Source organism: Mus musculus, chromosome 8 (assembly GCF_000001635.26).
Source record: "Mus musculus strain C57BL/6J chromosome 8, GRCm38.p6 C57BL/6J".
NCBI lineage: Eukaryota > Metazoa > Chordata > Mammalia > Rodentia > Muridae > Mus > Mus musculus.
Window position 1 is genome coordinate 92319674 of NC_000074.6, and position 71541 is coordinate 92391214.

The following is a 71541-nucleotide window of genomic DNA, read 5'->3' on the forward strand; positions in this document are numbered from 1 at the left end:
TACAGATGCTAACATGGAATACCAAGAAGCATTGGTTGTATTCTAACATTGCATCCTTGTCACAATGACAACACACACACACACACACACACACACTAGTTGACCAATTAATAAACATTGGCTACCTACCACATGTGGCCATGGTTTTAAGGGTTTATGCAAGCTACCCCACAGTCTCCTCTGAACAGTCCTAGGAGGCTGGTGCTGTTGTCTGAATATGCCTCTTCCAACTTTACTGGTGACACACATTGTGAATATGAAGCTCTGAGCATGGGTAAGTGTACTAGCTTTGTCATAAGGAGAGTACCACACCCATCACTCCCTTTTTTTCCTGAAACGCTGATAAACTCATTAGAAAACTCATTAGGCATCACGTTATTGGGAGCTGAAACATGTCTTTCTCTCAGGTGTTGAAGTCACACACTACTTTAAGAGGTGACACTCTGAGGACTGGGTCTTTCAGATTGTTAGGCTCAAGTGAGACCCTTACAGTAGGTCCTAATATAAACTACTGATGTTCCGAAGGGGAAAATTGGACATACTGCAGAACACTAGGAACAGAGCCATCTGCAAGCCTAGTGGTTAGCTTGTGACCTTTTTTAATGACAGCCCTTACAAATGAATACATACAAGACACACCAAAAGTAATGAACATAGCAACCAGCAAACAGTATGTGTTCAGTTGATAGCTTCACTGTGGGCTGTTGTGAATAAAAACATACTCCAGAGCCTTGGTTTTGGCTGATAACCAACATGTCCTAACCGTGTCATGCTTCCTTCCATAGTGTTCTGCCTGCCTGAATTGGGCCTCAGAACCACAAGTAACTGCATGGTCGTTCCTCCATTCCGTGGCGACCAGGAACATTTGGAAACTGGTTTGAAGGGCGTTTCTTTTCCAGTCAGTAGACTGTGGAACTTCAATTGAAGACCGAATGCACTCAATGCTTTGAACTAATAAGGTCTATGTGCGTCGCTGAAGGCCAGTCTCCATAACAGTTCATCATGTCAGGAAGGTGAATTTGCGTGTGACTTTAGACCCTTTCTTGACTTGTGATTCCTATAGCATATGTTTTAAATCCAGTTGGTGGATAGCAGCATCAGTCATGTTGACAGTAATGCCCAAAGCTAAGACACACACACACACACACACACACACACACACACACACACACACACACACACACACGCACACACACAGTGGAGACACAGGTGTGAGTCTGTGTGGCTGAGGAAAGAAAGGGCATTGACAATTTCTTGGATGAAACTATTTGAGATGGAGCCCCCATGTAAGTTTCTCTTAGAAGGCTAGTAGTCACATGGGTTGCCTTTTGTGTTGAGAAAGGTTACACGGCAACATCTAGGCTTGGAAAAGTCCAGTGCCATGGATCATGGACAGTTTGAGGATAGGAGGCTACTCGTGAGTGAGCTGCACAGTCACCAATCTGGACGTGGAGCACTGGCTAATGAGCTTCTGACCCTCGCTTCTGATTAAAAGCCCAGCAAAGCTCAGACAACTCAAATATTGGCTGTAATTCAACACCCTGTGAGATGTGCCGAATCCACTAGTTTTCTCTATATGTATACTTCTTGTGACATTTAAGCTTGTTATTTGAGAACAGAAGAAAAAACACTGTGCCATCAAAGCCCATTTGCTGATCACTCTCCAAGTTCCTATAGAATCTTAACTCACTAACACACAGGACCGCAGATAATCAGAAGGCGGCAAGTCACCATGGTGGTCAGGCTTCGGGATGCCATACGGTAGTAAGTCTGAGGACCACACACTGGTGCTCAATAGCTCTGCCACCTAGAGATGCTGCTGAAGGTTTGAGGGATGTGACTTTGGAATACATAAGCACAAGCCCTTGGGGACGGACCCTAGAATTTGAGGGGAATCTAGGGGTCTGCTCTACCTAAACTCAGTTTGCTTCTATGCTAGGAACTGTGAGAAACAAAATGTAGTTCTGGGTGAAGAGCCACCAGCTTCGCTTTCAAGGCGGCAAGTCAAAGTGTCTTCAGACAAATGGTGAAGAGTCTGAGAAGTGGGGGTGAGCCCTCAAGAAGCCAAAGTGCTTTCCATGATGAAACCACTAGCTCAAATATAACCATAGGTAACCCCAGGGACAAAAGATGGAAATAGAGGAACAGTGCCAGAGAACTGGACTCAAGCCAAGCAAAGGGTACTGGGAGAGCCCATGCCTTTTCTCAGTGAACAGCCCCACCCACATCTCGACTCATCCCCCTGCAGCAGGAAGACAGAAATGGGATCTTAGGGTTCCGGCCTGCTGTGCTGATCAATCTGGATTGTCAACTTGAGGGAATTTAGCATCACAGAAACAAACCTCTGGATACAGCTATGGCAATGTCTGCAGTAGGTTAATTGAGGTAAGACACCCTACTCTATACGTAGGGGGCCTGGATGGGATAAGAAGAGAAAGCTGAGCATCACCATTCACCATTCTCTGCTTCTTGGTTTGGGATGCCATATGAGCGTCCTCTGTTCCTGCTGCCATGCCTTCTCTCTCACCACAGGCTGTGTCCCCTCTCACTATGACTCAAAACAAATCCACCCTGTGGTTGCTTTTGTCAGATATGTCATAGCATCTAGAAAAGCAACCAAGGCATACCCAGTACCTAGGGTAGGGAAGCAGTCAATGCATACAGGGCACCTATGCAGAGAGCAAAGCTCCCACAGAAGGATCCATAAACAGAAGACAGTAAGAAGTCCGTCTTTCACCTCTTATAGACCAAGTGGTGACAGTTCTACTAGGCTGGCTGGAGAAGCTGGTATATAGAGCAGCCTTTCATTTGACACACTGGGGACTGAGCCCAGGGCCTCCTAGATGCCGAGCAATCACTGTGCCACTCCAGCACTCTTCACAGTTGTATTTTGAAGCACTATTTTACTAAATGACCTAAGTTGGCCTGGAGCTCACTCTGTAGTTTGGTCAGGCCTTGCGATCCTCCTGTCTTAGTCTCCTGAGTTGCTGGGATACAACTTGTACTCCCAGGCCTAGCATGCAGGTAACTTTTTTTAATAGTATTTAAAAAGCTGGAAATGTTGTGAAAAGTCAGTAGTATGCCTTTAAATTGTCATCTAAAATGTAAAAGTAGAACGAAATTATGTTGGCTTGTTTTCAACATAGAAAACTATCTAGAAGACTTTAAAAGCTGTTTCCATTTCTGGAAACTAACAACAGACAAACAAACAAACAAACAAAAAACAAATAAATGAGACAAGCTAGCCACAAATAGGTCTTCAGGAACTGGGGTGTTCACATAGTGCATATTTATATCAGTCTCCTGGGTGCTTCCCAGTGGAGCGCTCTGAAGGCTTACAGATGTTGTGTTCCCAGTAGGCAGCACCTTTGCAGGCCAGCCTTGCTCACCACCAGGGAGCGAACTGTCCTGCTATGGAAAAAGCTCAGAGCAGCTGCTTTCTTCTGAACAGCAAAGGGGTGCACTCCTCTGAAGAACAGGAGCTCTGGCACTCACTCAGCATCTCCATGTGTCTCTTGTCTAGACATCCCACCTTGAAGCAATAGTTAGTGACATCTCAAGACACCGTTTCCAGGCCAGTGTAATCTGTCATTTGAATGGTGGGGTTTCCAGTGTCTTATCTGGGGAAGCCCCTCAAGTTTCTCTGTCCATCAACTCCTTTATGCTTCCAGGAACCAGAAAGGGCAAGGATCGAAGATGAACACGAACAACATAAGGGGTGACCCTGTCCATTACCGTTTCCTCCCCTCTGCAGCCCAGGAAGAGCTGGAAGTCATACACTCCATTAAAGTGAAGGATGACTTAGCTGCAGCGAAGAGTGCATGTCAAGCACAGCATAAGAACACCCGGATGTGGAATCAGCTTCCTTCAATTTTCTTTTCCCTCTACCCTCAAACCCTTTCAGGTGCCAGGAACAGACTGAAGGGAGGGAGGGCAATGAAGAAATGTCTCATGGCCTTAGCTGAAACTGTGTATGACACCGAGGACTCTAGAGTCACATGCTGCCTTTTTTATCTGTGTTGCTCTATGAACATAACGGATGGTGTGAAGAAAAGATGACTTGCAAAGCTGACCACTGGACTATGAAACATCTTCCGTCCATTTTCCATCAGAAGGAAACACAGGGCCCGTTGTTCACATCATTCCTTTGTCCTGGAGACAAGGGGATGAGTGCGTATGTGGTGGTGACGTGAGCCAGCCTCAGGCTCCCGTGCACCTTGATAAGCCCTACAGTAGACCTAGTCCTACGGCTGTGTGTGACAAGCCCACTCCAAAGTGACAGCACTCAGTGCTTGGTGGCTGCAGGCACTGGGCTCCCACCCCTGCCCAGTGATGACAGGAGGTGAGTCAGATGGATGAGCTTGTGCAGTGTTCCTTCCTCCGAGGTACCAGTCCCTTGATGGTGGCCTTGTGCAGCTGGGTGGTAGAGATGTAGAACTCTTAAGCTACCTCTCCAGCTCCATGCCTGCCTGTGTGCCACCATGCTTCCAGCCATGACGACAATGGACTAAACCTTTGAACCTGTGAGCCAGCCCCACTTAAATGTCTTTTTAAAGAATGACTTGGTCATGGTATCTCTTCACAGCAACAGATACTGTTGATAGTGTAAGATAAATCCCTATGGGAATTTAATACAATAGTGCATGCTACCCAGGTAGTGGATGTTGGCTACACAGTAAATAAGCAAAATGAGATTTTTTTTTTTTGGTTAACACATTGAGTCAGCCTTCTCTGTCCATAAGCAGTTCTTATGCTTGCAATTCAAGCTTGTTTTGTTTCCTTTATTTGGCAGCATTAAAGACTGAACCCAGGACCTCTTACGTGCTAGGTGAGTCCTTACCCACAGATTTACAGTCTAGCCTTGGAATTCAAATTATTACTAGGCTCAGGGTTTTGAAGTTTGTACAATGATTGCAGCAAGGCGATTAAGAATTAGCTCCATTGCGTTAAGACAGACAACCGAACGAAAAGCCCAGGGCCCCATTTATAGGCAGCTGTTTGTTCTCTTTCCTGAGGTATGCCTGTCTGACTCTCTATTCCTGACTCAGTCATTTAGGCCTGCCCTGTCCTTCCCACAGGAACTACTCATGAGCATCTACCCTGCTGAGAACAGCACTTTCCCAAGGGCTAGACCTAGACCCATACAAGACAGATAAGGAACGTGAGCCACACAGACCTTAGAAGGAGTGCCAGAAGTGCCATGACTATGCCAGGGGTTGCAGGCAGTCTGGCTACATCGCCCACTTGCACCACTGTCCAGTCCATGCATGTCTCCCATACATTGTCTCTCTTCTTCCTCAGTGTCTGTTTCAGGTAGACATGACCTGGCAGAGGCTGGTCAGAGGCAATGACAGTTGGGATTTGATGTCTCATCACCAGGAAGAGAATGCTTAGAGACACGGCGATAGAGACAACCCCCTCTCTGTTTTCAATACTAGATAGGCATTTTCTCTGAGCTCCGCCCCTGTTCTTGCTTGCTAAGTGCTCACAGGGTCTCACCATGGTTTCACCATCACTGGCTCACCCCACACAAGCACTAGTAGCATAACTCAGCTAGAGTTTCAGGGGCCTGAAAGCTGATCTTTGTCTGCTATAGCTCATTTTCCTAACAATATATTATATCTTCCCATTAGAGTGTGACATGATCTTCCATGTTCTAAACAGAGGTCTCCCCCCATGTGTCGGCAGACTGAGGTCTCTTCACTCAAACTCCTTCCTGAGATCTCTGGCTTTCCGACTTCCCAGGTCTGCTTATCCCCATTTCCTAGCTTTAATTATGTAGCTCTTGTATCCGTCAGATGTTGTCTTAAGCACTGCCTGTTACCTACGTGACAGAAGCTATTACAATATACTTCCCATACCTAAAGCCAATGGTGCAAATTAGGAAATGACCCCACACCCTTTGCCTCAAGATGTTCTGTTTGCATTTGCTGGAAAAAATGGTCAAGAAAAACGTACACATTTTCACCATGTTGACGATATAAGGGCTCAGGGAAGACCATTCCCTAGGCGCTGAGCTGTTCCGTTAGCGGTGGTACCAGTGAGATAGGAAAGCTGCCGTCATCCTTTGCTGCTCTCCAGTAGGACTGACTTATGATGTGCGTTATAACCAATGAAACTGCCACACACATTAAAATACCTTTGCTTTTCTTCAGAGTAAGATGCACTAAATTATTTTTGTGGGGGGGTTGACCAGAATGCTTAACATCCTGGGCTTGGTTCCCTTAATTACAAAACCACACACATACATGTATATACGTATATAATAATTACACACACACACACACACACACACACACACACACACACACACACACACAAACACACACAGAGCAATAACCATTACACAAACAAACATGTACGTGATTGAGCAATTGATTTTATTGTATGTGTGTGGATGTATACACTTGTAAAGGTCAGAGGGCAACTTTCCGGAGTTGGTTCTCACCTTCCACTCTTTTGCTGCAGGGCCTCTCTTTTGTCTGCAGCTCTGAGGATCTGGGTGGCTGGCCTCAAGCTTCCAGATGAACTCCTGTCTACGCCTCCCATCTTCCCGTAGGAGAGCTGGGGTTCACGGCACGGCATCAAGATTTCTACATGGATGTGGAAGAACAAACTCCTTTTCTCACGCTTGTGCAGAGGTGCTTTTCCCTTCTCAGCCATCCCCCAGCCTCAGGTCTCATATTCTTTACAAAGAGCTCCTGTCTTCTTACAAAGAGGTGACTTTACAGTGGCGAAGCTTGCTGCCATCACTTATCCAAATGGTTTGAAGCCAAGAAACATCCTGTGCTGCGAAGATAAACAGAGGAGAATTTGCATTAGCGGTGTTGACCGGAAGGAAACATCAACTGGAAGGTGGTTCTACAACACGTCTAGAGCCATCACCAACTGTGCTTTGGGAACAAAACACGAAGACTGTTCCACATTTATGAGATCAAAGAGACAGGAACATAACCCAGGAAAGGGGATGAGCTCTGACTGAACCTTTACAGAAGACCCTGAGGTCCCCACTGAGATGTGAATATAAATACGGCCTGTCAGACAAGTGTATCACTGTAAGGCTCCCCTGATTGGGTGATGGGGGACAGAAAGTCCCAAGATGCCCAAGAGTGAAGGAAAGCAAGTGCAATAGAATGTGGGCAATCTGAGTCAGGAAGGACAGATAAGACTTCATCCATGACTGTCGTCTGCAGACATTTAAAATTCTCAAGACAAACCTTGTGAGATATGCTTTAGTGGCTTGGATAGATATATTAGCTGCATTGGAATAAGAAGGCCCGCTACACACTTTACATCAAGACAGGGATATCCAGTTTAAATGATGGGTGAGATGGATGACCAAGTACTTCCAAGACAGTGGTGTGAGCCAGAGCAGAGGCATCAGCACAGCAGACGTTAATCTCTGGGGGTGGGGGTGGGGGTGGGGCAGAAATAGAAGGGACCACAGAGTTGAAAATGGACTGCGCATGGCATATACTTAATCTTCTCTCCTAATCTCTGCAAACTTATTACAGAAAAAAATCAAAAAGAAAAAGACAATGAGGATACTACTGGATAATAAATATCAAGATATCAAGGTATCAAAAGCATTTTCAAGATTTATTTTTATGGATATGGGTGTTTGACCTGCATGTAATTTTGTGTAGAATGGGCATGCAGTGCCTTTGGAGGCCAGAAGAGGGTGCTAGATTCCCTGGAACTGGAGTAAGAGACATTTAGGCACCACATGGGTGCTGGGAATTGAACCTGGGTCCTCGAGAAGAGCAACCAGTGCTCCTAACTGCTCAGTCATCTTTCCAGTCCCCAAAAATAATGTTAAAGGAAATAATTTCATTGGACAAAAAGGTATAGAACTGATGAACTGCCTCTAGTGTGAAGCTTAACTCGAATCCTGCAGACAGAATGATAAAAACTGAGCTCAATGAAAATAACAGTACTGGAATCAGGAGCCAGGTACGGGGCTGGATGAGGGGCCAGGGCTAGCACTAGGGCACACGGAGCATCTATCTGCATACAGCAGTCATGCTCCCAAGCCTTCCTATGTCCAGAGAGCTATCCAAACTGGGGAAATTAAAGGAGAGGTTCCACACACAGGTACTTAAGGAGCACGGGCTGACAGGGCAGGTGGGCTAATGCTTGTTAGAAGTTTGGCTTCTTTGAGACAGAGTCTCAGGCAGTAGCCCAGGTTGGCCTCCAATTTGTGATCCTCTTGCTTCAGCTTCCCCACTGCTGACTTTACAGGCTTGTGACACCATGTCTGGCCCAGTATAATTTGTGTTAAGGATTTGGTATTACAATTATTATGGATCAAATAACATGTACTGTTGGGGCAAGTTTCAATACTTCCTCGATCATGCTTCTAGACAATTAAAGTTAATAGTGCCCTTGTTTCTGTATTTGATTACTTCCTTATACTTCATTTCCCCAAGAGCGCCATCTATTTTATTCCTGTTTCATGACAATCTGTTCTTGTTTTATAGATACAGATTCCTGTTTGTTTCAGTCCTTCATTCATATTGGAAGATTTCCTTACAACATCTTGTATTCCTTAACTATAATTCTTAAAAGACATATCTACTGAAAGAAATTGTAAGGGGCTACCTCTGAAGGATAGACAATGATATATTTCCTTTATAAATCTCTCAGTGGTACTTGTTAGCAACCATATTCATCATTATTTCTTTGATGAAAATAAAAACAGAGACCAAGGAAGGGCCAGCAAAATGGCTCTGCAGGTAGAAGTGCTTGCCCGACTTTCCATCCCAGAATCTACAGTGGAAGGCAAGAACTAACTCCTAGAAACTATCCTCTTACCTCCCCACATGCCAGGAAATGCAAGCACCCTCTCTCTCTCTCTCTCTCTCTCTCTCTCTCTCTCTCTCTCTCTCTCTCTCTCTCACACACACACACACACACACACACACACACACACACACACACACACACACACCGCTACTACCACCACCACCAATGAATTTTAAATATTTTTTAACGTAACTGAAACACCAAAGTAAACTACAACCCAAGCAGGTATATAAATTGCTGTTACGAGAATGAAGGTCTTCCTTCTTGATGGAATGAAGTTAACTTGGAGATGATGAGAAAGACTCAGATCTGACAAGTCACCTGGACAGTGACTGTCAGCAGGGTGGGGCCAGACAACGTGCCTAGATAGAACACAAAAGTCAGGAAGACATTCACTGTCAAAGATGGGCCAGCCATGGTTCAGCCCTGATGGTGAATGCACCCTGTGGGTCCGATAGGTCTCAAGCCCATACTCCAGGCACAGAAGACCATAGCTAGAGTGTATGCAGTTGAGTGTACTTCCCTATTGGAGAAAGGCATCGGCTCCAACAGTTAACTGCTTGGAGCCTGGGGCACTGGGAGAAATAACCACACTCTTCTAACACGGGAGAGAAAGAAAAATCACAGGGTGGTTCCCAGCCTGGAGTGCCACAGGCAAATCTTTCCTCCCACAATCAAAGGGGACAAAGACTCAAGATGTGCCAATCAGAGGAGCATCTGCCAAGACAACACGGTGGGAGAAAAACTTCCCTCCTGGGAAACTGAGTGCCAGGGTCATTCATCACGCAGACTAAGATAATTTTCCTAATAATACATTAAATACACTCTCTCTCTCTCTCTCCTCTCTCTCTCTCTCTCTCTCTCTCTCTCTCTCTCTCTCTCTCTCTCTCTCTCTCTCTCTCTCTCTCCCTCTTCGCCCCCCCCACCCCCGTGACATGTGTGAGTGCAGGCATGCTTGTGGGTGGAAGTCAAGAGGAAGTGGTTCTTGCTGCATCCTACACAGTGTGCTCCAGGAAACCCTGCTGCAGTGACAGAGGAATGAAGACAGACACATGTACAAAACACCTGGGAAGGGGTGGGCTGTGCTAGTTCCAACGCACCTACTAAGCACCCTGGAAACTCAGTGAGGAGTTTATGATGTATGTCACTGTCGGGAGCTGTCTCTGGGTTCTAGGCTGTGGACATCCCTGGGAAAGCTGTGGTCAATGCCTTCTGCACACAGCCATTTCCCTGAGCCTGATGACACACATTCACTTGGGACTTGATCTGCCCCTAGAGGTTTGTACCCTTCACTATGGATCAAACTCAGGTTGTCAACCTCACTCAGCAAGGCCTTGCACCTACTGAGCCATCTGTAAGGTCATTGTGCATTTCTTATGAACGTGTGTGTCTTCTCCATTGAGAATACTGTGTGGTGGGCATGCTTTTGGTTCTAAATGATTGAGTTTACTAAATAGAAAGTAACAGCAAATGAAGGCAGCAGGCAGCAGATAGAGGGCTGGACAGCATCCGGCAGGAGTGATGCCTCTAAGCCCTGCATGCAGAGGTTGCGACAGGAAGGCTGGCCTATGAAAGCAAGGCTGAGTTTAGAGGATAACCCACAGCCTAAGCTAGCTACTAACAGTCAAGAGAGGTGAAGAAAGAACTGGGCATTCAGTCAATGCACCCAGGACAGGTTAATCTTACAAACTACAACAGAGCAGAAGGTAAAGTGGAGCTCAAACAGCACCAGGAACACTGAGACACGTTTACAAACCATTTCCTGTTTATTTGTGCGTATGAGCATTTGAGCTGCATGCTATGTCCACCACACTCACCCCCAGGCCTGGGAAGGTCAGCAGAGGGCATCGGATCCTCTGAAATGCAAGTCAGAGGTAAGTTGTAAGCAGCCACGTGGGGCCTCTGCAAGAGCAACACGTACTCTTAACCACTGAGCCATCATTCCAGCCCCTTAAAATATTTTTAAACTAAAACTAAAAAGCCAATAAAGCTCTGGTAAGTGTGACAAAGAGATACAGAAACTAAAGTAAACTGTATTTGGATTAAGAAAGTGGACAGGGAAGCTGGGCAGTGGTGGCGCACACCTTTAATCCCAGCACTTGGGAGGCAGAGGCAAGTGAATTTCTGAGTTCGAGGCCAGATTGGTCTACAGAGTGAGTTTCCAGGTCAGTCAGGGCTACACAGAGAAACCCTGTATTGAGAAACGAAAGAAAGGAAGAAAGAAAGGAAGAAAGAAAGAAAGAAGAGAAGAGAAGAGAAGAGAAGAGAAGAGAAGAGAAGAGAAGAGAAGAGAAGAGAAGAGAAGAGAAGAGAAGAGAAAAAGAAAAAAGAAAGTGGACACGGGGCTGGAGAGATGGCTTAGTGGTTAAGGTCGTTGGTTGCTCTTCCAGAGGACCTGATTCCATTTCTCACACCCACATGGTGGCTCACAACTGTCTGTGACTCCAGGTCCAGAGGGTCTGCTACCCTTTTCTGACTTCCAAGCATCCTGCTCACATATGATGTACAGACATGCATGCTGGCAAAGGACTCATACAGATAAAATAAATAAATTGGGCACGGGCACAGGCATTGAGGATATCTCTTTCTTTTTTTCTCTTTCTTTCCTTCCTTCCTTCCTTCCTTCCTTCCTTTCTTTCTTTCTTGTTTTGTTTTGTTTTGTTTTGTTTTGTTTTGTTTTTCCAAGACAGGGTTTCTCTGTGTAGCCCTGGCTTTCCTGGAACTCACTCTGTAGACCAGGCTAGCCTCAAACTCAGATATCCGCCTACCTCTGCCTCCCAAATACTGGGATTAAAGGCGTGTGCTACCACTGCTTGCCATTGACAATATTTATATTTCCAAACTAGAGTTTTACAAAGATAAGTTGAAAATCTTAAGTGGATTTTTAAAAATAAAAAAGTATTTACTACTAACCAAGTATTTATCCTCTTCTGTGCTCCAAAAGTGAAATTCATGTTCATTCATTCATTCATTCATTCATTCATTCATTCATTCATTCAAGGGTTATGCCTAACCCAGGACATCGATCCTCACACTCAGGAATGAGAAAGAGATTATCCCTGCCCCCACAGAAACTATATACTAACTACATCCCCAAAATAAACCCTCAGGCAACTTTAAAACATTGTTTGCAAGCTGGCTTTAAGGCTTGTCTAAGAAAAGTAAATGTTAGGAATTAAAATTTCTTTTGAGATAGGAAAGGGGATTTGCCTAAGCAACAAACAGACCCACACGCATTGGTGGTGCTGGAGACCTGTGCTCATGGGAGTTGGCCCAAAGCAGCCAGAGGGAGGACAGGCAAGAGCAAAGTCCTTGGCTTTACCTCTGTAGCCTTCTTCTAAGCTTTGTGTTTATGTTTTGTTTTTGAGATAGGTTTCACTCAAGCTCCTGGCAATCCTCCTGTCTCAGTGTGAACCACCTTCCTAGCTTGTATTAGTTTTCTATTGCTGTGGTAACAAATCACCACCCAGCAAACTTCATTCTTACAGCTCTGGGAGAAGTGGGGAGTGAGCCAAGTTTCGCTTTCTCCAGGACTGTCCCAGGCCTGAGGTCCTGCCTTCTTCAGTGCCAGTGGCTGCCTGCAGTCCTTGGCTTGCGGCCTTGTCTTTCAGGTGCAAAGCCAGAGGGCTCTGCAGCCTTTCTCAGCCTGCAACCTTCTCAAACTTCATCTCTCACCTCCCTTTTCCACATTTAACAGCCCTCGTGATTACTCTAGGATCACCTGGGTAACCCAGAGTAATGGCCCTGGGTTTAAGTCAGTCTCGGCTGAGCTCCAGTGCAACCCTAACCTTAGTTTCCCTTGCCGCTGGCAGTTCTCATACTCACACACAGGGTGTTTTATTCTGTAGCTCAGGCTGATCTGGAACTCTCCTCTCCCAGCTTGGGATCCGCTCCCCATGCCTGAATGAGGATAAAATTAGGTGTGCATGGCAGACATCATTTTAATTAAGAGACTTAACTTACTCTTGTAACAAAACCTTAGAATGTTGTTACAAGGCAAGGCAGTCTACAAATGGACTATCCAAGAACTGGCTACCAAGTGGAGTTACAGTGTTAGACAAAGGGCACATTCAAGCTGTGGAGGGAGAAGAAAAGAGCTCACAAGAGGAAGCTGCAGAAGACACTGCAAATCAAAGATTTGGCTTTTATCCATTCCTTGTATCTCACATTCCGCATATCTCACATGGGTCTAAGATAAAAACTTGAAGGAAATTAATAGCATGGAAAGCTGTATAGGAAAATGTATTTATATCCCTGGAGTGGTAAACGGCTTCCTTATATACTAGTCCACAAAACAAATCTTGGTAATAGTAACATAAAATGAAAACACAGGGGAGAGACTGAGGGAAGAAATGGCTATCTGTGTCAGGGACGCCCACACCATAGGCCTGTCATCCCAGCTGTGTGGAGGCTGAGACAGGAAGGGCTGCAGGTCACTGTCTTCCTGGGCTGCTGAGTGACTTCAAGCTTGCACACTGTGTGAGGTCCTGTCTCAAAAGAGAACAAAGGTGCCTGGGCTGTAGCTCAGCAGGAGAGCCCTTGCTTAGCTTGGGAGGTTCAAACCCTAGCTCCAAAGACATGACAGAGCCACACTCAGATCTCCAGTTTGCCTGAGAGGGCCCTGATAGTACAATAAACCCAAAAGAGACACCAACAGCTTAGTTCCCAGAGGAAAGGTGACAGCAAGTGTGGGAAATCACAACCCAAGCCACATGCCAGGAAGGTACTTGGGGAGTGGGAGTGGGGATGTCCATCTGTGTGGGCACAAGAGACAGGCTAACAGCACACTCTGGTGGCCCTGAGCAGTTTAATCCCTTTGTGCCTCAGTTTCCCTACATAAAACAGAGCTAATAATATATCTTAACTCCTAATGAGTTACTAAGGGCATTGTGAATGTCACCTGGCAGAGGTCCACTCTTCTGTGAGACACCCAGAGCTCGGTGCTCACCCACGCTCACTCACAAACGGTGATCAGCACAGCATTATTTGCTGTGGCAAAACAGAATTACTTTGAATGACACTGAGAGCCAACAGAGAAATACATTTTGTACCTGCACAAATATGAACTCAGTGTTCAAAACCACCAATCAGTAGGCAGTGAGATGGCCTGTTGCCAAGCCTGACCACCTGACTTTGATCTCTGGGATCTCCATAGCAGAAAGAGAAACTAACGCCTGCATGTTTTCTTCTGATCAGCCCGTGAGGTGTGGGCACACACATGCATCTACAGGCTCGTACATGCACGTACCCTTGCGTGCAAGTGAGCTCTCACACACACTTTGGCACATGACTCCCCATAAACAAATGTAACAATTAAAAAAAGAAGACAAACAAACCTAGGTGTGTGATCTGGGGCACCAATGCAGGAGAAAAAGCAGGACTACTTAAAATTGTCTTCGGTAAATGTACTCTATAGTGTGACCTATAAGCACAGACCCACATGTGCACATGTGCCCAGAGCAAGCTGGCTAGGTAGACTAGCTGATCATCGAACTTTGGATTCAACTGGGAGACCTGCCTCAATAAATGTAGTGGGAAGTGATACATTCGATGTCAATTGTCAACCTGTGGCCATCACACTCATATATACATACACATGCATGTCCCTATGTACATGCAACAAACAGACAGCCAAAAAACAAAACAAAGCAAAACAAACAAACAAACAAACAAACAAATGAGGCTGCTGTCAGAGGAGACCACCAACCAGGGAAGCAGGATTGTCGTCTAAGGAAGACTTTATCAAATAAAATACTTTTTACTTTTAAAAGTAAACATGTATTGTTTTGAAAAATGCTTAAACATTGATATAAAATCATGATCACTTAGAATAGTAAAAAAGCAGACACAAGAATTGGAAGGGAAGTTGTGACATTATTTCCCCGTGTCTTTTCTTTTCCCAGAACTGATAAAGGCAAAGGAGCCATCCCTCCCAGTGTCAGGTCACGTGTGGGCTCTCAAGTTCTCTGAAATGTGGCCCAGGAATGTCAAAACCAGACATCTCTCTATGTCTGACATTCTGCAATAAGTGTCTCAATTCCTTGTTTCCACTGTAGATCATATTTTGGAAGTTCTGACTCCCCGGGAAGGTAATGTTTGCAAATTTAAAACATGGCCCTTCAATATTACTTAGCTGACATAAACAAATTAAAATAAGGCCAGCCTAAGCCAGTTGTGTTTATCAACCTGATCCCCTTGGAAAACGAGAGGTGAAGTCCAATCCCTTTTAATACTATTTATTAGTGGAGTAATATAATACATTTTGACAAGTTGAGCAGCGTTAACAGGCAGCTGTTAAAGTCTCTACAGGGCCTGTTTAGAATGAAACAGAGTGCGAGACAGTACTCTAACTGGTTTTACGAACAGCTCAGCCATCAACTATATCCTAACCAAGTACTTTTTATCCAGCTAATTTATGGAGTGAATCCCTCAGGGTCTCCAGTGTCTAGCACTGCAGCTCATTAGAGCCCAATATCCAACTTTTCTCATTGTAGCACTGAAAGCATGTGTGCTTAAAATATAATTACAGGAAAAACAAACAAGGCCCTAGTCCCTGACAGTCCCAGTATTTTTAAATTGACAAAGGCACGAACTTATATGCGATTATTTAGAAAGGAGGATGAATTTGAGCCATTTGCAGCAAGACATTTGCCCAACCATTCATCCTGCATGCAATTAGGACGCTAAAGACTTGGGCTATGAGTTCCTCATGGGAATTAAACTTGCAGGTCTCTTACAAACGCGTAATGTGGTGAGACTTGCTGTCCAATGAGGTGTCTTATTGAAATGTCCCAGGCCGTCTCGCTTGTCACAGCTGTCCTTTCAGCAGCTTGCACTCACAGTGTATAGCTTTCATTACGAAAATAGAAATTTGTGTCCTAAGTGCTGGTACATTACTAATGCTAAATATTTAATTCCCTGGGGTTCCAATTATGGTTGAGTGCTGGCAACACTGATTCCACTCTCTAATAACAACTGTAAAGGCAATTGGAGCATTTTTCAATTAATTAAATACATAGTGAACGAGTAACCTCTTGTCATTTTGCCCTCCAGGACCTGAGCTAATTGCTGTAGAATAAAATGTTTTGAAAATTAACTGATATTCTGGGCTGCACACAGTTATACCATTAAATTACAGTTTGCACAATGAAGTTTGTCTTCTGATAGTTACACTCCACGCTCTGCAGCTGTGAGAAAGTACCTGGTATTATGAGCTTAGCAGGTCCTCCAATTAGGGCCAAGCTGAAAGCCGTGCACGGCCTTTCGGAGCCCATCAGTATCAATGATGGTTGCGCTGCTCACAGATAAGCGGAACGGATTTCCACAAGGAAAGTTCCCCAGACTTCACTATGAACACGAACTCTCGGGCTTCAACATTCTGGAAGTGCGCTCAAAAGAATCCCTATCACTAATTATATTCACACACAGAACTTCAGCACTAAAGTTTTACATTTCTTTTCTGTATTTTTTCCCACATGAGCAAGCTGCAAACCGACCGTCTGGGAGAGGCTGCCTTTTGAAGCACGGCCTGGCAGCTTCTTGTTTCACTCTAGAACAGCACCATAAATAAGCCCCAAATTGATGTCTCAGCTGAGAGGGATGAATCATAAAAGCAAACGCCACATTGAAAATAAACCTTTTTTCTGAAGTACAATGAAATTCGATTAAAGAGCTCATCTCCTCATCCGTCCTTAGCCAGTGTCGCTGCCAACAGGTGTTCCACAGCCCCAGCTCTTGATTGGCCATAATCTGAAATCCATGCTGGGAAGCCACTGGCCTCTCGCAGCTGTCTGTCTAGCAGGGATGATCCCCTGGACAGGTTTCACTGAATTAGGAGTCTCTACAGAAGCACTCCACTCGGGAAGGAAGGCACTGAAAGTGAAATTAATCACTCTGGGATAGAGAGAAGAAATAATAGAGAAAATTTAATCATTTCCATACCAATCTTTAGGGTTTAAATCTTTAATATTTCTAAGATTATAATAACATCTTTGAGAAATGAATCTTAATTACAGGATTAGCATGGAAGTACCAGTCAGTTAATATAAATAGATCAGCCTAAACTGCTGATCTCTCTTAGACTAAACTGGATAATGAGGACTCTTACAATTCTGAGGTGGAGTTGACTTCTCAAGAACTAATGTCAAGATCACTTGAAAATACACATGGCCATAGAGAAAAGAAAAAAATACAAGTTCTCTGGAGGTTTATTGAAATATTAATCCATACAATATATGACATCTTAAAAGACCACTGGCTTCATATATTTTGTCATTAACAATTCTTTATTTGCTGTTGGGTATCATTAATTGTTCCTAACATGATAAACCACTGACTCTGTAAACAAGGACCTGCTAGGTGGTACAGTGGATAATGGTCTTGCTGCGAAGCTGGGTGACATGGGCTCAATTCCTCGGACCCACATGGTGGAAGGAGATCAATGACTCCTGAAAGCTGTTCCACATTCTGCCCATGGCATGCATACACACACATACATGCACTCTAGAACATACACACACGTGCACACATGCACACACACACATACACACAATAAAATCCAGATGTATAAGTAATTACTTGGCAAAGGCACTTCTGTTTTCCAAACTCTCAAAACTATATTTTTTAAACTGAAAAGAGACTTTTCACTTTTACTCTAAGCGGTTCAGCAGTGTTTTTGCACTGAGAAGTGTCCCAGGAGCTGGGAGTAGCTTAGTGAGTGCCTGCCTACATGTATGAAACCCTACGTTCAATCTCCAGCATCGAAGCAAAGAAAGAAATGGATTGAACCTCATTCCCAAATGCTCATGTCCCTCGTTTTGAAAACCAATAATTTTATTAACTGACTAATAACATGGTAAGGCTGGTGTGGTGGTATATGCCTATGACCCCAGCATTTGGGAAATAGAGGCCAGCCTGGACTACACCAGGAGATACTCTGGCAAAATAACAACAAATAAGCAAATATATGGCCAAAACCAAACCAAACAAATACCCAGTTTTCTAAAAACATTGTAACTACAGTAATCACTAAAGCCAGCGTGTTTGTTACTAACTTCCCCCAATTACTGTGCCTGAGCAGTCAGCTGGAGTCAGTTACTAGATCCCACATGAATGTTCTCTCCACTGTCCCCACATCCCCCTCGGGATCACATGTCCCTTGGATCACGTTCCCTCTCCCTCCTCCCTCAGTGTGAGCCCACATACCATGTGCAGAGGGTTTGGCAGCCCTATCTACACAGTCATAACTAGATCTTACCTGTTATTCAACCCACACTCTTATTTTGGAATAAGAAGCAAACCCTATGGGCCCTGAAAACAGAGGATCTAGGTCCACCCGAAGGTACTAACTGTGGTATGACCTGGAGCCAGTCTCTTGAGGCATAGGCTTTGCAGGCCACTCAGTTCAGAGAATGGAACAGCTTAATTCCTGAATGCTCTGAAGACTTGAGGAGGCAAGTCACTGAAGACTCCAGAGCATGTGAAAAGGAGCTTATGAGTCCTGAGGCTTTGAGCCTAAGGGTCACCTGGTGGCACACCCAACAGTGACGGTGTCAAGGAGGATGGAGTGTCTGATGAACCTTAACAGCATGCACAGCAGAGAGAAGAATTAGAGTCATCATGGGTCTTTTCGGAGCTTTTTAAGAATTAAAGCTTTAGCTTTAGTCCCCAAGAGTACAAGCCAAAAAAAGGTCTGTTTGGGAGTTGGAAGTGAAGGAAGAGATTTGAGGATGCTCTCACAGGTAAGGCGCTTGCCTAGCGTGCACAGGCGCTTTGTCTGTGAGCAGCTCCACAAAGACAGATAGAGAAGGAGAACTGAGAAGACAAACACTATCACCATAAAGGCAGTGCTTAATAAACCGAACTTTAGATATGGCCTGTTATAAGCTTGACTTTCTTATTCTTGAGTGTTTAACTAGCTTAAATCCCAGTGTTCCCCTCCTCGGATTAGAATGGGTCTTAGAGGGAAATATGGGACACCAAAGTGGGAAAGGAGGAGTCAGGGCAAGTCCCATCCTGTCACTTTAGTGGTAAAAACGAAACAACAAAACTCACAGAACTGCATGCTGGTCCTTAAGGTGGTGCCTGCAAGTGACCATTCCACATTAGAGGCCAGCACTATGACCTAGTCTCCAAATCTACAAAGCCAAGCTAGGGCATAGGGAATCTACAGCAGGACCAGGAGAAGTACTGCTGGCAGCAATGGAGGGCACACAACCAGTTCAAGGAATGTCAGAAGGAACTAAAACAAACAGGTAGCAAGTCCTCCAAGCAGTCCATCTTGTACTTCAGACCCTGGGTTAGCATCAACATTTTGTGAGACTCTGCTCATAATCCCAGAGGTCCTTTAGCAAGATTTCCAACACCATCAGCCACTGCTAACTCTTAAGGCTTGGCTATCCTGAAAACCCCTTTCCCTGAGGGCTGCAGATCATAGTGGTTTGGGCATACTTAGATAGTTTTATGGTTAATATACTATGGTATAAATAAATAAAGCTCAGTGTAAATATCTCCACTGAAAATACATATGCAATAAAATGACAAATCAAACAGGTTAATAACGAAGTCCATAATAAATAGCTCAGGCATAAGCATGCAGAGCATTAGCAGAGACTCATATAGACTAGCTCTCTTTGAAAAGGAATAAATGGGGCCTAGCAAACACAGAAGTGGATGCTCAGAGTCAGCTATTGAATGGACCACAGGGCCCCCAATGGAGGAACTAGAGAAAGAACCCAAGGAACTAAAGGGAACTGCAACCCTATAGGTGGAACAACAATATGAACTAAGCAGTACCCCGGAGCTCTTGTCTCTAGCTGCATATGTATCAAAAGATGGCCTAGTCGGCCATCACTGCAAAGAGAGACCCATTGGACTTGCAAACTTTATATGCCCCAGTACAGGGGAACGCCAGGGCCAAAAAGGGGGAGTGGGTGGGTAGGGGAGTGGGGGTGGGTGGGTATGGGGGACTTTTGGTATAGCATTGGAAATGTAAATGAGCTAAATACCTAATAAAAAAATGGAAGAAAAAAAAAAGAAAAGGAATAAATGTATTCACAATGGAATTTCAAAATAAAAAGCTAACTTATGTAAACTTAGACACACTATACTTCAGGTGCCCATGCATCTGTGTGTTTACCTAACATTCTGCACTATGCTGGTTCAGTGTCATGTCACAGTAGGTGCTTAATAAGCTGTCCTTGAGCGGAGGAGAGGTATCAGGGTATGGTCAGCTTCCTCGGGAGACATTTAGAGATTAAAACATAAAGCCCCTGAAAACAAGGGTCTGAAGTATACTACACACCGACTCTGATGGGTGTGGGGTCAAGGCTACTGGGTAGTAGCTTTGTTGTTTTGGTTGGGTTTAATGGGACAAGGGAGTAGCTGGCCTGAGGATCCTTGCATAGGTGACAGGAATATAGGGTACCTGTGCTCTCAACACCAGGCCATTCTGAAGACCCCAACTCTCCTTCCCTGGGTGCCCAGAGAGCTATGCTTCCCTTGTACCTTTAAGGTAACTGTAAGGATAAGTTGTCTGACCTCCAATCTTTATCCACTTGTCTTTCTCCCTGCTGGTGCCATGTTCCTGTCTTCAGAATAGAAACACTGCTAGAGTCCACTGCTTTGTTTTGAAGTTTGAACATGCTGTTAAGACTCCTGTCACTGTAACAAGATCCCAGAGAAAGAAACTTGCAGGAGGAAATACTTATTTGCGCTCATACTTTTGGAGGTTAAGTCCTGATCGTCTGGCTCACTGCCTTGGGTCTATAACGAGGCCACATGTTCACAGCATCATGTTCACAATGGAGACACACTTCTTACACTGCAAGCCAGTAAGAAGTGATGATAATCCCACAGTATCCTTTGAGGTCACACCACTGATGACCTACAAGCCTTCTCAAGGCCCCAATCCTCACAGGTTCTTTGATCTCTCAATAGTACCATCTTGAGGGCCAAGCTTTTATCAGAGGCCTTTGGGAAACATTTCAAATCCAAACTTCAGAAACTTCAGAGAGATTTTCGCACCTCATAGAATCATAAACTGGGGTAGGGAGCAATGTCCAATTATGTGTCTCTAAATGCATTATTTCTGCTCTTTTTCTTTTGTGACAAATTCATATATATTTTAAGTAGCTTCGTAGTTTTGAGCTTGGCCTATAAAGAACTTGGAGACCCTCCTGAGGAGTTAACAGTGACCTGTCTGAAAAATCAATGACTTCTCTTGAGTCTGAGGTCCCAGAGAAAGATGCTACCTCCAAAGTTGGAGAAAACCAGATAGATACAGAGAATGACTATTCACATGAGAGTCCTCTGGGAAACAGGCTGGGAGGAGACAAGCCCAGACTGGGATTTGCCAGCTGCTGGAAGCTTGCACTCAAATGTATCTGGGAAGAACTGTGAGTACCAGCAGCTAGAGCCTCATGCTTTTGGCCAATAGATCTTCCTTGGGTTTCGGGCAGAGGGAGAGAAAATAAGCACTGTGAAATAAGCCAGAATATTCTATTCCATTCTGTTCCTACTAACAAGATCTACCAGCAGAAGAATGCCTTAACCCAGTCTAACCTGCAAGGCTCCACCTGTCAGGACCGAGCTGAGCCATTGTCAGGCTCCTCTGGGCTCCTCCAACATGCAGCTCTGGCCACTCTGGCCCAAGAAGCTGAGCAGGAGCAGAGCTGAACCAAGGCTCACTAAAAGGTGTGGCATGCTTCCCCCTCTTCTCCATAGCACATCCCTGAAGACTACAGGTCCTCTCACCCAGCTCCCCACCCCAGTCACCAGAAGGAAATGACAAGGTGCAGTAAGGAGCAAACACACACTTTGAGTAGCTAGAGCTGGGATCAAAGCAGGTAATAAGGCAGACCTTTAAAGCAAGGGGAATGGCGATGGCTTGAGTGATCCTGTCACCTCCAAGGCTCTTGTGTTGGAAACTCAGTCCTCAACATAACAGCATTTGGAGGTGGATCTGAATGGGAAGATGTCATGAGTGGATTAATGGTGCTATAAAAAGAGCTTGAAGGAGTGGGTTCCTCTTCTTGCTCTCTGCCATGTGAGGACACACAGAAAGGCCTTCACCAGCCTTCAGAACTATGGAAATAAATCCCCTTACTTCTAATTACTCATCCTGTCACCCTGTTATAGCAACACAGGTCAACTAAGACACTGGGCAGGCAGGCAAACAACTCTGGTGGATAAAGAGGGTATATGAGGACAGATGGGAAATGTAAGCAGAAAGAAAATGTCAAAAAGGAACAAGCTACAGATTCTAGAGAGCCAACAGAAACGCATTTTCATTGGATGTATCAGACCTAGGAAGGCTCCTAGAGAAAGGAGATACAAACTGCCAAAACTGAGTTGCGTGGAAAAATGACTGAAAAAACAGAAACCATAACAGCTTGGACAAGAATCACAACACTCAGGAGACAGAGGTAGATGGGTTTCTATGAGTTCCAGGACAGCCAGCATAACACACTGAGATCATGCCTACAAAATAAACAAACAAATAAGTAAATAAAATTATAGAGACTAAAAAGGCCATGGAGGCATGCTTAGGTTAAACAAGCAACAAAAGAATAACAAACAACAACAAAGACAACTTGGATCTATGGATTTTACAGAAGGAAGAGCTCCAGAGAAGGGGAAGTAAGGATGGATAACCCACCTGGTCTAAGATGACAGATAACACTGTCAGAAAAGTGACATCATGTGTGGGAAACTGGGGCCGGAGAGATGCTGTGAGTCACACTGAGGACTGAGGGAGAGGTGGCTCAGGGAGGAGGAGACAGAGGAGGGCAGTCAAAGTCAGAGACTATGCCCAGGCAATGGCAAGTACCAAGGTGCAGGGCAGTGTGCCAGGGGCTATTATCTTTGAAGAGAGGTGACCAGCAGATGACACACCAGGACCAAGATGGAGCCCAGCAGCCAGAGCCGGGGGGCACACTGTGTCAGGAGCACTGAGGTGAAGTGGGTGAGAGCTCTAGGCTAGTAGCTGTCAAAAGCCTCGTAGCTGCTAATAATCAGATGGCAGAACAGGGGATCAACATTCTCTGTGCTCCAGCTGGGGACATGGTGCTGGAGGAGCTAAGTTAGATTGGGAGGACTTTAGAAAATGAAATATTTTTAAATGTAGAAGAAAGTAAGAACAGAAGATAAAATGGTGATTGGCTGGCCAGAAGGGAAGCCCATTCCTATGAAAATATGCTACAACTAGGACTATGGGATCAATACCACTACTAAATATAAAATCATGGGCATCTTAATTTCATTGCATTTCATAGACACTTTGAGTAAATCTGTGATTCCTGTAAGTTTAAAAACAGTTCAGCCATTCTGAAGACACAGACTTATAATACCAGATAATCAAAAGGCTGAGGCTGGAGGAACACAAGTTCCAGGCCCCCCTGAGAACTCCGTGTCAGACTTTAAACACTAAAGAGGTATATCCTAGCAGCCAAGTGCTTGCCTACCTCAGACTAGGGAGACCCTTCTTAAAGGGACCTATACTGGATCAAAGCTCCAAAAACCGACAGATGGTTAGCAAAGGCTCGTAAGCACTCTCTTCTGGCCTTGTACTTAAAAAAATCATAACGTATGCAATTTTTCCTCTTTTTTTTCATTTGATTTTAGAGACAGTGTCTCACCATTTAGCTCTGGCTATCCTGGAACTCACTCTGCAGACTAGGCTGGCCTCAAACTCAGAAATCCACCTGCCACCACCTCCCAAGTGCTGGGATTAAAGATGTGGGCCACCATGCCCAGCCCAAAGCAATTTCTTAATAATGACATTGGCTCTATACAGTTTTACAAAGTAGTTACTCTCTAACTTTTACGGATGATTTTGGTTTTAATTTTGAAGCTCTTCCCAAAGAGCTTTCAATGTCTACAATAAACTACAATTTGAAATGTACTATAGGTTTACAGATTAGGTATTTAAGATACCAAATAAATACAAGTCCTTAACAAATACAAAGGGAGAAAATGGATTGAGCCTCCTAATCTGAAAGAATCTTGCAAGCCCCACTGTTATGGGAAAAGCAGCTATCTGATTTCCACTCAGCCCCACAGCTCTTCTTACTCACTGTGGTTTGCAGAGGGAGCCCAGGGCCTCACACAGTCTGGGAATGCCTACTGCATTGCTCTACCTCACCAGCACAAACTCAAACTTATGAATCCTTTCAAAGAAGGATGGCTCAGAAAAACACATGGCTAAGCCGACTGCTAGCCAGGCAGACACATGAATGCTTCAAGAAATCCTGGCTAGACCAGATCTCACCCTGGTAACCTGCAGCCTTGCTTCAGTTTGTGCCCCTCTTTGTGGCTGCTTCTCCAGGTCTCGTGAGTCTACTTGAGAAGACAAGCTTGGCCGCCCCTTAGTCTCCTTATCCAGCTCTCCTCCATCGCATCCTGTGTCTTTGCTCCTGAATTCTGAGTTTCTAATAAAGCATCAGTGTGAGGATTCCTTGTTTCTTCTCAGTTAATCTTTACTTGCCAGTCTAGAAGTGTCACTTGGGGGTGGGGCACTCTAATGTTAGGGACCCAGTACCTCAAAGTACAACACTGGATAAACCCTCCACTACATTTTTCAGAAATCAATGACTGCACTAGCTTTAAAGGGTTTATGTGTACACCTTATCTTTCAGCTTGTCAGCTTTTAGAGCAAGGGGCATTTAAATATCTTATTCCTTTTACATAATGATGACCAGGACCACAGTGAAGTACAGATAAAGCCACTGAAAGATAGGGATGGACTAAGTCTGGTTCCTCATTCTAAAAGTTAACAGATTTTAATCTTGGCGATGAGAGGGATCACTCCATCCAGATAACTACACTCAATGTTTCTTAGAAAGAGAAAGATTGAGCAGGGCACTGGGGCACACGTGTTTAATCCCAGCACTCAGGAGGCGGAGGTAAGGGGACCTCTGGGTTTGAGGTCAGCCTGGTCTTTAGAGAGAGTTACAAGACAGCCACGACTACACAAAGAAACCCTGTCTCACAAAACAAAACAAAACAAAACAAAACAAAACAAAACAAAACAAAACAAACCTGAACAGTCTTGTCACATCATGGAGCATTTTGTAAAGAATTATATCTTACGTAAAGAAAACAGACTAACAATAGTTCCTTAAAATTCCTTTCCATGAGTCTCCCCAAAACATCACATATGGCTTTGCACGGCATTATCATGTCTCAGTAAGAAAACTATAACTCAGGATAATTCCCATAAGGGCTGGGTGGGAACTGGAGCGTTTCCTTCCATTAAGCATTACGTAAAGTAGCTGCATTTCTCGGGGACTGTGTGCCTAAGGCCTGCTCTCACTCGTCTAGTTCCCTCTTAGTGTAGAGTTGAATTAAAAGAGCAGGTCCTGCCGCCCCACTCACCTGACACCAGTGAGTAATTCTGAGCTGAGGTGGAATGGCCAAAGTGGATCAAGGCGTCCATATGTCCCAGTGCAGCTTTGATGTCCAGTCTCCCTTGAACCTAGAAAACTGCCCCAAATTTTCCTGAGTGACCTGTGGCCTTCGCAGCAGCTTCTCTACAGTGCACACCTGAGAAGAGACAGGTGATCTAAAAAACATTAAGAAGAATGAGCAACACTGAGGTTCTGAAACACTGGGTTCTTCTATTTAACTACAAATAATTTACAATAGCCTCTATGTTTTCAAATCATTAACCAATGCAGCTGATATAAAAACTCCACAAAAATTTAGATAAACCCCTTGAGAATTATAGCACAGTCCACAATTTCACTAGTGGCCATTTTGTCCTAGGAAATAAACTTATATTCACACAAAAACTGCAACATAACTATGTACAGCAGCTTTATCTGTCACAGTCAAAGCCCAGAAACAACTATGAAGTCTCACAATCATAAGGGGTTAAATTGTGGAGGTGATTAAAACACACACACACACACACACACACACACACACACACACACACACACACACACACACGTTACCTGCCATGCTTAGGCAACATTCATAGGTTTTGGGATGCAGACTAAAGATTGCTGCAGCTGTGGGGAGGGGGAGAAGGAGGCAGAGGCATGGACACAAAGGGCAAAATGAGGTATTCGTAGTGATGGAAATGTTCCTATCTTGATTTTTCAACATCAATATCTAGGCTGTGACATTAAATATATTGTAAAATAAATATTACTTCTGGGAAAAACTGTGGAAAGGGTTCAAGGACATTTCTATTATTCTGTACAACTTCCTTTGAATCTATAATTATTTTAAAATGTAAAGTTTAATTAAAGATAAAATTAAGAAGGGGGCCCAGGTGTGGTGGCACAGACTTTAATTCTAGCAGTTAAGAGGCAAAGGCAGGCAGATGTCTGGGTTTGAGGCCAGACTACTCTACATAGAAAGTTCCAGAACAGCCAGGACTATACAGAAAAGCAAAAGAAAACAAAAACAACAACTAGAACAACACACACATACACAGAGAGATAGAGTAGGGGGAAGGAGGGGAGAGGGGAGACGGAAGAAGAGAGGGAGAGAGAGGGAGAGAGAGAGAGAGAGAGAGAACCCCAAAGGGGAAACATTCTAGTTACTGGTTTTGCTTTGCTATACTGAGGTCTAAGCTTCAGCAACCACCCCAGGGTGTGGAGTCTGTATAACAACTATGGAGGTGGATGAAGTACAAACGAGGCCACTCAGACAAAATCCATAGCAATGTCTGCCACTGTGAGCCTCTCTGACTATCCCGGCTCCTTGCCTAGGAGTATCTCCAGACAGACACACCTTCCAGGTCCCTGCCACTATTGGAGGCACCCACTGTAGACCAATCCTTCCCTTTTCTACTGACGCTACAGAGGCTCCCACCTGGCAAGAAAGCAGGTCACGGCTACCCAAGGGAGAAGGGGTACCAACCTTCTTTACACAAATCTGATGTTCCCCACACAGTGAAGGCTCTGCCAGGAGAGGTCATTTGCTTCCAGAGCTGCACTGATAGGTTGGCTCAGGAAGAAATGTTCTATTGGGAGGCTGTAATAGAGAGAATCGAACAGTGTATGTGGATGCTAGTCATCGTTTTTCTCTATAAGTATAATAGAGGCAGGTAAGAATGTGATTTTAGGACTGATATCTGATTGCTACAAGAATCATGAAAGCAAAAGAATTTTTAGAGCTCTTTTTAATAATCAATGTTCATTCAATCCAATGAAGACATTTTATTTTAGAAAAAAAGAGTTAACACATAAAATTTATTTCATTGTTTCTATTCTTTGATTACAGTAGCAAATATTCAAGAATGCCTTGCAATATTAAGCATTTTCAACAAAGCTAGTGACACAGAAGCACCTCACCTTTGCAGTGACTGCAGACTAGCACTGGGAGAATACTGTAGTCCATAGACAGCTACCTCCAAACATGACACCAGCATTGCTGGAGCACCCGTGAGCTCTGTGTCCTTTGCATCTCGATGGGAACAGTAGCTGAGTCTAAAAATAGCAATTATTTGACACCATCATTGTCACTACTTGATACCTTACACTTTACTGGTTGCAGCTTCACTTGGCCATGTTGCTTCATGCATGGGAGACGACAGACGTGGAGTGAAGTGAAGAGATCCAGGTGAGGTGAAGGGATGGAAGGCGCTACTGATGCTTCACTTTGCCCCAGATCAACTAAACAACAACACAGATGACTTTGCTTAACACAGATTGGTCTGATGAAAGATACTTTATTTAAAAATCTATGGAAGGAAGACTATTTTGTTTTCCCTTAAAATATATAATTCTATGGTTATTAGACTTACTTAAAAAACTACCAATGCAATATAACTGGCTTAAGATTCTAGGCTACTGGTTTCGGTGGTACTTCCCTCCTATGTTTTTATTTTAAATTCCCTGTGGTGGGGAGGTGGCGGTGTGGAGATGAACCCTGAGGGGCAGGACATCATAGCTACAACCTTTCACAACACAGCCACTTCACTGCAGAACACAACAAAGACAAGTGGCAGAGGCCACCCATGCCACACCTTAGGCGACTCTTAGGAAACCACGAAACAATAGTTCCCTGCTCTCAAGCTCATCTTTTTCTTCATTTAGATATTAGTTGCATTTTCAATTCTTTTCTCCACATTTCCAGGGTCATGTCATCAGGGGGCGAGCACAGTCAGAGGACTTCCCTTAAATCAACTCGTTTTTAATTTCTAAAAGGATTTTACATATTGATTTTATGACTTAGCATAAATCGAGTTAGGTTCCCATGAAATATCATTGTGTTATCATTTTTGAATATGTATTTTCCTGGTAAACATCACAAGCCTGATTCACCACATTTTCTCCTTACCAGAGAGACATGGGGATATGAGCCAGACCAAAATCTTTATACACTTGAATGTATAAACACACAAGTATCTATTTCTTGTTCAAAAGATTTTATGCATTGAGATCTTAGTCCATAAAAAGTGGAGGATTACATGAAAGGATGGAACAAAATCCGATGAAATGCTGCAGTGATGTCTAAAACCCAGCACTCGGGATTAATCTTCACTTGCAGAGAAGGGGATCTGGTGTCAAGCAGAGGTGGCCTGCAGTAAAACACTGCACAGTAACTACGACAACCACCATGTGAAGTGTCTTAGTCTTAGAACCCAGTGTCATCTATAGATGGCTGTGCATATGCCTTCATTTTAATGTGGAAACTGTAAAAGTATTAGGCCAGTTCAAGATAACATCAAACAAACCCAGTAAGTCTATGACTAAAAAGAACACTCAAGACTTGAAGAGACCCTGAAAACCAAGGGCCCAGCATTGAAACTCCAGGCCTCATAGGCAACACCATCATTCCTGGTGGGGCGCTTATAAAAACTATATTTCCCTAGCTAGCTGCGAGGAATGAAAAGCTTCTTACAAGAAGCTAAAAAGAAAGTCTTTACCATGCCCCTTGAAAAAGCTCATTTTCACATTACTCAAGCTTCATTATGCTAAATCAATATTCGTTTAGTCACTGGGGTTATTGACATATTTTAAAATAAAAGTATACCCTTCAGCTACTGCACTCATTACAGGTAATTTGTCTTGTCAGAGAGCAGGGAATATTATCTTAGTCTTTCAGGGGCTGACAGCCCATGGAAATACCTCCCTATGGTTACAACTGTAAATAATTTTAAGGTAAAATATTGAAAAATCAATGACTGTTTCCTGCAATCTGTCACAAACAAATCAATCATAATCTGTACTGCCATCAAGTATGATTTGAAGGAGATGGGAGCAGATGTAATTCTTGGCTGGAGTCTCTCATTTCAAAATCACTTCACATAATGGTCTCATCATTTAAAGACTTAGCAGTCAGTGCGACTGCCACTGTAACATCCAGTTGGACAGAACCACGGGAGGAGGAGGAGAAAATGCCCTCAGTATTATGTTAACAAACATTTCATTTAAATGGTTGGTACATTAGTAACCTTCCACTGTGAACGGTTCTACCTGCCCCTTTCACAGCTTGAAATTAATCAAGGCTGCTTTTCTGTGTCCTGATGGGTAGGGAGTGAGCCTATGATTCCAAGTGTACTCTAAAACCCTTGTGCCCTTTAGTTAAAAAAAAAAATTATAGAGAATAAAATCTGGAATTAACAAGACACATGGGTTCCAGAATATTCTAAAATTCTATCCCTATAACAATGACAAAAAAATAGTGTCATGCAAGTCAAGATCATAATGTTATGATCTGAAAAAACAAACAAAAACAAAACCAAGCAGAAAGGTCTCAGATGTCCAAATGTTGAATTATACATTTTCCTACTATTAATAAACACAATTCAACTTTGTAATAATGTAATGTTCTAAATGCCCAGTAAGACCTCGTCAGCTGGAAAACACCCTGTATCTTGTATAGACACAAGCAGCACCGTCAAATGCTGTATTAAAAGCAGGAGTAATGACCCGACCATGCCAGGTGTGAGGTTGGTCATGGTCACAATACTGATTCCTTGTGCCAATGTAAACTGCCTTCCAGATAAGAGCTCTGCTATGGGCATTTTCTGACTACACTGTAATGGCTCCCCAGCTGCCGACACCCTGTGAATAGACATGGAGAAAAGAATTTAAAACTAATATTCCTCCTTCTGTTCCAGGACTCCCTCAAACGTCACTGGACTGACAGACGACCCACAGTCTTTCCTGAAGGTCTGTGATTATAAATGTGCTCTTGTACCTCTAACGGAAGAAATCAATTTGAGCTACCACATTCTTACCATTTTCCTAATTATATAATTAGATACCATGAAGCCCTTTTCTGTTTTATTAATGTCCCTTACTAGATATAGGTCAGGGGGTAAAAATTTGTAATGACAGGGAAAATGTTGCCTTTCTTAAAAAGAAAAACAAACAGATATAAATACTATTAAACGATTGAGGTCTATGTCAACATTCCCAGACAAAGTAATTGATCTTATAAATGCACTGATTTATAACCGAACCTTCTTGGTCAACACGGTAACACAGAGCCAGAAGACAGGGCCTCTCTTGAAGATGCAGTTGGAGCCCAATGTTGTTTTTCAGGAATCTTAGATTTCAATGCCAGCAGTAGGTTTCAAGACAAAAATGCACATGGGTAAATTATCAGAGATGCCATCCAGAATGTAGCAGAGCCTTTTATTCTGTGTGAGCCCCAGCAACAGCTGCAGAGAACGTAGTGGCTAACCTAGTATGTGGGAAGGGGATGGGCCTGGCCGGGGCCCACAGAGAGCCAAGAGAGCTCAGGCTGAAACCAGGACACGAAACCATGGCCAGCTTGCCCAGCCAGGCTGTTGCTGGGGTCTCTGTACCCCATGGCCTACCCTGTGCTGGGCTGGGCTGGGCTGCCGGTGGTCAGCCACCCTGGGTGGTCAACCCATCCCAGGTTGATGCAACAAAGGAAGAGGAGGTTAATGAGGACAGGTGGACAACAGGCTGGATGCATGTCAGGCCCAAACCGAAATGTCATCTGCTAGAGCTGTGTAGGATGCCATCGCAGATCTAATACGCAGAAAGAAGCTATTTTAAGGGCGCTGAGTAGGCCGAAATGCTATTTCTCAGTTCTCTAAACACAGCCTGTGGCCCTGGGAGAAGCAGGCTCAGAAAGTTAGCAGAAAAACAAAACCAAAAAACACCCAGGATGGTTCCCATAGCTCAAAATTAAAGAAACCCGGTCTACTGGACAGAGTTCTCATGTATGATAAGGTTCAGGATTGCAGAGAAAAGTGCTCTTGACAAGAGATAATATTACCTCACTGTCTTCTAAATCACCTCCTTCCACCGGGCAGTCAGGGGCTCCGTTAAGAACTGTGATTCTTAAAGAGAAAACGGCCACAGTTAGCTTCATCTCTCTCACCACTCCCTTCCTTCATGGAATTACAACTTAATTACTGATACCTCAATTGATTTTATTCCTGGATGATGCATTTCTTAAAAAGCATACTCCCTAGCTATTTCAACTAGAGAACATTTAGTACAACCTTCTCAATTCATCAGCCATAACCCACAACTACGGAAAGGATAGTTCTTGATATGTTCAGCAGTGTTCTCCCTCCCCACGCCCCACATCTACTTCATAAGAGAGCAAGAGTCAGAAGCATTTGAATACCTTTAATAAAACCTGAATCTTAACTGTAAACCCAGCACACAACAGAGGTGAAACCTGATAAACCTGAATGTTTAGATATTTTATATTTACAATATTTATAATATATGTGTGTATATATAAATATACATGCACATATATATCTATATTTATGTATATCCCAATAATTATCCTTAGGCGAAAAAAAAGAAAACCAAACCTCAATCCTCGTATGTTTAATTCAACAACTCTATCATGATTTAAAAGCAAAGCAGAACGCTGAGCGTAAGGTAAACAAAGAGGAGTCCGATTTCTGCCTGCCCAACATTTTCTTAACATTCGTGCTATGCTCCTAGCTTGCTGGGATGCTTCAGCCCAGAGTTCTGTAGGTTCCAATCAGTACCAGGAACACAAGTCTATTATTTACAAACAACTAAATAGCATTTCATACGACTGCCAAGACCACACTGACGCCTTAACCACAACTTGCAGGAAAGCATTTATTCTAGCAAAGGCTGGACTAGCTGCTCTGCCTTCAGTAAAATTAGCTTGGCTTCTTGGGGGGGGGGGAATCAGCTACCAACTTTATTGCTAATAAATGTTGCAATTCACTAGGTCCAGTTCTTTGCTTTCACCCTTAAGAGAAAGCACAAATATTTTGCAAAGTAATTCTTACTCAACTACCTATACTTAAAAGTCTTAATTTGAATAACAATGACAAGCTTTGCATATACCTGTATACTTTCTATCATTAAGAGCTTGATACTTATGGCTGGTGCTAAAGTTATTCTTAAAAGAACCAGATCATGAAAATAATTTCAAAATGTAATTTGTTTTAACTCTTATTATTTCCTTTAAACAGTAATTTGCTTTCTATTAAATATCACAACCTTGGTCTTGATTTTAATTGTAAAAATCTGTTTATAAATCTCAATATCCAATGATATCATTCGAATAAATTATTCAATGCAATCCCAAGACAAATGATAAATCATTCAGTCATCCCACAAATTGACAACTTTTAAATTTACTGAATTCCTATTAGTACACTAATAAAATTTAATAATCAAAGCCCTCAGGTGGCATTTCCCCACCACTCATGCCTCACGCCTCTTACTGATGTGCATACTTTGGTGAAGCCGCCTTGGTACTATCTGGAAACTACACACACACACACACACACACACACAGGTGCGCCCAGAACATTCAGATAAGCCTTGGGAAACTACACACACAGACACACACACACACACACACACACACACACACACAGAACATTCAGATAAGCCTTGGGAAGTGCAAGAACAAATCTCAACCCACATGGGAACAACCCCAGAGTTTGGAAGTAAACTTAGCTGAAATATCCAAATGTATTACAGAAATATTGCAGTTATCGCCTGTACAGGAAACAGAAATGGTTCTGTATATGAGAACCTAGGACACTAGCAATACTTTGGGGATATTAGGTATGAATGTCTAATGCAATTTTCTCCAAGGTATCACTCCATATTATGGGAAATAAACAAATAAGAGCTGTGTCAAAGCGTGGCATATCATTAGCCTGAGAAGAGGCTAGAAAAATGGATTACACAAATGACAGCTGCAGGAGAACATTGTATTCTTCTTTCCTGTACAAACGTTAAGTGCATCCTCACTAATAAAGACTTACATTTAAACTATATTACAATATACTGGTTTTCAATTTGGAATCATCTAAGTTGATTTGCAAGCTAAACTGCTGCAGAGATATACTAGAGCTATGAAACACAGCCAATTTATCCAGAAATAAGTCATCAGTGCTGTACTTCAGAGGAGAGCTGGGGAAGCAAGCTACTCATTATTGAACAAGGAAAAAAAATCACCAGTAGCTTTTACATGTTCATAGAGATGTGTCAGCTGCTGTTCTGTTCAGAAAAACTATCCTCTACCAAAACGATGCTAGAAACAGAAGCCAATGCAGTGTAGAAACTGACGAGAAATAGATGAAGAGAGCCATACTACCTCTCAAAGCAGGTGAAGCTATTTCAGAATGAAAACACTGTTCCAGTTTCGACACTGTGCTCATAATCTATTTTAAACAACACAGTCAACTCACAAAGGATTACAGCATTTCATTCATTCCCAGCTCATCAGCTTAAAGGACACTGTCTGTCATTCTTCGTAACATTTACAAAACACACAAACATGCATAGTTGTGTTATTAATTAAAGTGGAGAATTCATTTGTATTAATATTCTAACTCTTTTAACACAATATATCTAATTTAAAAATAGCATATGCATAATAGCATACAAGATGAGGACTATAGCTGCCAGAGAAAACATTTTGGTGGGGGGAGGCCGGGGGGGGCGGTAAATAAAGCAATTATCTCAAAATGAACGCTCTTGTTTCAGTTTCAGCAAGCAAGTCTAAGTAGTCTTCCTTTGATTTTAGCTCCCCGTGTAATTCTAACCAGCTAATTATCCTTGAAGTCAAGATTCAGCCGTGACTCTCCACCTGGCCTCTCCCATCAGATGCCCAGGGTCCCTCCACTTTCATTTCCTCTCTCTACCCTGAGGTTTATAGTAAAGGAGAGCACGGACACATCTTACACAAATGCTGATTGACAGCCAGCTTCCAGGAAATGTTGAGCTACAAAGAGGAGGGAAGATTTTAATGTAGCACTTATGTTAACCGGCCTGAGGTGCACGGCAAGCCGAGGGTGAGCCACCAGCATCCCCCCTTTGTTGTTCTCACCCCCATTCCTAGTGGAGGATGGTGATATTATTTTAGTGAGTAACCAGGTTATCGTCTGGGTACTAACCTAGTACCGTATCATCACTTGCTCACCAGTTAAAATATATAACACAGTATTCTGGGAGGAGTGAAAGTTTCCCTCATTTCTACAAACGAAAAGGAGGCATCCCATAAACACTGCAGCTATGCACTTGATAATATGAAAAGAGAATGATTTTACATCACCAAGGCTCTTGGGAAGGCTCTTTCCTTCCTCAGACCTTAAAAGGGATACATTTCTCTACTGTTTACATTTTCAGTATTTCCCTGTTTCATGCACACTAAACGCGTCTTCCTCAACAGATTGATTCCAACCATTAATGATTGTCTGCCTAACAATACAGCCCTCTATTTTACGCTTTGCTTTAGAAATTGAGAGCCATAATTCCACAAAGACAGAGCACAAAGAAAGCCAACACAAAGTATTGCCAAAAAGCCACAAGTAGTATCAGAGCATGCCAGAACACTTAACATTAAACTATCATTCCTCTCTAAAACTTCTGTTGCCAAAGAATCTGTCTCACAAAATCTGGAAGCTCAAAGACAGCTTTCAAGAGCAATTAAAGTCTCCAAAAGCAAAACTGTACAAAATTATGTCCTCTCCTTGTGTCTCCATTTATAGACAACATTTTCTCTGGATCTTAATTAAGATAACGATGCACACCTGTGTCAACATTCTCCAGCAAGACAGCCTTATCAATCATAATCCTTTAAGAACACTCGAAAACAGCCAAGCGATAGGACAGAAGCAATCTGTTGCCTTTCCTGATGCTGCTGCTGTGTCTCAGCCACAGAAATGACGAGATCTTTAAAATCCTGCGGGTCTACTTTTGTAAGTCTTTAAAGTTTTCACTGTAAACAACTATTACACTAAGCAAACAGGCGTCACCTCCTTTGCACTTGATAGAAACAATGACAGCCCTACTTGTCCAGAACTTGAAGAGCAAGCGCCATGCCAGATCTTGGCAGCACAATCGTAGGTCTTATTTTAAAGCTCGATGTTTTAAGAGCTAGGCATAACTAGATCCGTGCAGACACGACAAACCAATAAACCCTTGGCAAGTTTTTAAATGAAGCTTAACAAGCCAACATTAAAAACAGAGTAACCTAGCCCTAGTACATGTTTAGAAATATACAAATGCAGCAGTAAGGGGGAATAAACGAGTCTTGGTGATCTGGCATGAGGGTCCTACCTCTGCTGGTGTATAAAAAGCTTCAGCGACAAGAGACCCGGAACTACAGCTAACAAGTGAACAGTTTCCCAAATGGAAAAGCTGACGGAACAGAAAGGAAAAAAAAAAAAAGGTGTTTGTGTGGGGAGGAGTGTTGATTCTCCCCTAGTATCAAGATAAAAAGTTAAAACCTTGTGTTTGCCAGCAAGAATGTGTTTACCAAGCGAGAATATAAAAGCTTTCTTGTAAACATGGAGAAAAGGACGCCAGATGCTATCTGAGTTCCGTCTGCCTGCTAATGATCAGCTTTCGCCTTCCCTCTCTTATTAACGCGGTTCTGTATCAGACGCAGGCGGCTGAGGCCAGCAGAGCAGCAGAGCCATCAGTGTGCAAATAAAGCAGAAAATAGAGACATCCTTAAGAAATGAGCCTTAAATTTGATGTAGAGCGGAGGTGACAACCAGAGAAACAAAATCGCAAATTCTAAATGTTTCAATATCTTGCAGGACACTTTCTAGTCCTTCACACACACCAAAAAAAATAAAAAAAATAAAAAAAATAAAAAAAAAGAGAGAGAGAGAGAGAGAGAGAGCAGAAAAAATATAGAGTGGGGAGCAAGATGGGGAGGGGGAGACAGAAACAGTCAAGTCGCCCAAGTGGCAGGATTATGTAATGAGGATGTCTGCGTGACAGACTTGGGCTCTCGGTGGCACAAACCTCCTTGGCTCGCTTTCAGAAGTCTTCGTCCTGGACCAGAGCCGAGACACTGATGCCGGGGACACGCGTGGGCCAGGGAGACACGCCCACGCGCGCCTGCCCGCACTCAGACCGCGGGGCCCTGCTGCGTCCACCGCCATCGGCTTGGTGCGCGGCTCTGCGCGGGCCGCGGACGCTCCCTCGTGGCAGGCCGCGCCGACCGTTAGCCGGGCTGAGCGGGCGGAGCCGGGGGGCGGTGCGGACGCGGGAGGCGGGGACCCGCGCGTCGGGGCGGGGACGCTCCCTGAAGAGCTCCGGCCTACCCCGAACCCGGAATGGTCAGCCCGAGAGGCAGCCTCAGGCCGCCGCACGCTCTCCAGGGCTCCGGTTTCGCGTGCCGATCAGTCTAGCTCGCAGCCGCCCGCTTCAGCAGCCGACCGCTTCTGGTCTCCATGACAATACGCAGCCAAAGACCCTCCCAGCCACGCCCCCTGGCGCTGGAACTCCGAGGGAAGCGGATTACGTCATCCAGAGGAGGGGCTAATGGAGACCAACGCCCAATCAGAGGCGAAGCTGTGTAGGGGAAGGGCGGGGTAGGCCTAGAGGTTCTTGGAGAATGTAGTCCGCGGGGTCCAACCTCTCGGGGGCGGAACCTGTATCCTGAGTGCTAAGTGAGGGGGCAGTCTGCGCGCGTGCGTGAATGCGCGCCGCGGTGCGGGTCCCTGTGCGATCCGCGTGGGGTTAGTGTTTGCCACGGCCCCAACCGAGCAAACTGCTTGCTGGCTAGTGAGAATCATTACAGGAAACTTTGTGTATTGTTACGCTCCAGCCTGCGCGTGGCTGGGTTGTGAAAGGCCACAAAATGCTTGATGTGTGGTGTGTGCACTCTGCCGCCGGCGGTCCTGGTTTACCAGCGCCCCTGTCTGTCCCAAAGCTTCAGTGCGTTTGTAATTTGCGGCGGCGGGAGGTGGAGACCAGGGACTAGGGTCTGTTTTGCCTTCTCACTGTGTGGCCGTGGGGGGTTTGGGGAGGGGGTGTTCCGAGAACTCTGCCTGGGACTCTGTGGTGTGTGTTTGCCGGGCCAGCGCCTCGCTGAACAAACAGCGGTTGGGTTGGACACTGTTCACTGCCCAGTGTTTGCAGTGGAACTGGGGCGGGGGCGAGCGAGGGTGGAAGGCGACTTAGTGGAACAAAAGGGGCGAGACCCCACACCCTCCGGCTCCACAGACCTGACGGGGCAAGCTGCTCGTGGCTAGACATGAGAAGCAGGCATCGCTACTTGGGATGGCAAGGGGCCGGGGGCGTCTGGGGGACCGACTCGGGTAGAACAGCTTCTCCGTCGGGCACTTCTTGCCCACTGCCTTCCTCGTTCCAGAGAAAAGTCACACCCCCAGCCAGAGACCCCAGAGTCTCCTCTCTAGCCTCTTCTCGTCGTCTGCCAGGGATGGGTGGAAGGAAGGGCTAGCGGGGCCCCTTCTACTTAGGCCTGGCTCTTGCCCACCTGCTGCAGTTGCTGGCGCAGAAAGGCGGTCATCTCGGCCTCGCTGTGCCCTGAGCGCCGGCATCCATCGACTCTCCCTGGGATCTGAATTCCAGGTCTCCAGCTCAACCTAGAGACCTCCGGCAGGAGGGAGAAGCCACTGTGGAGCGTGGAGGGAGAAAAACCACCTCCCAGCCCAGCTCTCGGGAGAACAAGACGTCCGCCAACTTCGCTATTCGCACTGGCGAGGAGGGCGCAGAGCGTTCTCCCGAGCGCAGCCCGCTGCATCTTTCCCTTTGTGTTCCCGAACGGCCCGAGCCAAGACTAAGGCCAGTTGTACGTCGAGATTGCCGCTCCGCCCAGAGTTAGCAAAAGGAGAGCAAAGTTGGAAGCGATCGGCGCGCTTGGGATGTGATTGTCATCCTGGGGCCGGCGCTCGAGAGTCTGAGAAAGAGAGAAGGAGAGGAAGAGTCGGGAGGGAGGAGGGGGAGGCCGGGCAGAGGAGGAGAGGGGGGTGGCGGAGGAGAGGCGGGCGCTAGGGAGGGGCGAGGGGAGCGCCAGTGAGCGGGAGAGGAGCCGGGGAGGAACAGGGAGAGGGCGAGACGCGCCTGGCGGCCGGGTTGGCTGCCGCCGGCCAGAGGCTCCTGCCAGTCCCCCCACCGACTACACCCCGGGAAGGAGGAGCTTCGCGCGCACACAAGGCGTCAGAATCCTCAATTTCCAACTTAGCATCTTGGCAGGACCTTTGCAAAGCCAAAAGCAGAGCCCCCCGGTGCAAAGAGCGAGGGAGGGGGGTGGGGGGAGAGAAAGCCTAGCCCGGGCAAGCGGGGCGCGCAGAGGAGCGGGCGCGGCGGTCGCAGCCAGAGGCGCGCGGGAAGCCAACCAGGAGGCGCCGCGGGCCGGAGCCCGGGAGCCGGGGCTCGAAGAGCTGCGGCCCGGGGCAGCCAGAAGCCAGGTGCCCTCTCGCTCGCCCTCGCAGGGCGCCGCCCGGCTCGTTGGCCGCCGCGGCGCGGCGCGCCCCATGCCCGTGTGTGGCCATGTCCTACCCGCAGGGCTACTTGTACCAGCCGTCCGCCTCGCTGGCGCTCTACTCGTGCCCCGCATACAGCACCAGCGTCATTTCGGGGCCCCGCACGGATGAGCTCGGCCGCTCTTCTTCGGGCTCCGCGTTCTCGCCCTACGCTGGCTCCACTGCCTTCACGGCTCCCTCGCCCGGCTACAACTCGCACCTCCAGTACGGCGCCGACCCCGCGGCTGCGGCCGCCGCTGCCTTCTCTTACGTGGTGAGTGTGAGCTGGGTCCGAGGCGGGCGGGCGGGCGGGCGAGCGAGCGGGCAGCCGGGGCCAGGCCTGCAGAGCCCGGTTGCGGTGGACACGGGCCTAGGCGCCACCTCACCCGCCAAGCTTCGCGGCCCTTGCAAACTTGAGCAATTGTCTAATTCAGCTTCACTCGAGCCGCGGGCTCCGGAGTGGCTCTGGCGAAAGCCGCGTCTTGCTGGGATCGCCGAGCTGAAGGGAAGGCTTTGGGGCGCGGGGAGGGGGGGGGATTGATTGGTCTTTACTATAAAGAACGGCATTTGGCTCAAAGCTCTGGGACAACCCGCAAATTTCTTCTTCTTCTTCCTCCTCTTTCTTTTGGTTTTGCCATGTTGGAAAAAGTAGTTCAAAAGAAGCCGACCGGAATTCCAAACAGTAGTAGTGTGCTAAATCTATGTAAATGTGTTTGGCCTCGCCTTTAATTAATCCCCAAAATGTTGCAAATCCGTAATCCTATCTTCGCAATCCGATTTGGAAGTATTAAATTTCTGAAACGGCCAGCGAGATGCGGTGTATCCGGGTTTTTACGGCGGGGTGTGATTTCTGGAAAAGCGCAACGGCTTCGGTTAGGGATAGCATTTTTAGACCGTCGGTGTGCAAGCTAAGGCTCAGCTTGTCTATCGCATTTCTTTGAAGATTAAAGAAAGAGCCTTTCCTTCCCTTGTTGTACCCCTTGCGCCCAACATGCGGCCGCTCTGGAGCAGAGCTCTGAGTTGTTGCTGAGGCTGCTCAGGCCTCTAAGAGAACCGTGGGCCCTTCCGCAGAGGCCAGATCTGAGACCTGGGCACCGAGGTCCCCCAGCAGATGGTGGCCTCCAAGGTGGTGTGCTAAACCCTGAACAGCCTCAGGGGTCCCGAAGGGCCAGAATCAGAATTGGGGGGCCCTGCTGCCTTCTGAGGAGGGGGAAGGTGGTCACTCTTGCGTTTAAACCAGCCAGCTCTGCCTCAGGGGAAGCTGGAGTGCGGGCCCGCGCTGGCACTCAAAACCAAGGACAGAGGGAAAGTGGGTTTCAGTCTTTTGGGTGGCTATGTAGCCCACACCCTCACTCACTTAACCTCTGCCTGTCCCTCACAGGGCTCTCCCTACGACCACACTCCCGGTATGGCAGGTTCCTTGGGATATCACCCTTATGCAGCACCTCTGGGCTCCTATCCTTATGGGGACCCCGCGTACCGGAAGAATGCCACTCGGGACGCTACAGCCACTCTCAAGGCCTGGCTCAACGAGCACCGCAAGAACCCGTACCCCACCAAGGGAGAGAAGATCATGCTGGCCATTATCACCAAGATGACCCTCACCCAGGTGTCCACCTGGTTTGCCAACGCGCGCCGGCGCCTCAAGAAAGAGAACAAGATGACGTGGACGCCACGGAACCGCAGCGAGGACGAGGAGGAGGAGGAGAACATCGATCTGGAGAAGAACGACGAGGACGAGCCACAGAAGCCCGAGGACAAGGGCGACCTCGAGGGCCCCGAATCAGGTTGGTGGATGCGGGAAAGGGTATGTTGAGCGGGACTCGAAAGGCAAAGGGGGCCTGGAGGGGGCGCGCACGGGTCCCTGCCTCTGCTGGCAGGAACCCGGGCCTGGCCGCGTGGCCTCCACGCCTCTGACAGCCTGGGTTTCGCCCACAGGAGGAGCAGAGCAGAAGGCGACTGCGGGCTGCGAACGGCTGCAGGGGCCGCTCAGCCCCGCCGGCAAGGAGACCGAAGGCAGCCTCAGCGACTCGGATTTTAAGGAGTCGTCCTCCGAAGGCCGCCACGATGAGCTGCCCAGGCCCCCGCGCGCGGGCGAGTCCTCCCCGGCTGGGCCCGCAACCGCTCGTCTGGCGGAAGACGCGGGTCCTCACTACCCCGCGAGTGTGCCGGCTCCCGGCCCGCACCCATCAGCCGGAGAGCTGCCCCCCGGCTCGGGCGGATCCTCGGTCATCCACTCGCCACCGCCACCTCCGCCACCGCCTCCGGCCGTGCTAGCCAAGCCCAAACTGTGGTCTCTGGCCGAGATCGCCACATCCTCGGACAAGGTCAAGGACGGGGGCGGAGGGAGCGAGGGCTCTCCATGCCCACCGTGCCCAGGGCCCATGGGCGGGCAAACGCTTGGAGGCAGCCGCGCGTCTCCTGCCCCAGCGCCCGCACGCTCACCCTCCGCGCAGTGTCCCTTTCCGGGCGGGACGGTGCTGTCCCGGCCTCTTTATTACACGGCGCCCTTCTATCCGGGCTACACGAACTATGGCTCCTTCGGACATCTTCACGGCCACCCAGGGCCAGGGCCAAGCCCTACAGCGGGTCCTGGCTCTCATTTCAATGGATTAAACCAGACGGTGTTGAATCGTGCGGACGTTTTGGCTAAAGACCCGAAAATGTTGCGGAGCCAGTCTCAGCTAGACCTGTGCAAAGACTCCCCCTATGAGTTGAAGAAAGGTATGTCCGACATTTAACTCTGGTGCGGTATCCCCGGACTTTCCTAATTTATTAAAACCATGGCCTTGGCAGTTATTTTTCCATCACCAAGAGAGAGAAAGAAAAAAGAAATAAACTACCCCTCTTATTCAGAAGTTTATAGTTTATGGAGATGGATGGCATAAAAATGTATACATCTCCACACTCGAAAAAATTGTTTTAGCCAACTGAAAAGAAAAAAAAACTTAAAAGGATTTGTATTAAATCTTATTCTGTATATTTAATGTAGCATTTTTGTATTTAAATTGATAATTCAGTATCTTTGAAGTAAATTATGAAATCAAGACACCTGTACAGGCATTTAATGTTTTTGTAATATAAATATATACATTTGTGTTCCCCCAAAACTGTTTCATAGTTTAAAAATACAAGTTTAATTTAATTTTTTACACCTATTGATTTTTTTCCTGGGTATGAGCTAAAATATTATTACAGAAAGGAAGCAGGTTATACGCTTAGATTTAAAAAAAAAAGTAAGAGAAACTGCAGTGGTCTTTGTAAAATGCAAAATATTTAATTAAAGGAGATTTTAACATAACTAGAGCCACTCATTACTTCTCAGAAGCCTCAATAAATTGTCAATTGCCTTGGTCAAAAGGTGCAACTGTAACTTTTTTCAAAGTGGAGTGAAAGATGCAGCCACAGACAGTTTGTGGGGCGGGGAAGGGGGACGGTAATTAAGCCACAAACCCTGGGGGAGCAAACGGCCCAGTCTGGGACTCAGGATTTGGATCATCCTTGTCCTGTGCTAGAGGGGGAGATTGGACCCTGGAGGAGGGAGAAGAGACCCAAGTGTGTTCCAGAAGGGAGAAAAAGATGACAAACCAAGGCAGAGTCGCGCACCACCCGAGAGCCATCGCTTAACCTAATTACTTCCAATCAGTGTCGTGTTTTATGCAAAGCAATCAGCTGGTGAACTTTGCTAATGAGTTCGATTTTATGCCGGATTTAGCCCTTATTACTATTTCAAAGGTGCTGTTAGCTAATGCGGGCAAGGAGCGTTAGGGGATGCCAAGTGGGAAGGCTTCCCCAAGTCAGCATCTCCTCTACCCCTTCAAAATTGGGCATTTATCTCTTCTTTGGATTTGATTAAATCAGTGACTGTGCCATCCGCGACCGTGAGGGTGGCCTGCGGCCTTGTGGATGGAGGCTGGCCTCCCAGCAGGGACCGCAAACCCGCAACGCGACGGTTCCCCCCTTTCACAGGTAGGTGTCACACTTGTCCTGAATTTCCAGCCTGTATTTTTCAGAGTCGGAGATCTGAGAGTGGGCAGAAGGGGGGTGGGAGGTGGAGGGAGCATCATAGTCACTAGGGGCAGTGAATGGAGTCCCCAAAGGGAGTCGGAGGCCCCTCCCCCATAGGCCCCGTTTTGGATAAGTGGCTTCAAAAGCTCCAGGCCATTTGCGTAGATAAAGAGGCCATTGTGGACTTGATGAGGCTTGTCGTCGCTTTAGCACTTTTCCCAGCTCCGATTGCTACAAAAGTGTTTTTGAGGGTTTATTCTTTTTCTTCTTCTTCTTCTTTTTTTCTTTCTCGTTTTAGTCCGCTTTATTTCAGCTTGGTGCAAACGTAGATTCATCTCGGTTCTAAATGACCAAGGGACAGTCAGTACCCATTGCCTCCACCCACCAACCCCTGAGTTCAGGCTTAGTTACCCTGCTTGCGGCTCCATTTTGCACCTGAGATATGAAGTCGCCAACCCTTTTACTTCATGGGAATTTTTTTGTGTGTGTGGTAATGGGGGGAGGTGCGATACAGGAAAAAAAAATACCCCAGCGAGAGGAATTAATTTGACTGACTGTAGGGACAGAACTGTTTGCACACAACGGCAGCATAATTAGGCTAAAGCATATTGTACATATTTGCATTTCTCTTCCTTACTTTTGCCCTACTCGGGTTTTAAAGCACACCCCAAACTTACACCGCTCTTGTTGCTGCTTTTCTTAGCTTTTTTTTTTTAAACCTGCAACAGGATTCATTTTGTTTATTCGAATTGAGACAAGTTTGAAAGCTGTGTTAACCAGATGCTTTAAGGAGCTGTTTTTGTTTGTTTGTTTGTTTTTTAAATCTGAGTCTAACTTAGAAAATTCTCATAGGGAAATGATTCTAAAGCTGGTAGTGTGAGCGATTAAACATACATGAAACGATCGTATTTTATTTTGTCCCTTTAATTATAAATGATTTTTTTAAAACAATTGCATTCCAGAGATGACTTGCCCTGCCCCCTTCCCCTTCACGCCCCTTCTCCCAGCCTAGTTCACAATCGGCTCCCCCTACCCCCGTGTCTATGCAGCCCCAGGAGTCATCTTCTTTTCTGAGAAGTCTGAAGAATAGGCAGACCGTTTTTTTCTTAAGGGAAAGTTTAGAGACCACATCAACGCGGCGGGGTTTTTTGGAAGCACTGGTCCTAAACTCTGCCCAACGATTTTTAAAAAGAAAATTACAGGCCTCCTTGTGTTCCTGGGAATATGCAAATGACGTGGCGGGGCATCCCGGGTCCGCGGACAAGGGCTGGGGCTACAGCCGCATGCCCGCCGGGCTGCCTGGGAACGGGCGCCGCGCCCGCCGCAGAGCGCGCGCCCTTTCTCCGCATCCAAGGGCTGCAGGCTCGGGGCTAGGCAACGCAAGCACAGGCCCTGGGCAGCTGTTGCCCTAAGTCTCTGTCCCCTGCGTGCATCTCTCCTGAGCTTGGCGTCTGCGGTTTTCTTTGCGTACTTCAACTACTGCGCACACTCCCACAGAAGTCCGAGGTTTTCTTTCTTGCAGAACTAGGTTTCGGTGGTCAGTGGTTTTTCTGGTTTCTAGAGATTATCTAATTTGGAGGTAGCCTGCTGGACAGGTCCGAGCTTGGGACATATAGAAAATAACATCTACGTTTAATCCCAGAAGTAGTTGTGTCCCATGTCCCCGAACCTCCATTTTAACTCGTCGGTCCAGAAGGCGATGCATCTTGGATGCATGAATACCAAGGTGCGTCTTGTCAATGCTGGGGTCGGGGTTTGTTCAAAGGCTGGGAACGAAAGACTCGAGCCACAGAGCCTAAAATATCTCTAAACTACCTCGAAGCTGACTTGTGCTGGTGTCAACCACCTGTGCCTGGCTAGGCCAGTTTTGGGGAAAACCTCACCTTCAGGAGCCCTAGTTTGGCACTTAAGGACTAAAAGAAACCGAATCCCAGCGGGTCCTGGAACTTCTCCTTAGGGGTCTCACAGTCAGTCTCCTTAGGCTGGGTTCCATCCCTGAACCCTTTGTGCCGGTCAAATCAGTTTAAGGGATTTAGTAGTCAAAGAAGAAATAGCCCGGTGGTATCTCGAGGTAAGCCAGGGCCTTGAGAGGAGGCCAGATGTCGGTACTAGGACCTAGAAAAAGCGGTTTCCTGGCTCGGGTGAAGAGCCTCTGAGAGGACTTTTACGCTGTAAGCACCTTCGGAGCACTTCGGAGTATTGCCCCTTACTATCCAAATCTTGAGACACAAAAGATTGGGGTGGTCCTGCGTGTAGCTTGGGTCCAGACCAGGTCTCCCAGCTCACCTGTCCCCTACAAGTAGCAGGTTACCTGGAGAAAGCTAGAAGCAGGTTACTTCAAAGTACCCAAAGTGAAAGGAACAGAATTGAACTTTCAAGAGGAACCCCGGGGCCTCCAGGTTAGGAAGGGCGCCGCCTACTGGTTCCCGGAGCCACGGGGTTCGCAGGGAGAAGGAGCCGAGCCAAAGCCGGCCAGGCCTTCATCCACCACCCTGCCTTGGCTCCGCATTTCAGCTGGGTGACCCCAGGCTGTTTCCGCTAGCCAAGTTGCCTAGGCCCTGGACTTCATGACCTAGTTAGCACTGGGACAATGGGTAGCAGGCCTTGACTAAATCAGCTTTAACTCGACTCCTAGCTAGCTCACTGTTATAAAAGTCAGGCAGCAGACAGCTGAGAAGTGTGGGCACTCAAGAAGTCTTCAGGTAGGGGGTGCGTAAGTAGTCTGTAGATGGTGGGCTTCGCGCAAGCGGTCTGTTTCATTTCAGGTGTACCCCATTTCTGCTTCCTTGTGCGATAGCACGCCTGGAATCCCACAACGTCTTGTTTTATTTGTGGTTTGCCATTCGGGAGGAGTCTACCAGTCCAGGAACACCGGTTTGGCCCGTGTGTGGACATTACAAAATAAGGGAACGCGTATTTATTTCCCGTTGGCTTTCGAACTCTCTTTCAACAGTAACTTTTAATGGGATCGGAGTGGCAAACCTTGTAGAGCTCACAGCAGCTAGCGCAGTAAGGCGCAGAAGGGCCATGGGGTGAACTAGGAGGAGGAGAGCAGGGCGTGCCCTTGGACCGGCTCAGTGTCTCTTGCCTCTGAGCAATCTAAGGCACACAGTTGACCCGAAGGGGACCTTGCCGTCTGCCCTTTTCACTAGCCAAAGCTTTGGCACGGTTACTAGGCCCACCCTGAATGTCTACCTCTGTGACCAGGTTAGACCCTCTCTCCTTTTCGTTTTCGCTCTAAATACAAACCTGGGCCATTGATAGTGGGCAGACCGGGATAGTGGCCTCACAAGAGAACAACCCTGGGGGCAGGTCTACAACTCCACCCGGCCTGCCCCACAGGGCTACCCGGAGTCTTCCGCCTCTCTTGGGCTGCAGCCCCCAACTCTGGCTTCCCTAAGGCCGCTCGCCCGGCAGCGCTGCTTTCTGACGCCGGAATGAGCCCAGCGCGCCCAGACGTCACTTTCCCAGTGAAATCTGCTTTTATTTGCTCCGAGCAAACCCCAGGCTCTCAGCGCTCCCGCCTGATGGATGCAAATGTAAATGTGCACTTATTTAATTGGATCAGGCCCCAAGATAAAAGAGATAAACGGCTCCCCGTTTGCTAACTTCTTTTCTGAGGCATGCAGCGCCTCGTGGAGGGGAAGCTAATGAAGGAGCCGCGCGGCGCTCAGCCCTGCAACTCTTCGCAGCCCTGGTGTACAGAAAGGCCCGCGCCACCTCGTCGCCCTCCAAGCCTGGTGGGGTTCCCCTGGGATCCTCTGTGCGGCCTGGCCCGGAAAGATGAGAAGGCCCGGGGCTGCTGTCTCTCTTGCAAATTCGGGTCCGCATGGTTCTCCACCTAGGCTTGTTCCCCTTGGCTTGCTTTCTCACCCAACCCCCGAGCTAAGCGCATTAGGAAAAAAAAAAAAATCCCTTACCCCAGACACCTCTACCACCTCAGGTGGAGGGGTTCAGAGAGAAAGATGCTGGGCTGTGGATGTGGGTGGGTGGAAAGCAGATTGCCTCTCTGGCCTTCAGAGTCAGGAGGAACGGTCCTCAACACGGAAGAAGCCCCTTTCCTGCTCCCCACAGGGCCTTCTTTTGGAGCCCGAGGTTGCTTTCAGAATCATCTGGAATCCCTGGTTTAACTCTTCCTCTACCCACATACTGTACACACTTTACACGACAGGACACAATAATTTCTGTGTGACTCGGAGACGGGACAACTATTCGGAAGGAAAGGACTGCCTGGCACCGTTTCTCCTTGAGACAACAGTTTAGACCTTTAGAGCCAGCGGATCCTCGTGTGCCTCAAGGTTGCTTCTAAATTTGAGGTTCCGATTTCCTGGAAAAAGTTTCTCTTCTGTTCAGATATATACGGTCGTTGATGAAACAGCGTAAAGATAATGAATGTAAAGGAGAGGAGCGGGGAGCCCTTGCGTAGAGACGCTCTCCCAATAGATCCAGTTCCCTGAAACTGGGCTGGACTGGAGAGCTGGACTTCTTCGAGGGGCTGGACTGGGCAGCACCGATGTCGCTGCCACGCTGGGTCCCAATGAGCTGATGGATGGGCTTGTCATGAAAGCTGTGTGCGCGGAGCATTTACCTCGCTAAACTGAAATTACTGTCTTTTCAGGGGCTAATTTGTGTAACTCCCATGGAGGGGCCTGGAGGGGGTTTGATGAGGCATAAAATGATGATTAATGAATTTATTGGCCGCTGCTCATCAAACAAGGGCTCAGAGCTGGCGTACACACCCGGAGCCTGGCGGCGGCGCTCAACTCAGCTGGGATCCAGCCTCCCGGCTCCAGTGCCTACGTGGTTCCCCCCACCCCCGACGCGGCCAGCTTTGGATATTTTGCTTCTCTTGAACCCAGGAGGCTTCCTGTGGGCGGTCCTGGACCCCAGATTCAGAAATGGGCATGGAACCCCGGGGGTTCTGGAGGAGAAGAGCGGGTTCTAGCTGTCCGCCATTGCCCCCTGCAGGCAGTATGCTCAAGCCTGGGGCAGGGCTGGTGCTGATGCAGGAAGAAGCCCCTGGGACTCCCAGGTGACTGTGAAGCCTGCGATGGCTTTGGAGCTTTGAGCAAGAACTCTATTCCGGATATATCATAGCTACTGGGTGGGCAGAGGGTGGCATAGCGCTGTCTTCCTAGGCGCTCTTGGACAATTTCAATAACCAGTCTGAACCTGATTTCCTCATTCATAAAAAGGGACTGAAATACCTCACTCCCACCACCGGGAGGGAGGGATATGATGCATGACACATGGCAGCCTTCAGGATAGCTTTTAGGGTAGCACTCTCACTAGCTCAGGTCTGGGATGCAGGGTCCTACCAGCATGGCTGCTCCTTCTTGACAGTCCTCTCCACTTCCTCTGGTCAGTAGCACCAGCTGGAGCTTGAAGAGAAACTGTGGGAAGCCTAGAAAGGCAGTCATACCCACCAGTGTGGCTTCAGGAAATCCTTGCACCCTTGGCCAGGCAACCCTTCATCTGAAGGCACCTATCTTTTGGAATACAGTTACTAGGACCTTCAGGCTACTCCCCTTTGGTCTCAAGAATCTATAGCCTCGAAGGCTTCTAAGTTTACCTTGGATTCTTTTCTCAGAATTCAACACGTTTACTGCCTTCCTTATACCTAGTCACACTGTCTGCCCCAGACTTCCGAAGAAGCAAATCCACCCTTGCTTCCATGGCATCCGCTTGTTGGAAGAGAAGGCAGGGAAAACCTTGGCGTTGAACCCTCTAGGGTGTTCTTACAGTGGTCTTCTTGCTAGCACAGATCTACGTCAACCCTTCTGTCCTTCCTCCGTCTAGCTGAGCATCTAGCATGGGCTAATGCTGCTGCAGGAGCCAGACAAAGTCTCCTTGCACTTTCACTTCAGACAACCAGATTGCACGTTCACTTCAGACAACCAGACTCAACAAGTAGCTCAACAAGTAAGCCACGGAGACTCCACATTGTGTCTGTGTGATGAGGGTTATAAGGCAAATGGAGAGGGTAAGAAGTGGGCTCTTTTAGTCGAGGCAACCCACTGAATTCCCCTAGGATATGATCATGTGAGAGGCCTCCCTGCCCCACCTCTCCAAAAAGATGCTAGGGAGCCTGCCAAGCAGAAATTAGGAGGAAGGAAGACGTCTAAACACAAGGAATAGAAAATGTAAACTTTCTGAAGTGGGACAGATTTCAGGGAGACCTTTGGGAGACAAGGCCAGGGTTCAGGCCAAGAGCAATTTACATAGGGCCTTGTAGGTCCTGTGAGACCTTCAGTGTCCGTGATGAAAGCCAGGTGATGTGGAGGGTCTTGAGGATCTGACTCATGTTTATAAACATGCTGTGTGTGAGCTGAGCTTCTGGGGGAGGGGCGTGGTAGCACAAGCAGGAACAAGTTAGGAGACCAGTTGAGAATCCTGAGGGAGGAGTGTTCCTCAGACAAGTGTGGTAGCTGGAATCAGGGAGAAAGCTCAGTCTCTTCAGAGAGAAGAAACCCAGATATTCTTTGACATGTCACCCGAGCCAGTGGCGCTCACGGATGTGATGGGATTGGCGGATGCCAGAGTACTCAAGTGCTCAGGGTAAGATGCCATGGGTGACCCCAAAGTGGACGTTTTCTCTCCCTCAGCCACAGATGATACCATGCTGTGATCAGATCTTCCCTTTGGTTCCCCACCGGCACCCCCAGCGCCAGCCCCAGCCCCAGGAGAGAATCTGAAGTTTGGGAAAAGAGAATGACATGTCCTAGCTCCTAGAGTCATAGGCAGAGGCACAGCCCAAATGCAGGTCTCCTAACTCCTGCCTCGCCTGAGCTAAGTTCTTCAGGATATCTGTATTTTAACAGAGAACTCTCTGAAACAAAATGCCTTAACAGAGAGGAATGAATTCATAATGCCGGAATCTCAGACACTGTGACAGGCTGTCAAGGGAGATATTTTTAGGCTGGGCCTGGAAACATCTTAGCCTTCCTCAAATGCTGCTGGTATAGGGAGGGCTGCTTCCTCAACACTTCGTGTGTGAAGTACAGATGAGGGAAAGCCAGAATGCACCATCTCTCTCAGAGACTCGACAACAAGGAGGGACAGAGGCTGTTTCCCTGCCAAGTCGTTGTCTGCCCTGGGTAATTGCTATCTGACAGGATATGCTCATTTCTCCAGTCTGAAGTGACTTCTGTCTGCCTACAGTTTTCTCCCATAGCAGAAGTCAAAAATTAATATTCTTTTGTCCATTTTCTTACAGAGTGGATCCTGCCAAACAAAGGTTTGAGCTGGGGCAGGCTGTGAGTTACCAGTCTTTTGGCCATTTGTTTTAGATATCTTATGTTGACACCTCAGCTTTTTCTCATCGCTTTTCTTGACTTCTGTGAGATATATATATATATCATCAGCTTGGGGATTTGTTTTATTCTGTAAATTATCATCAGTCCTTTGTCCCCAAAGGAACCTGTAGGCCCTTAGGAACAATGTCTTAACATCTTTCAGGTGGATTCAGGCATCTCCTGGCTCTGGATTCTAAATACCTTCATGGTTCCAAAATGTTCTAAACACCTTCTCAGCTAACAGGGTTTGACATCAGACTCATTCCCTCGGCTCTTTCAAAGACTTTTGTTTTCTTTTTTTTTTTTTAAGATCCAAACCACAAGAGTTTTTGTTGTTGCTGTTTGTTTTGTTTGCCCTGTATTTGTATTGAATAAATCCAGACCCCGGTGGTGATGGGAGTCTCTTCCCAAATACTCTCGTGTGTGGCAACAGACACTGGCAGCTGAGGACCAATTTATGGATCCCACGGGTTGACTCAAGGCAGTTCAGAGAAAAGGGCTCATTTGAATAACCACCACCTCTCTGCTGTGGCAGATAATTCATAAGCTTGCTTTATTTTTGGCGGATAGAGTTACTTTTCCTATCTACACCCTTTCTCTCCTTCTGTCAAGGGATGTATTTTATTTCATGGTTTGTGGAGACTAAGTCCACCGGGGAGAGGAATGTCAGGACGGGGAGCATGCCACTGCTTCAGCACATCAGGGGAGATCAGAAAGCAGGGCAGGAAGATGCCATGCTCAGTCCACTCTCCATTCTTTCTAATCCCCTTTCGTTCAGTTTGGCAAAGGTACAGGTGGCGGGGCCATCTGAGAAAGTTCTGCAGGGTTCAAGGGTAGCCTCTGCTTGGCTCAAATCCTCTCAAAGTCAACTCCAGTTCTCCCTCCATCTTTTTAGAGCAGAGCAGCTCACTGGTGGGACTGGGGTTATATACACCGCTGCTTCACATTTTGTACCATGTACTAATTTGAGGGCACTGTTATGGCAACTGTGATAAGTGACGTGACAATGGCAGAAAGGAATGCAGATGAACTTGCTCCCTCCCTGCCAGGATCTTTCAGGGTCTCTGGAAGTTCCCATTTCTTCTGCTTTGAATGCTGTCCTTGAAGTTATATGGGTTTCTTTTTGGAAATACACTTTTGGGAATCATCTTATGAGATGTGGACCTTGTGCTATTTGATGTTGTTTGTATGTGTGAGTGTGTGTTTGTGTGTGCATCTGTGTATGTCTCTCTCTCTCTCTCTCTCTCTCTGAGTGTGTGTATGTGTTTGTGTGTGTGCCTGTGTATATGTCTGTCTGTCTTGTTGAGTGTGTGTGTGTGTGTGTGTGTGTGTGTGTTTGTATGGGTGTTTTTTTTAATGCATCTATGTGTGTATGTGTCTGAGAGTATGTTTATGTGTGCATCTATATGCGTGCATATATGTTGTGTGTATGTGTTTGTGTGTGTGCCTGTGTATATGTCTGTCTGTCTTGTTGAGTGTGTGTGTGTGTGTGTGTTTGTATGGGTGTTTTTTTAATGCATCTATGTGTGTATGTGTCTGAGAGTATGTTTATGTGTGCATCTATATGCGTGCATATATGTTGTGTGTATGTGTTTGTGTGTGTGCCTGTGTATATGTCTGTCTGTCTTGTTGAGTGTGTGTGTGTGTGTGTGTGTGTGTGTGTTTGTATGGGTGTTTTTTTAATGCATCTATGTGTGTATGTGTCTGAGAGTATGTTTATGTGTGCATCTATATGCGTGCATATATGTTGTGTGTGTGTGTGTGTGTGTGTGTGTGTGTGTGTGTGTGTGTGTGTGTGTATGCAGTGCCCAGGGCTTGTGTTTAGATTCCACGCAAGTGCCCTATCATTAAGCTTCCTTTCCCTTCTCTTCCAGCTTGAGACAAGGCTGTCTCTGTCACCAAGGCTGACCTGGAACTCCTGGGTTCAGGAGATCCTCCCACCTCAGCCACTGTAGCAGCCCACCAGGCATAGTGTCACCCATGCTTTGGGAAAGAGTGCCAGCTTCTTTGACAGATGTGGAAACTGAGGACCTGAGACATGCAGCTTCTTATTAACATCTCACAGCCAGTGGGCAGCAGAGCTAGGACAGCCGTCTGTCCTCCTGATCTACTGCCTCCATTTCTTGCCAGCTCCCTGAGAGATTTTCTCCTTCATTTTCTTTTCCTTCCTTCCTTCCTTCCTTCCTTCCTTCCTTCCTTCCTTCCTTCCTTCCCTCCCTTTCCCCCTTCCTCCCTTCCTCCCTTCCTCCCTCCCTCCCTCCCCCCTCTCTCCCTCCCTCCTGACTCTTTTGTTTACAACACTCTGTATACCACTTGCATTCTCATTGCCAATGGAGCAGAAAGGGCTTTGGATTCCCTGGAACTGGAGTTATAGTTGTGAGCCACCATGTGAGTACAGCAAATTGAACTTGGGTTCTCTGGAAGACCAGCCATTGTTCTTAGCCACTGAGCCATCTTTCCAGCCCCTGGGACTACTTTCTTAATGAGACCCTGTACTCTGAACCTACCCCAGAATAAGCTTCTGGGGACCCAGGACTAGATAGAACACTGATTGAAAATGGCCTGCGCAGGGGGAGCTTGAGTCTCTCCTATTCTTTTGGTCTGTGATGTCACTTCATTTTGCTGTCTGGAACCATCCTTTAGAGGTGAAAGGCCTTGGCTTATTTTGCTTGTTACAGCAGAGGGTGGAGGGGAGGATAGAAGCTAGATCTTTATCTCTGAGAGAAAAAAGAATGGACTGGTGGAATTGATGGTTCTAAGGACCCCAGGATGGATGCGATTGGATGTCTGCCATCTCTTTCCAAGACGGTTTGCCTGCAAGCATCCTCGTGCTCCTATATTCATCTCTCACAAGCAGGGCTTCCATGTCCTTCTCCCTGCAACCACACAGGAGTGACACAGAGACCTTGAGTAGTGTTCCTAAGAGAAGGGTATTGGGTGCCAAACTTGACATCACTTAAGTCAGTGACTTCATCATCCCTGCTCCCCTCTCTTTTTTCCTCCCTACATGGGTGACTAGGTTCTATTCCCCAGCCTGCAGGAAAGTCAGGCCTTCCAATGGTGTTACTGCCATGACTGACTAAGCAGGTAGAACCTTCTTACTCTAAGCCACACACTCAACTCCTGAGCAGCCATCTTTAGCTTACAACAACATGCAACTCCCAAGATGTTCCCAACTAAGCTATCCTTCCCAATTCCAGCTTCTTCTCCATCCTTACTCAGCCTCCAGTGCACACAGAGATATCTTTCTTTCCCCATACTGTCTTCAAATGGACTCTCAAGTCCTCTGTATCCTCTTAAGGGAACTGTGTCAATGTCCTTCCCTCTACACTCTAGTCTGAGCCTTGGTGTCTGGCAGGGACAAAACCATGCTTCTTGGTACCATCTCCTTGCCAACTGGCCCTTGCAGCACCAGGGTAGAGCTTGCCACCTGGAGCTTGCCACCCTGAGTAAGCAGCACAGATTGATGGAAATAAAGTAAGATCTGCAGATGTCAGGCCAGTGTGTTCAAAGAATGTGGTCTTGAACTCAGAATAAACTCAGGAGTCAGACTAATATGCCTTCAAGTCCTGGCAGCTGCCCTCTGTTGTTTGAAACACAATAGTGACCCAGGTAAAATGAACAGAGGTGGAGTCAGAAAAGCCCTGAACCAGGACCTGTGAGACAGGAAGAGCCACAAAGCCTTTTTGCCCACCTGGTCTTCTCCATGTTGACCACTCATTCACCAGCTGTGGGGCAAGTTACTCTGCCTGTCTGGACATCAGTCTATTCATCAGTAAGACAAGAGTTGGCTATCCAACTGGGATGGCTTCTTAGGGTGAAATAGGCTGAGACTGTCCTGGACTGTGTTGTCAATCCTCTCCTGTCATTTGCTACTTCAAGTCTTTTTCTGCTGACCTACCATGTTTAAGATGTCTTGAGTTTAAAGAAAAAAAATGAGAAATGTGTTTTAAGAAATACTCCTTACAACATTATTTCATTACCTAAACGGCCTGCTGACTCATCGGTCCCTTGGTAACCGAGTCTTTCTTTACCAATAACTTTAATTACATCAATCACTCATGCCCCCAAACAGCTGAATAATGAAAACTCCCAGAGGTGACAGCATGGACTCCTGTCACACAAGCAAGGACTTGTGGCTGCAGAGCTGTTTTTTCTTTCCCTCTCTAACAGCACTCAGAACTTCAAACAGAAGGCACATGTTTAGTTTTGATGATTTACCACCTGTCAGTCTACCTCCCTATCTATCTGTCACTACCCATCTTCAGAGTGGGAGGAAATGACTATCTATAACTTCTTGAATTCTGTCAAATCTTTTCATCTTCTGACATTTCTAAGTCATGAGTCCCAAGACTGCCCCCAGGGTTAAACACACTGTACACAAGAGTTCCAACACCCATTCTTTCACTGAAAGCTGCTAATTGCACCGTTCAAGAGTAAAGATGTTACCTAAACAATTATCTTGTTAAGAATAATAATAGCTACCTTATTAAGCACTTCATAGGTGCCAATTATTACAGCAAAGGATGTCAGCGGGACCTCAGCAACCCCTGTTGCTGGTATCATCCCCATTTTACAGATGAAGAAATGAAGGCTCCACTGAAGAGTTCATTTGAAAGATGCCAAGCAAGGGGAAGAGTCTGGAAATGTGTCGCTGTTATTTTCTGCATGGAGACAGATCGGGGAGAGAGTGGCAGGCCCCCTTTAAATTTGTGGATTTAAGGATAGGCTGGCTGTTTTCCTGGCTCTCAGCCCGAAGGAGAATAGAATAAGGAATGTACTAAGCTTAAAATCTTGCCTGCCTCTGAAAGCAAGCAGTGATTATTAGTGAGAGGAGGGAGGTGTGCAAGGGGTTGGGTAGCTTACAGAGCCCCACTCCAAAGTGCATTCTCTTTCTGTCTCCTCCAAGCTCTGTCCTTCCACCCCAGACTGTGGCATTAGCCTCTTCATCATTGTCTGTCAGCAGGCCATCCTCACATCTTTCTCCTACATACTCCTACCTTATTAGTCAGGAGGCAAGGAGTTATAGTGGGGCACAGAGCACCAGAGAAACAGAAACCAAACTTTAAAGGCCTCGGCAGTTCCAGCTGTCATTTGAGGTCCTTTATTCAGTTGACCATGGGCTTGACATAGGCCATAGTCTCCGGGCTTCTCCTGGTACCTTGTGTTAGGATTGTGTTGCTTAAACACCCACTTTCCCCCCCAGGCTGGTTCTTCTACCTCAAACCTTAGGCAGAAATAAGCACATCATTTGTTGTTTCTGTCAGATATTTTGTTACAGCCACAGGGAAAGAAACTAATAAAACCTTGAGTGCCCCTATGCTCAGTGCTCCCTCTTTCCAGAGAATGAGACACAGTCATAGTGCTGAAGTATCTTTCTTTCTCAAAGACAGGCTCTTGATGTTGAAGGCCAGGCCAGCCTAGGACACAGGATCCTCCTGTCTCAGCCTCCTGAATACTGGAAGTACAGGTGTACTCCACCCAGTGCACCCCACCCTGCCTGGCTTCCAGGGGGCACTTTAATGTCAGCGTGCCACTCACTGATTCGTAGGGCCTGCTGTGAGGGTTCAAAGGGATCATCAGAGGCATTGTCATCCCATACCTCACCTGAGAGAACATACAAGGAGGTCTCACTTTAGGGCTCTCCTCATGCCTCTTTTCTAAGGGACTCCTCATTTTGTTTGAGGGTGACAGCCCCAGAGAATAAATCACTTATACCGGAGCTAGTTATGAAGAGTCCATGCCCCTCTGTAAAAGGCTCGCTTTGCCAGCTCGTCTTGGAGCTCAGGGGCTGTGGGACCCATTCTGGACTTGTGCATGTGAAGAGATGCCTTCTGCATCTCTGCACCTTCGCTTGTTAAAGTGGGGAGGGCCCGAGAGCAGCCGGGGCTGAGCCAGAAGTGAAAGTTCCTCTCTTTCTGTTTCAAAAATGTTTTAGGTTCACATGTTAGTATAATTTCCCTGTCTCAAATATTTAATGACTCTCTCTAGCCCCAGGAGATGGTTTCCTGATAGGCATATTATGAGTGAAGCACCATTGGTCCTATTGGAAGGGAAAGTGTAACATGTAGACTGCTACTCTGGCTTTTTACAGGCAGCCTCTAAAACATATCTAAGAACAATGCATAGAAAACAACCAGGGCAGACCAGTGGATACAGGGCATTTTATTTGTTTGGTTCTCTTAAAAAACAAAAAAACTAAACCAAACCAAATCACCACCACCACCACCATCACCACCACCACCACCACCACCACCACCACCACCACCATCACCACCAGCAGCAGCAGCAGCAATAACAAACAGATTCCATCTTAGATCTTGAATTCCTCCCTGGATTCAATTCATATACTTTGGATGTTCTTAATTCAATTTCTGTTCCAGGGTGAGACAAGTGACTGGGGCAGAGCCAACACTCCTCTCTTTGAGCGCACAGACTGGCCCCGGGGGAAATCCAAGCCTACAATAGCCATTCCAGTGGGAGAGCCGTAGATGCTCTCAGAGCTTTCCTCCCTCTGTACCCCACTGACCTTGAATTCTGGAACCATGGCGGCTGAGAAGGAGGTTCCAGTGGAAGAGGACAGAGCCAATACCTGGAAGGAGACCAGAGCTGAGAGAGAGAGGCTTTGACTCCCTGCAGTAAGATTTGCCTGCCTGAAACCTGTCGGAGCTACCACGGAACTTCTGGTTAAGGGAGTCAGTCTTTCTGTTCATTTATGTAGCCCAAGCCTCGAGTCCCAGTCTCAGAATGCTGGGGTCATCAGAGAGATAGATACGCAGGCTAGTCCCAGGCATGCTGATTGTCCTCCCAGGTGGCTTTCTATGCCTGGAAGTAAAGAGTGTCGCTTCCGATGAGAGACTAAAACATGGCACCATTTACCCTCTACACTGTTCATGTCGCCAAACACTCCAGACAGAAGATGATGTGGGACCAAGGTCTCTGCTTAACATTAATGGATGGGTACCATGAGGGAGAAGCAAATGTTTTTCTGAAGTCATTGAGACACTGGGTCATTTGTTACAGCATCAAACCTTATCCTGACCTTGGAAACGTACTCAGGGTTCTGATTTTCATCCTCCCTCCTCCTGCCTCTCGTCTTTTGCATCCTTCACTCCCTTCCCCCTGCCTCTCCCCCATCCCTGTTCTTCTCCCTTCCCTCACCCCCTTGCTTCCTTGCTCTGGCCATTATAATCATGTCTTAACTTCTTTCTGTCAACAGATCATTAAAAGTCTTCTCTGATTGCTCATCCCCTGCCTTCCCAGCAATATCCAGGCAGACATTGGCAGGAGCTAGCCAGCTTGCCCCGGCAAAGTTGTACCCTTGGCATCCTCACTGGTGCCAATCAATTACAGCTGTCAGTCATTCATTCTCGCCAGCACTAGTCCCAGCAGGCTGACTTCCCAATCATATTACGAGACTCATAGGGTTCCAAGTTCGGGAATAAAACCCTCCTCAGAAATTCCTATTCGTTATCTTATAAAAAATCCGCAGGATTCTGAAGTCTGTGGTGTGGTATTAACAGCACGTTGTTCTTCTAAGACAAAAACACCAGCAATGGAAAGAACCTCGGCTTTAGCTGTTAATGAACCAATTCTGGAGCTCACGAGCCCCCAAAGCCAGTGGTCTATAGATGCCTGTACCTCTTACTGCATCTAAGAGCCTGGCCCACACTTCTGGAAAAGTCTAAGTTCCTTTGAAAACAGAAATATAAAAGTAAATCATCGCTGAAGTTTCATAAGCGCTCCAGAGGCCATCCGTAAGTATGGGGATCTCAAGGCATGTCCTCTGTAGACATGGTGGGAGCTGCAGGGACGGTCACCACAGCAGCTCCAGCTAATTGTCACCATATAGGAATGTGGACATAATGTTGCCAGCCCGGTCCCTCTAGCCCTGTCCCCAAGGGACACTTGGAAATTTAGCTACATTTCCAATTGTATCACGTGTTCCCTAAATCACCATGAGGTTTCAGCTTAGTTGTTATAGTTTGGATACGATGCGCCCCCTCCCCCCAGAGGCTGACATATTAAAGACTGGTCCCTGTCTAGTGGTTCTGTCAGGAGGGGTTGTAGAAGCTGTGGGGAAACCTGCTTGAAAGGATGACACTGCAAGCAGGTCCTTGGGCCTTCCTTCCCCCTCTCCTGTGTACTCTCTGCTTCCGGTACAGGGAGTGGGGCAGCTCACGTATTTGTCCGTCTCACAGCCTCACTGCCAGGATGTTCTGACAAACATGCGGGGACTGGTAACCACGGGCTGAAACTCTCTGAAACGTCAAACCAAAATAAGTCTTTCTTCAGTTTCTGTCAGGTATTTCATTCTGGTGATATGGTCACAGCTACAGAGAAGCTCTTAACAGCACACAGCACACAGGTACTTTTATCTCCTCCTATCCTGGACCAACCATCTTCATTCTACAGATTAGGAAAGCAAGCTCAAAAAGATGAAGTAAGTGTCTCACCCAAAGACACCTTTTGAAACTTGAACTACTAGTCCGTAGCTGTCTCCTCATAGCTACAGTAGGTGACATATAGGCTAAGTGTGTAGGAAGGAATCGCACACCCATTTCTATGGTGTAGGCTAGCAACAGGAATGAGTTCCAAGCTAAGGAGAACCATTCCCAAAGTTTCTTCCCTGTGATTCCTGTGCCTGGGTGGAGAGAAGGGATGGAGCCTGCTGATACCATTCCATGAGAGAGCACTCATCCAACCTGTGCAGGACCCCCCCCCCCCAATTCAAACTCTAGCACTAAAAGAGGAAGGGGGCATAGGGGGAGGGATAGGAGGGAGAGGAAAGGGAGGGAGAGACAGACCGGCAGACAGACAGACAGACAGACAGACACACACACAGAGAGAAAGAGAGGGGGGGGGAGATGACATAAAGTGTTCATGTTCTAGCTCTCTGCCAGCACTCTCCCCCAACACCAAGTCCTGCCATTTTTGGAAACCACAAAGGTAAAAGAAGAGAAGAGAAGAGAAGAGAAGAGAAGAGAAGAGAAGAGAAGAGAAGAGAAGAGAAGAGAAGAGAAGAGAAGAGAAGAGAAGAGAAAAGTCAACACAGAGAACACAAAAGAACAAAACCCAAAGGACCACAAGATGGGACACATCTGCCTCCCTCCATCTTCATTTAGAGATGACCGCCCTCCTCAGGTGCTCCATTTCTTCTTGACATCAAAGGGACAAACTTCCACTGTCCTTGAGCTTACAGCAACAGGTTCATCCTTGGTTCTTACAGCAGCTAGCACCATCTTAACCACCGTCTTAACCAATGCGAACAGGAGTGCATTACAGAGCCTTTGCCTTTGGTTGGCAGGAGGAGCTTGTCGTGAGTGGTCATTCACCTGGATTTGGTGGGTCTTGGCTGAGAACACGGCTCTGATTAGGTTTAGCTTCCAGGAACGGAGGGAGGTGACACCAAGTGTCACTATTGCTCGCACCCCACCCCACACTTAGCTTTCAAGGTGGGGCTTGTTCACTCTTCAGCTGAGGTGAGTACCCGATCCTTCAGCCCCTGGAGAGAGGCGACTGACAGAGCAAATGCTTGGCCTGTGGAGGCCACACACTCTCCGCCATGATAGGAGTCAACATGTTTGGGAACATCAAAGACAGTTCAATATCTTTAGCATAAGGAGATTAACATTTACAAAGGGCTGCCCTTCAGCCTATTCCTGTGAATTGGCAGATATAGCCAGAAGGGACAATTAATATCACCCATCTGCCTTGGGGTCTTCTGGCATCTTTATTATATTCTCTCTCTCTCTCTCTCTCTCTCTCTCTCTCTCTCTCTCTCTCTCTCTCTCTCTCTCTCTCCCTCTCTCTCTCTCTCTCTCTCTCTCTCTCTCTCTCTCTCTCTCTCTCCTTTGCTCTCTGTCTCTGTCTCTCTCCAGGGCCTCATTGCTTAGTCCTGGCTGACTTGGAAATGGTAGTCCTCCTGCCTCAGCTTTCTGAGTATTTTCTGGTGCAGGAGGTAAGCAGAGATTGTCTTAGTTTTCAGTGAGAACCCTGTACATACGGAGAGACACTGCTGTGCACTGGGCAGGGCATCATGGGTAGACGTCCCTGGGGAGGAGCCTGTTCTTTTCTGTAAGAGGTTCTGCTACTCAGAACAGGGAGGGAGGAAGAGAGGGTCCTCGGCTTCCTGAATCCTACGCTGGCCTATCAGCAAAGAAGCACAGAGGAGGGTGAAGCACGGGCTTGTCTGCAGCAAGAGGCCAAGAGTTCCTTACCACATGCCAAGTCCCAGCAACATCGGCAGTGGATAGGGACCAAAATCCCTCCCAGCTGTTGGAAACCGTAGCCTATTCAGAGATAATTGGCAATTAGTTAAACAACTCCTGTTTAGAACAGGCCTCCTCCCCACCCTCCAAGACAGCTGTGTTTAAAAGGGGGTGGGGCTTCTCCTGAGTATGAAACCCAATCTTGCAGTCCATAAACCACCATAGAACTTGGGGAGCCGAAGAGTTAAGGAACAGAAAAAGTGTCCAGATAATGGAATCTCTTTCTAAAGCCCCCTGCTCTCCTCTCTCTTAAGTGCCACGCAGAGGTCAAGAGCAGACTCTGGGGGGTAGACAACCCCAGGTGTGGGCACCTGTTTCACCACTTGTCAGAGTCAGGGACTTGGACACGTAGCTTTGACTCTCTGAGTCTCTGTGCAGATGGGGAAAAATGCTCTGAAGATTTGATGAGGTATCTCGTAGGGTTGGAGCACAGTGTCCCAGAGTGTGGCCTCTTAGGTATTCAGAGCTTCGTTAAGCTCAGACCCCCTATCCTGGCTCTCATATAGCCCTCTACAATTTATCTTCACCCTACTCCTTCAGAGTGGTACTTGTTCCACATTCCCTGTGGTCTAACGGCCAAGAAAAAAAAAATTGATGCCCTAGACCCCAGCTTCCTGATCTGTAAAATGAGCCCCGTGAACTACAGTCTCCCTTACTCCCCTGCCAGTCTCTAGGCTAGGCCTTAGAAGACCCTCCTGCAGTGCATTTGGTCCCAAATCTCCTCAGCTAGGACAAGCATCTTCTCACCTCCACTTATATCGACCCTCAAGGTCAGGCCACAATGCCACGAGGAAAACCTCTGGGGAACAGTTTTATTTTCTGTTGCCAACCGTCCCTAGTGTCATACAAGAAAGCAGCTTGCTTTTTGGTTCAACCTGGACCATGTTTTTAAAAACTAGAGTCCTGTGAGGGGCTGAGGGAGGGAGGGAGAGATAGGAGAGATGGAGGCGTGATGGTATTTAAGATGGATTCCCAGCTTCTTTTTCAGTAGGCCTAACCCTATTCTCACTGTGGGAGATCGCCTGGGATGGATAGCTGCTGCCCCCTGCAGTCAGGGCAGCCAATAGAGGTGTCCAGACTCTTCTTTTTCTCTGATAGAATGACTGTTCAAGCAAAGCAGATGACTGAACCCCAACTCCCTGTACTCTTTCTTCCCTCTGCACCAGCTTCACCCCACCCTCTTCCTTTTCTTTCTTTTTTTTTAATTGATGGGGGTTGCTGTTGTGTGTTATGTTAGAGTTATGTTAACCAACCTTATGTTAGAGTTATCAATGATCATAGTTCAAAGTTGTCTTCATCTCCCCTGCTAGATTGATATCCTTGAAGACCGAACTCCTATTGAGCTGTAAAGCCCAAGTGGACTGGTCCAAAATCCGGGTCTTTCATGCATATGAATTATCCTCTCAAGAGCCGTGAATGAGTGACTATTGGAAAGAATGAGAGACATGTATTGTCTGTTTAGTGGTTACTGTGTACCACTCAGGAGAGCAAGTTCTTTCTAGATCTTAGTTCATGCATAAAATGAATGAATGGGGTGAGTCCCTTGTGCTTGGGCTTAGACTCAAGCCCAGTGGCATTCCTTTCTAGGATATGGGGATATGTATCACCAGTGCTGAGTCCTGGATACCTTGAGGGTCAATGCTAAGTGCCAGGCATTGTCTCAGTAAAGTTCACACAGGGATGATTGCTAAAGCTGAATATTGTTCTCAGAGCTGCCCCAGCTCTTGTTGGAACCCTGAGACCTGTAAGCAGAAGTTACCCTAGCAGCAAGCTGAGCTGGCCCCTGGGCGTCTCCTAAACACCATGGGAGTAGCTGCCTGTGATGTTCATTCCAAGGGGTATAAGGAGAATCTATCTATCTATCTATCTATCTATCTATCTATCTATCTATCTATCTATCTATCTATCTATCTACCTATCTACCTCTCTCTCTCTCTCTCTCTCTCTCTCTCTCTCTCTCTCTCTCTCTCTCTCCCCCCCCTCTCTCTTAGATTTCCTTCTATTGCTGAAATAAACACCATGGTCAAAAGCAACTTGGGAAGGGAAGGGTTTGTTTTGTTTTACCACTTATACTCCACTAAGGGAAACTGATGTGGGAATGGAAGTAGAGACCATGGAGGAATGAACACTCCTCCTGGCTTGCTTCATGTGATGATTTGGATGAGACTGGGCCCCCAAAGGCTTGGATATTTAAATATTCGGTTCCCAGTTGGTGGAAACGTTTGGGAGGAGCATCGGGAGGTTGGAGATTGTTGGAGGTGTGTCAGTTGGAGTGGTCTTTGAGTTCCAATAGACTCTCAATATTCCCAGAGTGCTCTCTGCTTCCTACCTTCCAATCAAGATGTGATTTCCCAGCTGTCATTCCCAGATGTCTTTGCACAGCCATCACGGACTCTAAGCTTGGGGAGCCGAAAGCCCAAACTATGCACTTTTCTTTTGTAAGTTAACTTGATCATGGCATCTTATTCATAGAAATAGAAAAGTAACTAAGACGCTCCTCATGGCTGGCTCAGCCTGCTTTATACAACTCAGGACCACATGTGCAGGGGTGACATTGCCCACAGTGGTCTGGGCCCTTCCACGTCAAGAAAATGCCCACAAACTTGCATACAGTCTAATGGAGATATTTTCTCAATTGAAGGTTCCATTTTCCAGAAACCTCTAGTTTGTGTCTAGTTCACAACAAAACTAACCAGCACAATTTATCTGTTTGTTTATTTATTGTACACAAAGAAGCCAGAGGTTGATTCCAGGTGGCAGGTGTCTTTGTATATCACAATCCACCTCAATACCTTTCATTAACTAACTAACTAGTTAACTAACTAACTAATTAATTAGTGTGTGTGTGTGTACACCTCCAGCTACGCTGTGTATTTGGTCATCTAAGGACACTTTGCAGGACTCAGTTCTCGCCATCCACTGTGAGGTTTTCAGGGATCAAACCCAGGTCATCTGATTTGGCAGCAAGCGCCTTTACTGCTGAGCTATCTCACCTGCCCTCTCCAACTTTTGCCCTGAGACAAGACCTCTCAGGGGATCTGGAGCTCAAGGATCGGCTAGTCTGGCTTGCAGTGAGCCTGTTCCCATCTGTCCAACACTGGAATTACAGGTACCCAAGACCATGCCCATCGTTTTGCATGGGTGACAGGAGCTGAACTTGGCTTGCCCTGTTTGTGCAGCTAAAACTTTATCGGTCGAGCCCTGCTTCCAGCCATCAACGGGACTTTTAAGATGGTACTTACCAGAATTCTACCACCTTATACTCAGAATATACTATACCCCAGGCCTCATCATCTACTTCCATCTTGAAAATGCCTCCATTTCCCCCTTGTTCCCTCCCATCTTCCTCATGAAGTAAAATGTGCATCATTTAAAGCCCATTTCACAGAGTGAGAAACTGAAGTCACAATGCAAGGCAGAGGCAATACTTGGGATGATTGGTCCTATCTTTTTTTATTTCAGTGTCTTTTTCAGGGAAAACAAACCAACCACTGATGACTGGTGCCAGTTTGATGCCCACAGGGAAGAAGTGCTGCGGTGTTCAGAGACAGGGTGACAGGAAGCCAGTACAGCAGAGAGGCCTGACTAGACAGGAGTGAGGAGGATCCTGAGAAGTGTGACAGAAGGAAAAGTGACAACAGGGAAGGGTGTCAAGATCTGGGGACAGATTTTTCAGAGCATCTGAGAACAGAAAGAACACCCTGAGAGGCCTGGACCTAGCAACCTCCCCTAAACTACACCTCCAACTCCAGCTACTCCTCCCCTCCAGCTACTCCTCCCCTCGAGCTACTCAACATGGAACAATTACTCTCACTTCTCTGACCTCAGTGGGTTCGTCTGTACGTAGGGACTGAGCTTGTTTGACCTAGTAAGACTGTCATGAATATGACAGAGATGACCACATTGGGGGATACTGATCAGCCACTTTGATATATTCATGGGAAGGGAACAGCTTGTCTTGTCATCACACAGTGCACAAGGGACACATAGAAACTGTCTGTCTTGTAGGCCTCAGCTATATTTTGCTTTCTTTTCAGCACTGGGGATGGAACCCAGGGCACCCACCAGCCAGGCAAGAAAGCCTCGGCTCATAGCTTCCTGGCATTTGAAAACCTCATAGGAGGAATCCTGGGGACTCCTGACTAAGGTAGCCTAACTGCCCACAGGCCTTGTCACCCACAGTGAACCTCAGCCAAGTGCCTGTTAACCTCGGAGCCTCAGAGGAGACCTAACAGGAGGCAATTCCATGTTGCTTTGCCTCTCTTCCTCAGCATCTAAGCTGAGGGTGGGCTCTGATGAACCCTTGCCCCAAGGAGAAGCCACAGAGATCACAGGCCCTCAGCCCCAGCCCATTTCTCCTAGATATCTCTCTTGGACATTCATAGTTGGTGTCTTTGGCCCTATCCTAAGCCTACGGGCCTCAGCTCCATGTTTTACCATAGTTCAACAGCATCTCCCCAACTCTGAGGCTGAGAAAAGCCAACCATCTTCGAGCCATCAACAAACGCAATAGAAATTAGAGAGAGAAGGAGAGAGAGGCAGATGCATAATTTATGGCATGGCAGTCAGTGTGTGAGTGACAGACAGCAGCAGGAGGCCTCAGCACCTTATCGATCCTCTCAAAAACCCGAGAAAGGGGAGAAAGGGCCGTGCTGGGGGCCAGGGCAGGCTTGGAAGGGGCAGGTGGGGGCAAGGCCATTAAGGACATAGTGTGACCAGGCCAGCTGCCTGGGTGGGGGGTGGGGGGGCTTGGGCAGGTGGGGCCTAGACACACGCCTCCGATCGATGACACCATGTCAAAACATAAAATGCATGCTTTGGCTCTTAAGCCAAATGTGCGTAAGATTTTTAAAAGCATTGATTCTGGACAGATCAATGGAAATCCTGGCTTTTTTTTTTTTTTTTTTTTTTTTTTTTTGCCCTGTGCAAAAAGGGAGTTGATCACACTTTTCAGCAAAGTGCCCTGCAGGGCGGTAAGGATGAGTGCTCTGTGTGGGTGCATTCCCCTCTGCCTGGAGAGAAGGCCAGGAGCCTGCTTACAGCCTTGCTGTCCAGGTGGAGGTCACCGGCTAAGAGCTGAGGCTCCCTAGTTTATTTATGTCAATAGTCACATACAATGCCTTCAGGGTGCACTTGTGGGCATCCAAGGACAATGACACTCTGTCCAATTCTTAAGCAAGTCCTGACAGCTCTGTCTACCAAGTATATTCAGGATGCCACAGTCTCCGTTCCCATCTTACTATTTCTGTTACCTCTAGTCTGGCTCGCTCTTCCCCATCCCTTGCCTCTGCCTCCTCCAGAGCTCTTGGTCTAGCCTCTATAGCCATGGCCGCATAGCCGGCTTCACACTGACCCTCTGGGGAGCTCTCATCTCACACTGAGTAATTTGTCCTGCCTTGTCTGCCTACACACGCTCTGCCCCCTCCCCTCCCCTATTAGCTTGCTTACAGAATGTCTCCTTCATGACGCTGGCCCCCCTAATGTTCAGCCTGGTAACCAATGCCGCTGTGCACTTGATGGCCTTAGAGCATTCTCTTCTTCCCATCCTTACTGTTGTTTAAAGTATGGCTGGGTGTTTGTCATTTGCCATCTGCAGTTTTTCTGTTGAATGGGGTCCCTACAGGGGAGAGACTCATTTACTTTGTTCACTGACATAGTTACAGAAGTAAGAAGAGGGGGCTAAGGAGATTACTAAGAAAACTGTTTATTTTGCAAAATCAAGGACTTGAATTCAATGCCCTAGAATTTACATCAAAAGAAAGAAAGAAGAAAGAAATAAAGAGAGAGAGAGAGCGAGAGAGAGAGAGAAAGAGAGAGAGAGAGAGAGAGAGAGAGAGAGAGAGAGAGAGAGAGAGAGAGAGAGAGAGAAAGCAAGAATTCAAAAAAGACCAAGACATGGTAGTTTACACCTGTAATCTCATCTGGGGAGGTAGAGATGGGTAGGTCCCTGGGGTTTACTGGTCAACCAGCCTAGACTACTTGATAGTTTGCAAGTCAATAACAGACTCTGCCTAAAAAAAAAACAAACAACAAAAGTGAACTCTTGCAAGGAACACACACACACACACACACACACACACACACACACACACACACACACACTAAAATGGAGCTACATGTATAGCAGGTGTTTTTTCAAGGAAGGGAGAAATAGGAGAGAGACAAAGTGAGAGGGATAGAGGAAGGAAGCCACGCCCAAGCAGTGTTAGCACCACACAGTGAGGGCTCCCACAGCGCCCCAGCTCTCAAATACAGAAGGCAAAGAAAGTCTGCAGAGCATCTCTTTTGGGGGTTCTTCCTGGGAGCTTTAAAGCAGGCTCCACAGTCACGAAGTTGCTCCTTTTTGAGAGGGGGCGTACATCTCTCTGTCTGATTCTCCCGAACCCTCCCCTGCCTCATTCCTGCCCACAGCTGATAGGGCGTGGCCAGGCTGAATCCAGGACATATAGAGGACACAGGTGTAAGGCTAAGGCTTTGCCTGACATTCCAGGAGTCCTTGCTCGACATCATCACAATTTTGTGATATTCACACTATTGTGTGTGAGTATGCATGTACATGTGCACATGTAAGTTAGAGTGTAGCCTGTGGATACTTCTCCCATGTCCCTCTGTATCACATTCTGGGCTTTACCTGGGTAGGATGGTCACACACTAAGATAGAGGTGGAGGAGGGCAAGGGGAGTGGAAGGGGGAAGAAGAGGGAAGGGGGGAGGGAGGGAGGGAGGAAGGGAGGGGAGAGAGAGAGAGAGAGAGAGAGAGAGAGAGAGAGAGAGAGAGAGAGAGAGAATGAGCACACATGTGCCTGGTCCTGCTTCCCTCCCCCAAACTCTGCTGTCCGCATCCTAGGAAGCAAAGAGCCTAGAATCATCTAATCATCTTATTTAGCCAGAGCTCAAAACCACAATTATTTAATTATTCCCTAAATAGTATTTTCAGAAGCCAGTCTTATTCCCTTTGTTATTCATAGACTCACTCAGTCACCAGCTGGGTAGGGTGGCTCACTGGTATGGGCAGGGCCCGAGAGAGAGGAAGGGCAAGCCAGAGTTCTGCCCTCTTCTCAAACATGTTTTTTTCTTTTTCAATTGCTTCAATACGTCTCTCTTTCCTCTTCTCTCTTCAGCCCACCAGATTTCTCCTTTCCCTCCTCCTCTCTCTGTTTTAACTTCCCACGTTTGACTCCCCCCCCCCAGCCTGGTTTGCAAAGCTGACCCTGTCTGTCTCCTTTCTGATGGTATGATCAGCATTGCCCAGAGCAAGGTACCCACTTTCTACACAACCAGCATCTGAAGTCGGGCACCCTAGAGTGTGCCCTAATGATGCTCCCTACCACACAGCTTCAGTCCAGGGTAGAGGGTGGGGCTGGGAGGAAGGGGAAGCAGGGATGAAGCATCCGTTCCACGTTCTCAGCTTCCTGTGTTGTTCAGGGTCCCGAAGGCCCATGCTTCTACAGTCACCCTCCTTTACACGAGACTCTATTGTACTAGCTTCCCTTGTCTAGAGAATGCCCTTGGCCAGCAAAGAGGCAGCAAAGCCCAAGGACCCTGGAGCAGACTATACTATTTGTCCACGACCCCATGTTCAGCCAAATAATCTTTCTGATTCAGGCTTCCTCATCTGTACCTGGATGAGGAGCAATGGCCCTTTCGTGCACTTATGTAAGTGCTAACAATGTATGGAGCACCGTGGACCGTTCAAGATACCCTTGTCTGGTCTTTCACATCTCCACTCTTGTGTTATCCCAGTGACCACCTCTACCACAGCAAGCCTGTCAGGCACTGGACACCTGTCCCATAAGGGTCCCTTCAGGTCTTCAGGGTAGAGAGTGGGGGGTCATAGGGGCAGGACCCAGAGAATGAAGGGTAGAAAGAGAAGCATGGCTCTGGCCTGAAGCAGATGCCTGCGGGCTATCAGTGTATATACTTGTGTGCCATCATTGCGGGGTTCTCTGGTGCGGCCTGGGTCTTCTGCTCCCCAGAGGTCCCTTGAAAACAACAACATGCACATGACCTTCCTTGCTTAGTGTCTGGTTTTCTGTCATCAGTGTGAGTCACACGTGTGTCTATCTATTGGCTCAGATAACAAGATGGGTCCCATAAGACCACTGAGTACACAGATAGAACTTGTGGACCCACCCACTTCAGTTTCAGTCCTTCCCGTGAGATGTAAGGTTGAACTACACTTCCCATAATCCTTTACCGACTGACTGTCACGTGAGTCCAGCCAATGAGAGGTCCTGGCGAGAAGCTGTGGCCCCAAAGACTAAAGAAACCAGTATTTTCTTGGCTCTGGTTACTGTGAGTGGTAGGTCTGGAAGAATTTGTGTCTTTCCTGGACCCCCTGTCAATCCCAGGTAAGGCAGGCTGTTACTTGCCCCTGCCTGCGGCATCTGTCAGAGCTAAGCACTCCACACTACTCTTCCTCCTTGGATCCCTGTAGTCCCTGGCTTGCCTCACCTTCTCATTTCATTATCAGCTCTTGTAGCAAATTAGTTTGGCTTCCTCAACTGAGCTCATGTGAGTGAAATTCCTCTCCCTGCCCCCCAATATTGACCTAAGCAGAGGCAGGCTCAGGCCGACCTGCTCAGTGCCCACCCGCCATTGTGGCCCAGCAGGGGCAAGGTACCTGAGTTCAGCATCACCCCATTTTCTCTTGATTTAAGCAGCACCAAGGGTCTGGATTTTCACAGAGTATCTGGTTTTACACAGTAGCAATGGATTTGGATTTTAATGGGCTATTCTGAGGGTGGATGCACGCCTTGCCTTCTCTGCAAATCTGAACCGGGTCTTAGACCAGCTGCCAGTCGACTCTTCTCCCTCCATTTCTTAGGCTACTTCCCCCGGATGGGAGTGGGACTGAGCAGCTGCTGCCGTTGCTCTGGTCACTGGCAAAGGACAAGCGAGCTTCTCTGGATCGTTATCTTTCTTTGAGAGCTAACCAGTTGACCAAGGCTGCTCACTCCCCATGATACGAGATGGACAAGCTAGTGTTTTTTTCCCCACTCCCAGTGGTGTGTCTTCTAATTGTTTAGTATTTTATTTTAAAATCTGAGTTTAACACCAGAACTATAATCCAGCTCTCCACCCCGGGATGCATCTGTTCTGGCCTTGGGACTTGAATTTATTCCAGTAATAGGTTAGAGGCTTGGCCTCCCTTTGGAGGATTATTCTGGGCTAGGCAGTCTGTGGTTTAGGAACTACTATTTCATGACATCCGTCCAGCATTTATCAACCATACGGGTGGCTGGTGCTGGACAGAGTCATCAGTGAAACTTGCAAAGATTGTCCTGTTCTTATGACAAAAAGAAGGATATAAATACATGTCATAATTTTAGGTGTCTGTAAGTGGTACAGGAAAAGTAGATACATAGGATAAAGGATAAGAAGATGCTCATAGGATAAAGGGCAGGAAGATGCTCATAGGATAAATGGCAAGGAGATGCTCCTCGTTGGTGTTCCAGAACAGCCTGTGTGAGGATGGCATCTAAATTTGCGTTTACCTGTTGTAGTTGTGCAGGAAGAATGTTCTAGAATGTTCCAGATCGAAGATTCAGCAAGAACCTGTCGAGGGAAGGATCTACAAAGAGGAGGCCAGAATCCCAGGCACAGGAGAATGACAGGAGACAGAGCAGCCAGGTGTGTGCAGCAGAGCCGGGTCTTCCAAAGCTTTGTGTAATAGACATGTAAAGGACTTGAGGTTTGATTCTGAGGGCATGGGAAGCCATTTCTGACCAAGAAGGTCCTTTGCCTATCACTCAGCCGTGGCTATTTCTGGGATGAGGTGCTCACAGAGACCAGAAACAGGTAACCTAGTCAAATTTGCTCCTCTACCAGGATGATGTCAAAACTGAAGGCTGCCTCTGCCTGCCTCCAGCCACTGTTGACTGGAGGGTTCTGTGGTGGTTTAGACCTGTCTAGCACAGGAACATGGCGGGACCGTGCACAGGGCTCCAGACATTCCACTCCATCCTTTCCAGGTTCTGAGCTTCAGGGCTGGAGGTGGGGAGAAGAGTTTGGTGGCAAGTGGTTCTGTCTGTCGGTTAGGGCTTGGCTCAGCTGAGTTTATCCTTTGTGGCTAACTGGTAGACCTTGAGCACATTGCTTACCTTCCCCAGAGTCTCCACATCTCTCAAACAACATAGGCATAGCACCCTCCTATGGCTGAGAACATTCAATAAGGTGATGGATAGAAGGACTCATACCTGGGGTTCGGCGTAGTGTATGTAGCTATTTTCTATTTCAGTAATGGAAAGACTGTCTGAGTGCTAGCTCTGGAAGGGAGAGGTGAGGGCTGTCTCAGCTTAAGGCTTGATCACAGCATTGCTGTTAGAAGCAGCTTTCTCTTCCCTGGACTTCCAGGGTGAGCTCAGAGTCTCTCTGAGGCAACCACCAGGGAGTTGGATGTTACTTTCTCTTGGACCTTTCTCTTCAAGACCCTAAGCTAAACTGACCACTCCACTGGATGCATTAAGTTTGCCTAAACCTCAGAAAAAATTTCTTATGTTTAGGCAGAGGGTCACCTGTGGGCCCTTGGCCCAGATGCACATCTTTTGCATCTAAGTAGACAAGTAAGGCCTTTGGCACCAAGTTGGAAGAAACTGGTCAAAAGCAAATGATGGCTGTCATTGCTTAGAAGATAGTTTCAACCAAACTAATATGGTATTCATTCCACATGAATCTCAACTTTCAGGAAACAGTGCGTTCCCAGCATGGTATGCTATGACTTCTGCACCGACATTTGAGATGGAATTCTTCATTTCAGAGACAAAGAGACCTGATTGGCAATGTCAGCCAGAACATCTAGGGTCTGTCTTAGTCAGGGTTTTTATTCCTGCACAAAACATCATGACCAAGAAGGAAATTGGAGAGTAAAGGGTTTAATCAGTTTATAATTCATCACCCAAGGAAGTCAGGTCTGGAACCCAAGCAGGTCAGGGAGCAGGAGCTGATGCAGAGGCCATGGAGGGATGTTACCTACTGGCTTGCTCCCCTGGCTTGCTCAGCTTGCTTTTTTATAGAACCCAAGATCTAAATAAACTTTAAAAGTCCTACAGTCTTTGCAAATTCTTACATATTAACATTTCAATCCCTTTAAAGATATCTAATCTCTTTTAAAATCCAAAGTCGTTTTACAATTAAAAGTCTCTTAACTGGGCTCCTCTAAAGGGTCCTACCACAAATGAGTGTCTGGCTTCTGCTCTTCCCGTCTCCAGTGTTGTCACTCACTGTTTCCCTCTTGTCAACGCTACCCAAGTTCACATGAAGAATCCTCTGCACGGGACCCTGGCTGACATCTACCCCTGCCTTCTCCAGTTCACTTTCCACAGATAAGCCAGAGGGGTCTTTAAAAGAGATGGAACCATCAAACCTGTGTGTGTAGCAGCATCCTGGATGCTAGAGATATAGCATCATATGCTGGCTACTCTGGCTGCCTGGTGCTCAAAGGCTGAAATTCTAAATTCCTGTCTGCAGTGTGACTCAGCAATAAA

General features: G+C 46.9%; 1 protein-coding gene and 1 long non-coding RNA gene across 3 annotated transcripts; one reads left to right on the forward strand and one right to left on the reverse strand.

The window, feature by feature from the left end:
- Window positions 1-6357: 6357 nt before the first annotated feature.
- Crnde (colorectal neoplasia differentially expressed (non-protein coding)) lies at window positions 6358-36447 on the reverse strand. 2 transcript variants are annotated; one of them, NR_033641.3, is made up of 7 exons: window positions 36015-36447; window positions 31018-31081; window positions 27111-27245; window positions 26677-26790; window positions 25180-25366; window positions 6714-6789; window positions 6358-6593 (listed from the first exon to the last, which is right to left on the reverse strand). It is a non-coding gene; the product is annotated as a colorectal neoplasia differentially expressed (non-protein coding) (long non-coding RNA). The 2 variants fall into 2 exon arrangements; NR_110452.1 differs by lacking the exons at window positions 25180-25366; window positions 26677-26790; window positions 27111-27245 and adding an exon at window positions 27297-27431 and having other exon boundaries at window positions 6358-6789.
- Window positions 36448-38122: 1675 nt separating this feature from the next.
- Window positions 38123-41783, forward strand: Irx5 (Iroquois homeobox 5). The gene is made up of 3 exons (NM_018826.2): window positions 38123-38756; window positions 39864-40269; window positions 40421-41783. Exons 1-3 carry the CDS (start codon window positions 38511-38513, stop codon window positions 41221-41223), a joined length of 1455 nt encoding a protein of 484 aa, NP_061296.1. The 5' UTR covers window positions 38123-38510; the 3' UTR covers window positions 41224-41783.
- The last annotated feature ends 29758 nt before the right edge of the window (window positions 41784-71541 follow it).

Excerpts from the sequence above, each read along its gene's own strand:
- Irx5 (NM_018826.2), top strand. The coding sequence starts at position 38,511 with ATGTCCTACCCGCAGGGCTACTTGTACCAGCCGTCCGCCTCGCTGGCG. Across the intron at positions 38,757-39,863 it reads CCGCTGCCTTCTCTTACGTG|GGCTCTCCCTACGACCACAC; the intron begins GTGAGTGTGAGC and ends TGTCCCTCACAG. Across the intron at positions 40,270-40,420 it reads CCTCGAGGGCCCCGAATCAG|GAGGAGCAGAGCAGAAGGCG; the intron begins GTTGGTGGATGC and ends TTTCGCCCACAG.